Source organism: Heterodontus francisci, chromosome 1 (genome assembly GCF_036365525.1).
Source record: "Heterodontus francisci isolate sHetFra1 chromosome 1, sHetFra1.hap1, whole genome shotgun sequence".
NCBI classification, from domain to species: Eukaryota; Metazoa; Chordata; class Chondrichthyes; order Heterodontiformes; family Heterodontidae; genus Heterodontus; species Heterodontus francisci.
In genome coordinates, this window is record NC_090371.1 from 255,779,371 (window position 1) to 255,851,459 (window position 72,089).

Below are 72,089 nucleotides of genomic sequence, written 5' to 3' on the forward strand. Positions count from 1 at the left end.
GGTGAGGAACATTTAGTGAAAGACGTATTTACATTGCTGTGACACCCGTGCATTTGCATTTGTGTCAGTGTGTTCTCTGTAAACCTCTGTAATACCTTTTATGGTCTATTTAAGTCTTACGTCTTGGAATGTGCAAATTTAAGATTATTCACCCAGGTGCAGCACGCCTACAAGAAGGAATGTTACACTTGAGTGGGAGAAGAGGATCGCAACTTCACAGGACACTGGGACACAGCAGGCTAAGTATGTGGCAGCAAAGCAGAAAGTGCTGGGGTAACACAGCAGGCCAGACAGATCTGTTGAGAGAGAAGCAGAGTTAACTTTCAGGTCTGTGAACTTGGACAAATTAACTCTGCTTCTCTCTCCACAGATGATGCCTGACCTGCTGGATTTCTCCAGCACTTTCTGCTTTGCTGCCAGATTGACAGCAGCCCCACTCTTCAGCAGTCAGGTAAGTATTTCTTTGACAGCTGTCAGGAAGCAGGTGCTGGGGCGCTTAAAATAGGGCCCTAGCACCTGCTGCACAACTGTCAAAGAGTTCCTCCCTGTGCCGAATGTCCCGCCTCACCCCACATAATATCGGGGGTGGGGGGGGGAGGCTCGGCGCAGTGATGCTAATGAGCCCCCCTAATATTATGGGGGCTCTGTGGCAGCCACTAAATGCGTGCGCCACGCTGAGTTGAAAGGGTGCCGCAGCACAGCGTGGCGCCCGAATAAAATTCAACCCCCAATTTCTCCCCTTATATGCCTTTGGAAAGGGCATAAAACTGCAAAAAGTATAGCATGATTTCTTTTCTTCAGAGGAGGAGCATTCTGAATCAGGTTAAAAGACATGTAGAAGCATGCAGACATTTCTGCTGACTCATAGACACATTTCCCAGAGAGTGCTCCACCCTGATAATGTTCCTGTTGAGCAGGTATCTCTGTTTACCCTTTCAAACCACTAAGAAACATATGACTGACTGGAATGTCTTTCAGACTAATCTCCACTGTATGCCCAAGGTCCAGTCTGCCCTCTCAAGTGGATGTAAAATATCCTAGAGTGCAATTTCAAAGAAGAGCAGGGGAATTCTTTCCAATGTTCTGGTCAATATTTATCCTACAACCAACATCACTAAAAGAACAGATTACCTGATCATAATCTCATTGCTGTTTGTGGGACCTTGCTCTGCATAAATTGGCTGCCACGTTACCGACATTACAACAATGATTGTACTTCATTGGCTTAATTGGTTGTAAAGCACATTGTAACATCCTGAGGTTGTGAAAGGCTCTATATAAATGCAAGTTCTTTCTTTCATTTTCTATCTTTAAGGTTCAGCCCTTTGTTATTACTTCACATTCTAACATAATTCTAATCTCAACCATTTACTCTAGCTTGCTTTCCCCAATTATGAGCAATCCACTAATTGTCATTAGTGTAGAACCCTCTCTTTGGGATTAAAAAAAAGAACATTTGCAGGTGCATTTTTGCTTTGATTTTTAGATCATTAATATTCCTGCTGCTAGCATCCAACAACGAGGCTCTGACGCTCAAGGCATCAATGGAAAAATCGAATAGGGTACTGGCAAATCAAGCAAATGGGCTGACTTCACATTATCCAGTGTATAGAGTTTACCAATTGGCTGTCAGATTGGCAGTAGTCCTGTGTGAAGGTAATGTAAAGTCAATGGAACGTGTTCTAACCAGTTAGATGTAGGGGCAGTACCATCTCAGAAAGATCCTGGGGCAGACATTTCTGTACCAGGGTTGATCACAGCTGGAGGCAGTGGGCTATAATAAGTTAAAGCATTTCAGGATCATTAGCCCTTGGTTCAGACCCTTTCACCCTCTAGTTGCTAGGTCAGTAAGACATATATATGGAGAACAGGATCGCAAGAGCTTGGAAGGCTGCAGGCACTTATTTTTATAATTTTGTAATGTCCCACATTGCTAGAGGGGCTTGCACTGAAAGAAGGCGGAGGATGAAAAGCCAGCAATACGATCTTCAGCCAAAAAATGCACAGGCCACATTTAAACCAGGAAAATATTTAAATTAGTTCCCATGTAGAATCTTGCGATTTTAATAAGGCTCCACTCACAGTGTGCATCTTCCTTAAGCAAGCTTCTTAAAGGGAGGTGAAAGTCTCAAAAGTGTTAATTTCTATTTTGTATTAATAGTTGCACTTTTCTGCATTTTGATCCATGCTTTAGTTGAATTTAATGGGTAGCTTGCCATTATTTTAGGGATTTTTCCTGACAGTATTTTTGTTTACTTCTCTTGGTATTGCTGCTGTCATTTAAAACATACTGTACAATGTTTTGAGGAAGGGAATTCATTTGGGATGTTCTGAATAAGTTTCATGATTCAGATGTGGGAGAAGAATTCATGAGGGGCCAATGAATGTAGATGTATTTACAGCTCAATATTTTATCTAACCTGTCTCTACCATGGGACCCATGTTTACACAGCCCTCCATGTGTATCCAGACATATTAGAGATCTGTCTTCACTTCTACTCCTTAGCAAAATACATTGTTGCAAGACATATAGAGAAGGTTTGGAACAGGGACAGTTTTCATGCTTCTGGATCCTTCCAAGCAATCCAAGATCAAGAAGTCCAGAGTGCACACATTTATCGAGATTATTTTGTTACTAAGAAGCTTACATTATAATAACACTACAACATTAGTACTAGTAAGATTTTTTTTCACAGGGTAGAAACTTCAGAATAATGGTACTTCCAATTGCATATCATTCGGTTCCATTATAAAGCATGAGGCAAAATAGATGAGAGATTTCATATCTTGAGTTGTAATTGTAGATTAAGTTTCTATCAGAATATTTCGAAATCAATCAAAACTGCGCAATAAAATTACTGTTTACAAGTGATAAGTACATTGTGGGTAATTTTGACCCCTAAGAACATGTGGGTTTGGGAAGGGTGGGAAGCTAAAAAATGTTAAATCTCAAAGCCGACCCCGACCTGCCCTCTTGTTGTTTTTTAGCAGAGGCGGTTGGGGTGGGAGCAACCAATCCACTCTCAGAAGGCGGCAGCTTAGTCACTGAAAATTTTTAAGGTGGTTGCATGCCTCCAATTAAAAAGATTTTGTATTTGTAACTAATGTCGGTCAGGTTTCCCATGGCTCGGGAAGGTTGGTAAATGGAGGCGAGAAGCTCCGGATCCATAAGGTAAGTGCATTTGCAGCACTGCTTGTGGGACAGGAGGAGCAGGAGTGTTTCCCCCAGGCCCAATGTTATGCTTGGACTGGAAATAACTCACACGGAGACGTTACTCAATCAGCCATGTTGTCTCACTTCTTTATTCAATATAATCTCCCACAGAGAGGGCAGCATCACAAAATAAACAGCTCTTACCATATACTATACTCCATCCCAACTTTAAAAAAAATTACCTCACAAAACAATATGACTCCATAGATCACAACAACATCTGCAATTTAACAGGTTGTATTGCATTTTTGTTTTTCATGTAATCACAACCACTACATATATAATTGATACACTCAGAGTAAATTAAATGTAAAAAAAAAATTCTTTTGGCTCAACACCAGTATGTGTATAATGAAAAAACATCATTTGACAAGACATAAAGAAAAAAAACCTTCTTTCCTGGAATTACACTGCAATATGTATACATCTCTTATGTATCATTTGCATAAATACAATAACTAACTGCACTACTTCAGGTTTTCAACATACGATTTAGTCCAATGCCATTTATTCAACAACAAAATAATAAAAAATATTCTTAACCTCTCTTGGAATGGGAAATAGGCTTAGACTTCTAATTTCCCAGTTCCTCTTTAACTTCTTGCTTCTCTTAGTCTCAATTAATCTGGCTTCTTTCCCTTTCTGTCTGGGTATCTTCTCCCATTTCCATTTCCATGAGCTTGACTCTGCTCTCTCAACATCTCCGACTGTATTAAACCTGGACCTTGACTTTGACTACCATCTCCATTTAATGGTTGGGATTGTGACCTTGACTGATTAGTCTTAATCAAAGCCCCTGGCTCACTTTGCTTTAACAGTAGATTCTGTTTTCCCAGCAAACTTTCAGTTTGTGACTTTCCCTTTCTTCCTAATTTCTACTTGGGACTGTAGAAGGAATTTGGATGAGAGGAGGCTTATCATGCTCTCTTTTCGTCTGATTCCCTAGTTCATGCAAATGATCTACATGACACTATGAAGACTCTCGCCAAACTGTACTAGATACGTAAATGCACCTGGTATCTTTACAACAACTCCAAACACATACTTCTCTTTACCACAAAGAACAAAGAACAGTACAGCACAGGAACAGGCCATTCGGCCCTCCAAGCCTGCGCTGATCATGATGCCTGTCTAAACTAAAACTTTCTGCACTTCCAGGGACCGTATACCTCTATTCCCTTCCTATTCATGTATTTGTCAAGATGCCTCTTAAACGTCGCTATCGTACCTGCTTCCACCACCTCCCCCGGCAGCAAGTTCAAGGCACTCACCACCCTCTGTATAAAAACTTGCCTCGCACTGCCCTCTAAACTTTGCCCCTCACACCTTAAACCTATGTCCCCTAGTAACTAACTCTTCCACCCTGGGAAAAAGCTTCTGACTATCCACTCTGTCCATGGCACTCATAACTTTGTAAACCTCTATCAGGTCGCCCCTCCATCTCCGTCGTTCCAGTGAAAACAATCCGAGTTTATCTAACCTCTCCTCATAGGTAATACCCTCCAGATCAGGCAACATCCTGGTCAACCTCTTCTGTACCCTTTCCAAAGCCTCCACATCCTTCTGGTAGTGTGATGACCAGAATTGTACGCAATATTCCAAGTGTGGCCTAAGGTTCTGTAAAGCTGCAGCATGACTTGCCAATTTTTATACTCTATGCCCCAACCGATGAAGGCAAGCATGCCAAATGCCTTCTTGACTACCTTATCCACCTGTGTTGCCACTTTCAGTGACCTGTGAACCTGTACGCCCAGATCTTTCTGCCTGTCAATACTGCTAAGGGTTCTGCCATTTACTGTATACTTCCCACCTGTATTAGACCTTCCAAAATGCATTACCTCACATTTGTCCAGATTAAACTCCATCTGCCATTTCTCCGCCCAAGTCTCCAACCAATCTATATCCTGCTGTATCCTCTGACAATCCTCATCACTATCCGCAACTCCACCAACCTTTGTGTCGTCCGCAAACTTACTAATCAGACCAGTTACATTTTCCTCCAAATCATTCATATATACTACATACAGCAAAGATCCAAGCACTGATCCCTGCAGAACACCACTAGTCACAGCCCTCCATTCAGAAAAGCACCCTTCCACTGCTACCCTCTGTCTTCTATGATCGAACCAATTCTGTATCCGTCTTGCCAGCTCACTTCTGATCCCGTGTGACTTCACCTTTTGTACCAGTCTACCATGAGGGACCTTGTCAAAGGCTTTACTGAAGTCCATGTAGACAACATCCACTGGCCTTCCTTCATCAATCATCTTCGTCACTTCTTCAAAAAACTCAATCAAATTAGTGAGACACGACCTCCCCTTCACAAAACCATGCTGCCTCTCGCTAATAAGTTCATTTATTTCCAAATGGGAGTAAATCCTGTCCCGAAGAATCCTCTCCAATAATTTCCCTACCACTGACTTAAGGCTCACTGGCCTATAATTTCCTGGATTATCCTTGCTATCCTTCTTAAACAAAGGAACAACATTGGCTATTCTCCAGTCCTCTGGGACCTCACCTGTAGCCAATGATGCAGCAAAGATTTCTGTCAAGGCCCCAGCAATTTCCTCCCTTGCCTCCTTCAGTATTCTGGGGTAGATCCCATCAGGCCCTGGGGATTTATCTACCTTAATGTTTTTCAAGACACCCAACACCTCCTCCTTTTTGATATCGACATGACCCAGACTATCTACACTCCGTTCCTTCGACTCAGCATCCACCAAGTCCTTCTCTTTGGTGAATACTGATGCAAAGTACTCATTTAGTACCTCACCCATTTCCTCTGGCTCCACGCATAGATTCCCTCCTCTGTCCTTGAGTGGGCCAACCCTTTGCCTGGCTACCCTCTTGCTCTTTATATACGTATATAAAGGCTTGGGATTCTCCTTAATCCTGTTTGCCAATGACTTTTCATGACCCCTTTTAGACCTCCTGACTCCTTGCTTAAGTTCCTTCCTACTTTCTTTATATTCCTCAAGGGCTTTGACTGTTCCCAGCCTTCTAGCCCTTATGAATGCTTCCTTTTTCCTGTTGACTAGGCACACAATATCCCTCGTTATCCAAGGTTCCCGAAATTTGCCAAACTTATCCTTCTTCCTCACAGGAACATGCTGGTCCTGGATTCTAATCAACTGATGTTGGAAAGGCTCCCACATGTCAGATGTTGATTTACCCTCAAAACAGCCGCCCCCAATCTAAATTCTTCAGTTCTTGCTTAATATTGTTATAATTAGCCTTCCTCCAATTTAACACGTTCACCCGAGGACTACTCTTATCCTTATCCACAAGTACCTTAAAACTTACAGAATTATTTATTTATTTATTGACAGATACAGCACTGAACAGGCCCTTCGGCCCACCGAGTCTGTGCCGACCAAGAACCACCCATTTATACTAATCCCACAGTAATCCCATATTCCCTACCACCTACCTACACTAGGGGCAATTTAAAATGGCCAATTTACCTATCACCTGCACATTTTTGGCAGTGGGAGGAAACCAGAGCACCCGGTGGAAACCCACACAGTCACAGGGAGAACTTGCAAACTCTGCACAGGCAGTACCCAGAATTGAACCTGGGTCCCTGGAGCTGTGAGGCTGTGGTGCTAACCACTGCGCCACTGTGCCGCCCTATTATGGTCACTGTTCCCGAAATGCTCCCCTCCTGAAACTTCGACCACCTGACCCGGCTCGTTCCCCAATACCAGGTCCAGTACGGCCCCTTCCCTAGTTGGACTATCTACATATTGTTTCAAGAAGCCCTCCTGGATGCTCCTTACAAATTCTGCCGCATACAAGCCCCTAGCACTAAGCGAGTCCCAGTCAATATAGGGGAAGTTAAAATCACCCACCACAACAACCCTGTTGCTTTTACATCTTTCCAAAATCTGTCTACATATCTGCCTCTACCTCCCGCTGGCTGTTGGGAGGCCTGTAGTGAACCCCCAACATTGTGACTGCACCCTTCCTATTCCTGAGCTCTACCCATCTTGCCTCGCTGCATGATCTCTCCGAGGTGTCCTCCCGCAGTACAACTGTGATATTCTCCTTAACCAGTAATGCAACTCCCCCAACCCTTTTACATCCCCCTCTAACCTGCCTGAAGCTGACAATCCTGTCCTTCCCTCAACCAAGTCTCTGTAATAGCAACAACATCATAGTTCCAAGTACTAATCCAAGTTCTAAGTTCATCTGCCTTCCCTGTTATACTTCTCGCATTGAAACAAATGCACTTCAGACCATCAGTCCCGCTGTGCTCAGCAACATCTCCCTGTCTGCTCTTCCTCTCAGTCTTACTGGCCTTATTCACTAGTTCCCCCTCAGTTATTTCACCTGCTGACCTACTACTCTGGTTCCCACCCCCCTGCCACACTAGTTTAAACCCTCCCGAGTGATGCTAGCAAACCTCGCAGCCAGGATATTTGTGCCCCTCCAGTTTAGATGCAACCCGTCCTTCTTGTACAGGTCCCACCTGTCCCAGAAGAGATCCCAATAATCCAGATATCTGAAACCCTCCCTCCTACGCCAGCTGTTTAGCCACGTGTTTAGCTGCACTATCTTTCTATTTCTAGCCTCACTGGCACGTGACACAGGGAGAAATCCCAAGATTACAACCCTAGAGGTCCTGTTTTTTTAACTTACTACCTAACTCCCTGAACTCCCCCTGCAGGACCTCGTCACACTTCCTGCCTATGTCGTTAGTCCCAATGTGTACCACAACCTCTGGCTGTTCACCCTCCTCCTTCAGAATGCCCCCTGCCTGTTCAGAGGCATCCTTGGCCCTGGCACCAGGGAGGTAACATACCATCCTGGAGTCTCTTTCACGTCCACAGAAGCACGTATCTGTGCCCCTGACTATAAAGTCCCCTATAACTATTGCTCTTCTGCGCTTTGTCCCTCCCTGTTGAACAACAGAGCCAGCCATGGTGCCACTGCTGTGGCTGCTGCTGTTGTTTTCCACTGATAGGCCATCCCCCCAACAGTATCCAAAATGGTATACTTGTTAGAGAGGGGGACAGCCACAGGGGATTCCTGCACTGACTGCCTGCCCCTTCTAGCGGTCACCCATCTATCTGCCTGCACCTTGGGTATAACCACGTCTCTAAAATTCCTGTCTATGGTTTTTCACCATGACCTTCTGACTAACACTGAACTCTCTAAGTTTCATGCCTGGTATATCATGACTCATCTTCACTTTGTCTTGTTTTTCTCTTACTTTGCTATTGAGGTCAGGCTTAAGCAAACTAAACCTTGCCCTAGGAGTGTGTTTAAACACTAACTCATAAGGCAATCAACCTGTTGTAGGCTGTGGGGTTATTCTGTAAGAAAACAGAAAATTGTCTAGCTAGCTTGTGTCGAAAGGAAATGTGGAAATCGCTGCCTAGCTTGTCACCTAGCAAATGCTGTGCAAAGCCTTTTTTTAATTAATTCATGGGGTGTGGGCATCACTCGCCAGGCCAGCATTTATTGCCCATTCCTAATTGCCCTTGAGAAGGTAGTGGTGAGCTGCCTTCTTGAACCGCTGCAGTCCATGTGAGGTAGGTACATCCACAGTGCTGTTAGGAAGGGAGTTCCAGGATTTTGACCCAGCGACAGTGAAGGAACGGCGATATAGTTCCAAGTCAGGATGGTGTGTGACTTGGAGGGGAACTTGCAGGTGGTGATGTTCCCATGCATTTGCTGTCCTTGTCCTTCTAGTTGGTAGAGGTCGCGGGTTTGGAAGGTGCTGTCGGAGGAACCTTGGTGTGTTGCTGCACTGCATCTTGTAGATGGTACACACTGCTGCCACTATGCGTTGGTGGTGGAGGGAGTGAATGTTTGTGGATGGGGTGCCAATCAAGCGGGCTGCTTTGTCCTGGATGGTGTCGAGCTTCTTGAGTGTTGTTGGACTCTTCCATACTGACCAAATTGTTGGAGCTGCAGCCTTACAAGTCCCCGGGTCCTGATGGACTTCATCCTACTGTCTTAAAAGAAGTGGGTAGTGAGATAGTTGATGCTTTAGTTTTAATTTTCCAAAATTCCCTAGATTCAGGGAAGGTTCCATTGGATTGGAAAATAGCAAATGTAACTCCTTTATTCAAAAAGCGAGGGAGTCAGAAAGCAGGAAACTGTAGGCCAGTTAGCTTAACATCTGTCATAGGGAAAATGTTAGAGCTATTATTAAAGGCATTATAGCAGGGCATTTAGAAAAAATCAAGGTAAACAGGCAGGGTCAACATGGTTTTGTGAAAGGGAAATCATACTTAACCAATTTAGAGTCATAAAGTCATAGAGAGATACAGCACTGATAAAGGCCCTTTGGCCCACCAAGTCCATGCCAACCATCAACCACCCATTTATACTAAGCCCATTTTTCCCTCTCACCTCCCCACCTTCCCTCAATTCTCCTACCACCTACCTACACTAGGGTCAATTTTTTTTTATTACAATGGCCAATTTACCTACCAACCTGCATATCTTTGGCATGTGGGAGGAAACTGGAGCACCTGGAGGAAACCCATGCGGTCACAGGGAAAACTTGCAAACTCCGCACAGGCAGTACCCAGAACCAAACCCAGGTCACTGGAGCTGTGATGCTAGCCACTGTGCCACCCAATTTATAAGAGTTCTTTGAAGAAGTAACATGTGCTGTGCATAAAGGGGAAGCGGTGGATGTACTGCACTTGGATTTCCAGAAGGCATTTATAAGGTGCCATATCAAAGGTTGTTGCACAAAATAAAAGCTCATGGTCTAGAGGGTAACAATTTGGTATGGATATAAGATGGGTTAGCTTACAGGAAACAGATATTAGGCATAAATGGGTCATTTTCTGGTTGGCAAGATGTAATGTGTGTTCATAGGGTATCCACAGGTCCCTCTGTTCCTACACACTCTTTACAACTGTGCCATTAAGTATATATTGCCTCTCCCTATCCCTTCTTCCAAAATGCATCACCTCAGCCTTGTCTGTATTAAATGTCATCTGCCATTTGTCTCCCCATTCTGCTAACCCATCTATGTTCTGTTGCCGTCAACTGGTATCATCCTCATTGTTTGCCATACCTCTAACTTTGGTATCATCAGCAAATTTTGAAATGTTATTCTGTATACCAATTTGCAAGTCATTTATAAATATCAAAAAAGTACTGGTCCTAGCACTGACTCTTGGGGAACACCATTGTCTATCATCCTCCAGTCTTTAAAACCACCATTTACCACAACTCAATGTTTTCTGTCCTGAAGCCAATCTTTTAACCAAGCTGACACTGACCCTCCTACTCCATAAGCCTCAATTTTAACCAGCCTCTTATGTGGTCCTGTCACTCCGTTCAATGCATGTTTGCTTCCAAAGCAGCTAGGACCAACTCCATAGGCATTTTCATGTCCCAGCCTTTTGCAGGGCATTACAGGCTACAATTATGTGGGGCACCTCCTTCCGAGCATATTGCAAGTCATTCCTCATCAATCAAGGCAACTAAAGTACCTTTTTAAGAATCTCTATGGTTTTCTCAATGGCAACTCTGTTCATGGCTTGTACCTTGATGTAGTTTTCTCCACTCTTGTTCTTCAGCTCTTAGAAGAGCTGTTATTTATGGTTGCAAGGGGTATTCCATGTTGTGCACAAACCATCTGTTCACTTGACTAAATTCCAGGAAGAGCTTAGAGAAGGCATAATTCCTGAAGATGAATGCATTCTGGCAACTTCCAGCAAATGAGGCATTGACGTGAAGGCATGTAATGCATCTGGCAACATAGAACCAGACATTCAGTGAGCGTTACCCTTTCCTATTAAGAAAGTTGAGGAGGTGACCAGTAGGAGCTTGCAATCCTATGTGCATGTCACTTGTTGAACCTTACACATTGAGGAACTCAGCAATATGAGAAAAATAGTAGGCCCAATGATGCTGCTATCTTGCTACCATGCCAAACTAGATGAGTTCTCCAGCTCTCCTAAAAAGCATGTCAGCAACTTGATGGATGCATGCCCAGATGGCACACTGGATATGATATTTCAGATTCACTCATGGCTGCTTGAAATGAGCCTATAACACAAAGACTGAGTGAAATCATCACTGGCATAGCTCCCTATTTCTTTGCCAAGGGATAATATCCCAAAAAGGCACATCCTCCTGACCGTGATTGTATTGACCTGTCTGCAGCCTTTTTGACATGATTGCCAACAATCATCCTCCTCCAAAGCCTCTCCTCCATCATCCAGCTGGGTGGGACTGCACTCATCTGGTTTCATTCTTATCTATCCAGTCATAGCCAGAGAATCACCTGCAATGGCTTCTCTTCCCACTCCCACACCACCAGTTTAAAGTTTACCAAGGATCTATCCTTGTCCCTCTCCCATTTCCCCTCAGCGATGTCATCCAAAAACACAATGTCAAGTTCCACATGTGCACTGACAACACCCAGCTGTATCTTATCACCACCCCTTTCAACCCCTCCATTGGCTCAGATTTGCCATGCTGCTTGTTCAACATTCAATACTGGATGAACAGAAATTTCCTGCAACCAAATATTGGGAAGACTGAAGCCATTGTCTTTGGTCCCTGCGACAAACTCCATTCCTTAGCCACTGACTCTATCCCTTACCAGGCCACTGTCTGAGACAGAACTAGACTGTTGGCAACTTTGGTATCTTATTGACCCTGATATGAGCTTCTGACCCCACATCCACTTCAAAACCGCCTGCTACCACCTCCATAACATTGCTAATCTCCACCCACCTCTACTCATCTGCTGCTAAAATCCTCATCCATGCCTTTGCTACCCCTAGGCTTGGCTATTCCAATGGTCTCCTGACAGTCTCTCATCTTCCACCCTCCATAAACTTGAGCTCATCCAAAACTCTGCTGCTCTTATAAAACTTGCTCTCAGTCCCATTCATCTATCACCCCTATGCTCACTGACCGAAATTGGCTCCTGGTCTGACAACACCTAGATTTCAAAATCCTTATCCTTGTATTCAAATCCCTCCATGGTCTTTGTAATTGCTTCCAGTCCTACAACCTTCTGAGATATCTGAGCTTCTCCAATTATGGCCTCTTGCGCATCCCTGATTTTAATCGCTCCACCATTGGCAGCCATTCATTCAGCTGTCTAGGCCCTAAGCTCTGGAATTCCCACCTTTAGTTTTTAGAGATGCAGCACTGAAACAGGCCCTTCGGCCCACCAAGTCTGTGCCGACCATCAACCACCCATTTACACTAATCCTACACTAATTCCATATTCCTACCACATCCCCACCTGTCCCTATATTTCCCTACCACCTACCTATACTAGGGGCAATTTATAATGGCCAATTTACCTATCAACCTGCAAGTCTTTGGCATGTGGGAGGAAACCAGAGCACCCGGAGGAAACCCACGCAGACACAGGGAGAACTTGCAAACTCCACACAGGCAGTACCCAGAATTGAACCCGGGTCGCTGGAGCTGTGAGGCTGCGGTGCTAACCACTGCGCCACTGTGCCGCCCCAAACCTTAAACCTCTTCGCCTCTATACTGCTCTCTCCTCCTTTAAGACACTCTTTAAAACCTATCTCCAACCAAGCTTTTGATCACCTATCCTAAAATCTCCTGGGGATGTGGTTCAATGTCAAAATGTGTCCGATAATTCTCCTGTGAAGCACCTTGGGATGTTTTACTGCATTAAAGGTGCTGCATAAATACAAGTTGTAGCTGTATGTGTAATGAGTTCTTTTTGTTGTCTGATGCAACATAAATGAGATGCGTTGAGTCCAGTTTGCGGATGATCTCAAACAGGTTTATTAACAGCTAAACGATTATATACAGTACAGAGCAAACTATTTACAGAACCTCCGTCTGGGTGTTACAGTTGCAGAATGACGCAGGCTTCAAGTCACATGACTACATCCTGGTACTTAGCTCATTAGCATACTGAGATCTCAAAGGAACATCACTGTTAAGGCAATCACACAACATCCCCTTTCTTTCAAATGGGTAAGTGCCTGGAGGTGGTCTGTGGTCTGTGAAGCAGCACCTGGAGTGGCTATAAAGGCCAATTCTAGAGTGACAGGTTCTTCCACAGGTGCTGCAGATAACATTGGCTGTCAGGGCTGTTACACAGTTGGCTCTCTCTTTGTGCTTCTATCTTTTTTCCTGCCAACTGCTAAGTCTCTTCGAATCGCCACACTTTAGCCCTGCCTATATGGCTGCCCGCCAGCTCTGGCGATCGCTGGCAACTTACTCCCACGACTTGTGATCAATGTCACAGGACTTCATGTCGCGTTTGCAGATGTCGTTAAAGCGGAGACATGGATGGCCAGTGGATCTGATACCAGTGATGAGCTCACTGTACAATGTGTCCTTGGGGATCCTGCCATCTTCCATGCGGCTCACATGGCCAAACCATCTCAAGCGCCGCTGGCTTAGTAGGATGTATATGCTGGGGATGTTGGCCACCTCGAGGACTTCTGTGTTAGAGATATGGTCCTGCCACCTGATGCCAAGGATTCTCCGGAGGCAGCGAAGATGGAATGAATTGAGACGTCGCTCTTATCTGACATACGTTGTCCAGGCCTCACTGCTGTAGAGCAAGGTACTGAGGACACAGGCTTGATACACTCGGACTTTTGTGTTCCGTGTCAGTGCGCCATTTTCCCACACTCTCTTGGCCAGTCTGGACATAGCAGTGGAAGCCTTTCCCACGCGCATGATGATTTCTGCATCGAGAGACAGGTTACTGGTGATAATTGAGCTTAGGTAGGTGAACTCTTGAACCACTTCCAGAGCGTGGTCCCCGATATTGATGGATGGAACATTTCTGATGTCCTGTCCCATGATGTTCGTTTTCTTAAGGCTGATGGTTAGGCCAAATTCATTGCAGGCAGCCGCAATCCTGTCAATGAGTCTCTGCAGACACTCTTCAGTGTGAGATGTTAATGCAGCATCGTCAGCAAAGAGGAGTTCCCTGATGAGGACTTTCCGTACTTTGGCCTTTGCTCTTCGACGGGCAAGGTTGAACAACCTGCCACCTGATCTTGTGTGGAAGAAAATCCTTCTTCTGAAGACTTGAACGCATGTAAGAGCAGCAGGGAGAGGAAGATCCCAAACAGTGTAGGTGCGAGAACACAGCCCTGTTTCACGCCACTCAGGATAGGAAAGGGGTCTGATGAGGCGCCGCTATGCTGAATTGTGCTTTCATATTGTCATGGAATGAGGTGGTGATGCTTAGTAGCTTTGGTGGACATCCGATCTTTTCTAGTAGTCTGAAGAGACCACGTCTGCTGACGAGGTCAAAGGCTTTGGTGAGATCAATGAAAGCAACGTAGATGGGCATCTGTTGTTCGCTGCATTTCTCCTGTAGCTGGCGAAGGGAGAACAGCATGTCAATGGTGGATCTCTCTGCTTGAAAGCCACACTGTGCCTCATGGTAGACATGCTCAGCCAGCTTCTGGAGCCTGTTTAGAGCGACTCGAGCGAAGACTTTCCCCACTATGCTGAGCAGGGAGATTCCACGGTAGTTGTTGCAGTCACCGAGGTCACCTTTGTTTTTATAGAGGGTGATGATATTGGCATCGCGCATGTCCTGGGTACTGCTCCCTCGTCCCAGCACAGGCAAAGCAGTTCATGTAGTGCTGAAAGTATAACAGGCTTGGCACTCTTGATTATTTCAGGGGTAATGCCGTCCTTCCCAGGGGCTTTTCCACTGGCTAGAGAGTCAATGGCATCACTGAGTTCCGATTTTGTTGGCTGTACATCCAGCTCATCCATGACTGGCAGAGACAGGGCTGTATTGAGGGCGGTCTCAGTGACAACATTTTCCCTGGGTAGTGCTCAACCCAGTGGTCCATTTGCTTGCATTGGTCAGTGACTGTGTCCCCTGATTTAGACTTGAGGGGGGCGATCTTCTTGATGGTTGGCCCAAAAGCTCTCTTAATGCCATCATACATTCCTCTGATGTTTCCGGTGTTGGAGGCCAGCTGAATATGACTGCATAGGTGTTGCCAGTAGTCATTTGCGCAGCGCCTTGCTGTTCTTTGTGCAGCGCTTCTGGCTGCTTTAAGTGCTACGGATGTTAACTCGCTGGGGGCTTTCTTTTATTTCAGCAGTGCAATGCGCGTAGCGGCTATGACAGGTTCCAGCTCCTCAAAGTGAGATTGAAACCAGTCTGCAGTCTCCTTCACACGTTTGCCATGGGTGGTCATTGCTGAGTCATAGATGGCGTCTCTGATGTTGGCCCACTTGGTCTCTGCATCCCCTGTGGGAGTGTTTTGAAGGGCTTTTTCAAGTGAATTTAGAAACTTACGTAACAGCTGTGGATAAGAAATTCTGCTGGTGTTGATGCGCGGGCGGCCCTTCTGCTTGGAGTGATGCAGCTTCTTTGGTTTGAGACTAACCTTGCTGCAGACCAGGGAGTGGTCGATGTCGCAGTCCACACTGTGGAAGCTGCGTGTGATTTGAACGCTGTTTAAAGAGGCTCACCTTGTGACAATGAGGTCCAGCTGGTGCCAACGACGTGATCTTGGGTGCCTCCAAGAAACCTGGTGACAGGGTTTAATGTGAAAGAACGAGTTGGTGATGCAGAGGTTGTGATAAGTATACAACTCAAGCAGTCTCTGTCCATTCTCATTCATCCTTCCAATGCCATAGCGCCCAAGGCAGGAGGGCCATGAGTCATGGTTGGCCCCAACCCTGGCATTAAAGTTACCCAGCAGGGACAGATGTTCGGTATTGGGAATGCTACTAATGATATTATGGAGTTCCTCGTTGAACTGATCTTTAGCTTCATGTGAGGAGCAGAGTGTTGGAGCATAGATGCTGAGTAGGTGTACTGGACCAGAGGCGGAGAGCAGTCGGATGGACAGTATGCATTGCGAGCCATTTGAGGGTGGCTCTATCATGCTGAGCAAAGAGTTTCTGATGGCGAAGCCCACTCCATGCTGCCTTGGTTCTTCAGGATCCCTACCCTGCCAGAAGAAGGTGTAGTCTTGCTCTCTTAGAGATCCGCTCGCAGGGAGGCGTGTCTCCTGAATTCTTGCAATGTCCACATTGAGTCTACTGAGCTTGTCATTCATGATGCCAGTCTTCCGACAATTGTTGATTTGTGTAAGGTCTTCCAACAGGCGAGGACACATAGTTCTGACGTTCCAGCTTGCAAAACGAAGGGCTGGTACCTACTTTCCTTTTTTATCGTGATGTTTGGTGCGGTGTTGCAGTCCACTTTTCGGGCAATGACCCTGAGCTCCAAGCACCCATTGAAGCAGGTGGACTGTGGCGGGACAGAACCTTACTGACCGAGGGTTGCCCTGTTTGAGGCGGGCGGTAGCTGTCCAGTGAGATGCGATGACCTCTCCCACCGACAAAGGCAACCCTTGGCACCCAATCTCTACGCCAATTGAGCTGGACTTATAACTCGTAACTGCTGCCTTCTGTGTTGTTTTGGTCGCTGTGAGGCGACTATGGAGTGACCTCTCCATGGCGCATGCCTGGGCGGATGTCTGGAGCTTGTGAGTTGCCCAAGCTTCAAAAACTCCCTCTCGGCGTTTCTGGTGGGGTCCAAACGAGTGCAGAGCCCGACGTTTGGCACCGGTATGGCTGCAGGAACTGCCGGAAACATGCCAAAGGTGACACATGACCGCCTACGGGGTTCCGCTCCGGATTTTCTGTTAGGGTTTACTCCCTTAGCCTTGGTCTTTCCCAAGACACCCACAAGGCAGTGGGGTTGTTAGGGCCCCTGCTCAGGGATAGGTGGATTATGGTGGGAGGAGGTGGGGGGAAAGGGGTGCAGGGGGGGAGGGGGTGCGAGGGGGAGGGGGTGTGAGGGGAGATTGTGCGAGGGGGTGGGAGGAAGGGGGTGCGAGGGGGGTGAGCTGGGAGTGGGGCGCGAGGGGGGAGCTGGGAAGGGGGGGGAGGGGGTGGAGGAAGGGGGTGCAGGTAATAAAACATTTCATCAGCTCCCACCATTGTTCTCTAGTGATCTGAATGCTGGTGGGATACCTTCATTAATTGGTTAGTAGTAATACACTTAAGAAAGGACCTCATCAGGGTAATTGGGCTCTCGGTGAACCTGTTTACTTCCATCTGCAACGTCTTCGTCAACTTTCCTCTACTTTAAATGCAGCCCACCTTAACATAAACAATATAACTCCATGAATAGGTGTAGAAATTACTTTCGATGGTTCTGTTTTCTTAACATTTTCCTGTTTCTCACTTTACAGAGCCCAGCGAATGAATCATGGAATGTGGAAATGGATGTTTGAATGATTCAAGAGGACTTGTAGCGTTTGCCCAGGGACACCCACAGGAGTGTACTTCACCTGAGAGGAAGCAACTGCCCTGCTTTTCCTCCTCTTAGCTATTTGCAAGGACTGGGGGATCACCAGGCACAGGCTTGCCCTCAGGTCGGGCCATGCACCAAAAATAAATTGAAAGGAAATTAGAGTAATGCTATCGGCCTTAGAGGCTTTTGGGGACCTTGGAACGAGCTCTAGCATTAGCTTCTAACAAGTTCCTCATCGATGGAACACCCAAAAAGCAAAGTTAGAGGACATGATGGTGAGAGGTCTTGTTATTTGGTAGTTTTTGGTACTGAGTTGCTCACTGCCTTGTTGTTTGTTACTGTTGGTAGTTTGTTACTCGCTGTTTTGTTGTTTGTTGCAGTTAGTAGTTATTCACTGCTTTGTTGCTTACTATGTTTGGTATTTCGCTATAATTCTCATATCAGTTTTGGCCTCCGAATGATCTGAAAACAAAATTCCTGATGAGATCAAAATCTGAAATACAAGAGACAAAAAAGAGAAATAAAAGGATAGCCTATACACAGAGAAAAAACAAGTAAACTGCAAACAAGGAACAATAGTAAAGGGTGATTTCATGTAATCTAGGAAAATAGGAACAGGAATAGGTCATTCAGCCCATCGAGCCTGCTCCATTATTCAATTATATCATGGCTGATCATCTACCTCAATGCCACTTCTCCGCATTATCTCCATATCCTTTAATGTCATTTGTCTCCAGAAATCTATATTTCTGTCTTGAACATGCTCAGTGATTGAGATTTCATAGCCCTCTGGGGCATAGAATTCTAAAGATTCACCACCCTCTGAGTGAAGATTATCCTCCTCATCTCAGTCTTAATTGGCCGACCCCTTATTCTGAGACTATGGGCTTAATTCTATGCCCCCCCCGCAAAGAGCAGGATGGTGGCGGGGGGTTGGCATAAAATGGAGCCTTTCCTGACCCGCTCCCACCTCCGCCGTGACTTTACGCAAGGCGGCGGCAAAAAACGGCCCGCCCACCCCACTTAAGGGCCTTCGCCCACCTCCACAGGGATTTTACCCGTGGCTAGTCGGGCAGCCGAGGCCTGAGAGAAGCCACCTGACAAAAGCAGGCGATTCTCGACTGGCCTGGGGGGGGCCCTCATGAATGGGCACCCTGTGCCCGATGGGGGGCTGCCCCCACTAGCCCAACCACCCATAACACCCAACATGCTCCCTGTCCCCCCAATCGACCACCCTTGCCTCGCTGGGGCCCGACCGATTACCCCCGGCAAGGCAACCAAAACTTACCTTTGCTCCAAGCTCCCCGACATCTTTTCTTTGAGTTGGGCTGTAGTCCCAGCAGTGGCCACTGCTCCCGGTAGCGCTGCTGGGATAGTTAGCTGCCGGCCTGCTAATTGCCCAGCAGCTCGATTAGGCAGGACTTCCTACCACAAGCGGCCTGGTGACTCGCAAAATACGGGTCGGATCCCTAGGCAAGGCAAAGGTGGGTTTGCCACCGACTTTTCAGTCGGTGGCCAGCTCCCGTCCGCCTAGGGTAAAGCCCCAGCCTATGTTCCCTGGTTCTAGACTCACCAGCCAGGGGAAACATCTTATCTACATCCATCCTGTCATGCTCTGTAAAAATTTTGTCAGTTTCAATGAGATCAGTTCTAATTCTTCAAAATACTAAAGAATACAGGCCCAGTTTTTTTCAATTTCTCCTCATAAGACAATCCCGCCATCCCAGGGATTAGTCTGGTGAGCCTCCCTCTATGGCAAGTATCGGCTTCTTTAGATAAGGAGACCAAAACTGTACACAATACTCCAGATTCAATCTCACCAAGGCTCTGTACAATTGCAGAAAGACATCTTTACCTGTGCACTCAAATCCCCTTGCGATGAAGGCCAACATACCATGTGCCTTCCTAATTGCTTGCTGTACCTGCATGCTAGCTTTTAGTGACTCATGAACAAGGACACCCAGATCCCTTTGGACACCAACACTTCCCAACCTCTCACCATTTAAGAAATCTTCTGTCTTTCAGTTTTTTCACTTATTCACATTATATTCCATCTGCCATGTTCTTGCCCATTCACTTAGCTTGTCCAAGTCTGCTTGAAGCCTCCTTGCATCTTCCTCACAACTTACACTCCCACCTAGTTTTGTGTCATCAGAAAATTTGGAAATATTACAATTGGCCCCCACATTCAAATCGTTTATATAGGTTGTGAACAGCTGTGGCCCTAGCACTGATCCTTGCATTAGCCTACTAGTAACAGCCTGCATCCTGAGAATGACCCATTTATTCCCACTGTTTGCTTTCTGTCTAATTCTCAATCCATACTAGTATATTACCCCCAATCCCATGCACTCTAATTTTGTTCAATAACTTCCTGTGTGGGACCTCATCAAAAGCCTTCTGAAAATCCAAATACACCACATTCACTGGTTCCCCTTTATCTATGCTACAAGTAGCATCCTCAAAAAACTCCAACAGGTTTGTCAAACATAACTCCATGTTAACTCTGCCTAATTTTACCATTATTTTCTAAGGGCTGCATTTTACTCGCTCGCCACCGAGGCGGACCACCTGCCGCGGAGCAGCTGCGATATTGATCACGACGGCTCACTTAAATGACCGGGGAGGAATAACCCCCGACGACGTGGAGGGGGCGGGTGCTCCGTCCTTGGCAACAGCGTTTGGCACCACTGCACAGGCACAGGCGCCATTTTTAAAGGGCTTAGAGCCCGAAATGACAAGTTCAATTTTTAAAGAAACAGTTAATCTAAAATTATTAAAACTAATTCAAAAAATCTTTCCAGCCCCTCTCCCACCCCACCCCCAAAAGCCTTACATGCCATTCCTGCCGTCTCTCCCCCCAAAATACTTACCTTCAGTACCTGACCTTCCCCCACCTCCCCCAAAGTTCAGAAACTTTTACCTTTACCCCTTCCCATCATCCCCTTGACCAATTGGAATCATTTAACCCTGCTCACTGCTCCCCACCCTGAGAAATTACCTGCTCCCCCCTCCCCACCAGTGTTCCGACATTCTTCAGTGGTCGAGGATCGAATGGTGCAGGAGTGCCGGCCACCAACCGTAATATGGGTGCGGGACGGCCAGTGCGACCAGGTAAGTAAATATTCTTTAATTTTAATAAATTAACATATTGAAATGTTGGTCCCGTCGCCAAGCAGCGGTGATGGGGTGGGGGGGGGGGGGGGTGCCGCCATGAGGCCTTGCCGCCGCTGGTAATATAGAATGGGGCCTTCCTGGCATCGTGGCCTATGGCGGGCCTCTCCCGGAGACATTTTCCGGGCCCTCCCCCGCCACGACCCCCGATGTCGGGGGGCCGGTAAAATTCAGCCCTAAGTGTTTAGTTATCACATCCTTTGTAATAGATTCTAAGATTTTTCCTGCCACTGACGTCTGTTGGCCAGGGGCTGCAAGAAATACAGAATCAGTTACAAACTGCTGGATTATTTGTGACCTGTAGTAACCTGGAGCTCAGACATTGGCCTGTGCTGGTAAAAACCAGTTTGAACTAATTAATTTATGTGACAAGACAAAGGAGAGGACACAGGAACAGGGCCTTATTTGGACACGGTGTGACACCGGGGTCTTTGGGCCTGGGCCAATTAGGAGAAGATACGAACAAGGTGAACAGGCTTAAACCAACCGGAAAGAGGCAGCTCAGTTCTGCAGAGATAAGAAGGAGAATAAAAATAGAGCTTTTTGGGCATAGAGCCAGCGATAAACTCCGGAGAACAACCATCATGGAAGTGGAGGACCCTGTGTGAGCAACGCGGCGACGACATAAGAGAGAGAGAGGACAGAATGCCTGGCCAGCGTCAACTCTCCCTTTTTCGGGTATTATCCTTTGTTTTCTGTGACTAGGTCAGGGAAAGGTCAGAGGAACCTAGTGGGTGTGCTTATCAATTCTAGCTAGCTTTGTTATTAACTGTATAACTCAGTTTGAGTTGCATGATTTTGTCTAACTAAGTGTATAAGCCTTATTCTTACATTGTACAACAATGTGAATAAAGTAAATTGAGAGTTAAAGAAAGGACTGAGTTTCCTCCTCTTTGTACTATGCCATTAACTGTAGCCTGTGGATTAAGTGGAGGGTGGCTCTCCTGTAACCCCGATATTTCAAACACCCAGCCTGAGCCTGAATTAAGAGGACTTCAGTCCCACGTGACGGCCAGGATCAACTGGGTGCAGGGAATAAAGGGGCCAAGGGGGAGTTGACTCCGCTCCACGGTATACACGTCAAAATAACAGGTCTGTAGTTCTCCATTCTCCCTCTCCCTCACTTCTTAAATAGTGTTGTTACATTTGCTACTTTCCAGTCTGTAGGAACCTGTCCAGAGTCTATAAAATTTTGCAAGATAATCACCAGTGCATCCACTATCCCTATGGCCACTTCCTTCAACACTCTGGGATGTCGCTCGTCTGTTCCAGGGGATTTATCAACCTTCAATCCAGTTAACTTTTCAAGTGCTATCTCTTTACTCACTAATTTCTTTCAATTCCTCAAAGATTTTCTGTATCTTCTTCTGTGAAGACAGACACAATGTAATTGTTTAGTTTCTCCGCCATTTCTCTGTTCTCCATTATAAATTCTCCTGTCTCTAACTGTAATGGACCCACATTTGTCCTAGCTAATCTTTTCCTTTTCACATACCTAAAGAAGCTTTTACAGTCTGCCTTTATGTTTCTCACTAGCTTGCATTCATATTCTCTTTTCCCTGTCTTTATCAGTTTCTTGCTCATCCTTTGCTGGATTCTAAATTATTCCTAACCCTCGGGCTTACCAATTTTTCTGGCAACCTTATAAGCCACTGCCTTTGATCTAATGCAATCTTAAACGTCTTTCATTAGCCACGGTTGATTCACTTTTCCCATTGGGTGCTTGTGCCTTAGAGGAACATATATCTGCTGTAGACCATGTAGTACTGAAATAAGTATTAGTGCACTGGTGTTACTTTTACTTTTCAAATATTAACTGAAGGCTTTATAATGATATTTCTTTTTATAACTTCATTGTTTTAGCATTACAAACCTTTAATCCAGTTCTTGAATTGCTGGCAGGTCAAGCTGAGTAAGATCTGTCACTCTACTATTTCCAACTTCAGGGAAATGGATTTATGCTGCAGAGAAGTGTCAACACACAGCTGCAACATCGCTGCACTGCTGTGTTTCCACATGAGGTTGCCAATCTAGATTTGATTTATAATATTTCCAACTGGGGATTGGGAGGGTATCTTGTTTTAATTATGCTGAGAAAAAGTTGGTGTGGAAAAATTTAACTCTGCTGAGAAAGCATAACAACATTACCATACTCAGTTGCTTATGTCACTGTATTGTCACTTATAGTGTTACATAATCTTCAAAACCTTTTAATATTTTCAGTACTTTGGAAAGAAAGAAAGAAAGAAACAAACAAACAGAGGCTAATTACCATGAGATTAGGCATATGGCAAATCGGGATATTTTTCATTTGTTCCTGTCAATGATTCCATTGCTCTGTATTATTGGCACCCCTTGTTTCCATTACAATTCTGAAGAATCTTTGGGAGAGCCAGCTCACTGTTGACCATGTTGACAACCCTGGTTTAGCATCTAATGCACTCCATAATTCACAGTGTTTCACTTCAAAAGCACTTCATTGGCTGTAAAGCATTAAGAGATTAATTTGGTATAATTTTATGGCCTTAAGGCAACAGGCATTTCTTTCATTAAACATAAATAATCCTATTAGCCTTTAAATAATTAAACTACAAATGTAATCTTTTCCTACCTTGCTGAAAATACAACATAAACACAAAATACAGTGATGCCAGCATTTTCACTTTCAAAATCCTTTTTATTTCCAAGACACTAATCTTATCAGAACTAACAGGTCATAATCAATGAACTAGGCCAAACACTGCATTATGGAGTGCATTAGATGCTAAATCAGGGTTGTCCAACATACGGCCTGCAGGCCAGGATCCATCTGGCTGGCGAGTGTAAAGTGTTCACCGGGCCGTTCCTCATCCTCACCCTGACTGGAGATTAGAAATTTCCCTTTGTCTTCTTCTTACAGAGTGCCCTTTTTAAAAGCATCGCGCTGTCAGTTTCTGGCGGGTTCGCACTTTTAAAAAAAAACCCGAAGGAAAACCCGGGTCTGTTGTGAATTCAGCTATGAATTCAGTGAAACTGACAGCGCGATGTCCTTAAAACCATCTGCTGAGCGTTCAGCTCGCTGCAACTGTGGGGGGGGGGGGGGAGGGGGGAGACAGAGGAAGAGGGGAAACACAGAGAAGGAGCGGGGAAACAGAGCGAGGGAGAGAAAGGGGGGTACATAGAGAGCAAAAGGGGAGAGAAGGGAAAGAGACAGAAAGGAGAACAGAGAGAGAGAGAGGGGGAGGGGACAAAAAGACAGGGGGACAGACAGGGGAACGCTGAGTGGGGAGTGGGGAACCCTGAGTGGGCAGCGGGAAACACTGGAGACACAGGGGTGGAGAGAGAGGGAGTAGAGATACAGAGAGAGGGTGGGCGGAGAGGGACAGAGAGGGGGGAGAGCGAGACAGTGAAACAGATAGACGGTGGTGGGGGGTGGGGAGAGAGTCAAAGAGTCATTTACCTATGGCACAGAAGGAGGCCATTCTGTCCATCGAGCCCATGCTGGCTCTCCACAGAGCTCTGCAGTCAGTCCCACTCCCTGGCTCAATCTCTGTAGCCCTGCAAGTCTATGTCGCTCGGGAGGCCTTCCAACTTCCTCTTGATGTAATTGGTCGTCTCTGCTTCCACCACCCTTGTGGGCAGTGAGTGCCAGGTCATTATCACCTGCTGCGTAAAAAAGTGCTTCCTCATATTCCCCCTGCATCTTTTGCACAAAACTTTCAATTGGTGTCCCTTGGTCCTCAAGGGGAGTGGGTTGGGGGCAGAGAGAACGAGACACAGAAACACAGAGTTTGGAGAGAAGTGGAGGGGAGGAAAGAGAGAGATCAAGGTGTCTCGTGAAAGATGGACATCTATCCAGAATACTCTGCATCACTACATCAAGTGTGCGGGCAGAGATTGACTACTTATTAAATCAAAAATAATGCGAGGTATGTCACTGAATCAGTTTTCAATATAGTGACGAGAAAGTAAGTCAATAAGTTACTCTTCTCATTCAAAGCTTCTTCACAAAAATGCACATTTTTTGTTGTTTTTATTAGCAAGATAAATTTTTAATGCCTTTATCTTTTGAAATTTGCTCACCAGCCCCCTGGGCCAAGCAAAAATTGTAATGCGGCTCTCTGCCTGAAAAGATTGGACAACCCTGTGCTAATCATTCAGAACCAACACCTTACACATTCTGAATTGATGGAATTGTCCAGTTGCCCAGCAATTTTCTCTATGTCTCTCATATTGCTGTTCATCTCCCTTGCTTGCATGATTCCATCTGACTGCCAGAAGAAGTGGCATTCAGGTGTATAAAAACTGCAGAGAACCCAGACTCATAATACAGGCATCTCAGGCTATGAGCTTCCAGGTCCCTTTTACTACCATTAACAGAAGCAGCGGGTTCCAGGCTCCTCTTAGCTGCAGCTTCAATGGCTTCTGGCACTATTGCATTAATATAGTAGCCTATCATTTGCTATTCAGTGGATACAATGCACTTGATTTTGCAGTCAGCGGTGAAGCGATAGAGCCCGCCGCTGACCTCTAAGAAGGTTGCCCACAAAGATCTAGCGATCTCTGAAGTGTAGATTTCCCTTTTCCTGACATCAGTTTGAATCTGTTGCCAAGTCAAGGGGATCTCCAGGCATCCAGCAACAGTGATGTCATCAAGCAAAGTAAAACAGCCAGTCGCACTGAAGTATTCTCACAGTCAGCAAACCAGGAAGTAAAAACAACTGCATCCTTTCACCTTTAATTTTTAAATTTATAGATAGTGAGATGAATGACTGGAACATACACATGGGATTAACATATAAGCTAAAATATAATAAACAATCTTTAAAAAATTTAAATGATAATTTCTTATCATAATTTGACAGTCAACAAATTTTTTTTAAATGCATTTATATAGCACCTTTCCACAGGGTGTCCAAAATGCTTTACAGCCAATGAAGTGCTTTTGAAGTGTAGTCACTGTTATAATGTAGGAAACGTGGCATCCGATGTACGCATAGCATGCTCCCACAAACAGCAAAGTGAGCAATGTGATAATGACAAGATAATCAAGTTTTCATGATGTTGATTGAGGGACAAATATTGGCCAGAACACCAGGGATAACTCCCCTGCTCTTCTTTGAAATAGTGCATGGGATCTTTTACATCCACCATGGCCTTGATTTAACATCACATCCAAAAGAAAATGCCTCTGATAGCATAGTGTTCTCCCAGTATTACACTGGAGTGTCAGCCTTGATTTTTGTGCTCAAGTCCTGGATTGGGACTGAATCCATTAACCTTCTGACTCAGAGGCAAGAGTGCTACCATAGCTGTCACTTTATAAAATTATTCTTTCAGGGCCGGTGCGGCTGTTTAGCAGTAATTATGAACTTAGTACTGCAAACGCAACATGAAGTCCTGTGACATTGATCACAAGTCGTGGGAGTCAGTTGCCAGCGATTGCCAGAGCTGGCGGGCAGCCATAAAGGCGGGGCTAAAGTGTGGCGAGTCGAAGAGACTTAGCAGTTGGCAGGAAAAAAGACAGAAGCGCAAGGGGAGAGCCAACTGTGTAACAGTCCCGACAACAAATTTTTTCTGCAGCACCTTTGGAAGAGTCTGTCACTCTAGTATTGGCCTTTTTAGCCACTCCAGGCGCTGCTCCACAAACCACTGACCACCTCCAGGCGCTTACCCATTGTCTCCCGAGACAAGGAGGCCAGAGAAGTACTCCATTAATAAAACGGTTACACCTCATTCAAAAAGTGTAAATTTTTCCAGGGCTTTTACAGCAAAATTGAGAGTGTAAGTGGAAGTTTTCAGTTCAATGATTTTCAATTTATTGAAATCTGGGGGGACCTCAATAGCGCACCCTCTGGAGTACCAAGAAATTACTGAGAGGAACTTCTGGATTTCCATATTTAACTGTGGATGTGTAGACTGAATGGCGGAGCAGACTTGATGGACCGAATGGCCTACTTCTGTTCCTAATTCATATGTTCGTATGTCAGTTTCAGAAGGGTAACAATGTCAAGCGCTGACAATTTCACCCTCAATATTACTGCAAAATCTGGGCCAATAGCTTTTCTATGTTACTCAAATTCATATGTCACAGGGATGTCAACAACCTCTGTTCCTTGCAACAGTTCTTTCCAGCCTCCAGGCAATCTTTATTTTCCCCACAAAATTTTATTTTAATCAACAACAACATTACATAGGAAAGTACAGGACCATTGTGGCCTATCTGACCAGTCCCAGAGTCCAGGATATATCTAATTCCAATGATACTTCTGATACCCCTCTAACATAATAGGAACTTTAAATGTGTAGCATCTTTAAAATATAAAAACATCCCAAGGTGCCTATTAAAGAGAAATATTTAAAAAAGGATGCAAGGGTAGACCCATGGGGCTGGACAATATAGATGACATGGTCAACTGTGCTAAGCACTGTAGTGAGGTTGAGGAGGGCAAGCTCAGATAACTCACCATGGTCACAGTCATGGAAGGTGTCATTTATAGCTTTAGCCAGGATTGTTCGATGTTGTGAAGAGAGAAGCCAAACTATGGCATTGAGAGAGAGAAATGAGCAGAGTTGGGAGGCTACAAGACATTCAAGGCTCTTTGACAGGAAAGGGAGGTTATAGTAGTAGATGACAAGTACAAATGAGATGTGGAACCAACTAGGGATAAAGCCATCTTAGATCTAGTATTGTGTAATGAAGCAGGATTAATTAGTAATATCATAATAAAAGATCCACTGAGAAATAGTGATCATAATACCTTCGAATTTCATGTTAAGTTTAAAAGTGACATACTCCAATCACAAACAAGAATCTTAAACTTAAACAAAACCAATTACGTAGGTATGAGGGGAAAACTGGTTAAGGTAAATTGGGTAAATAGACTAAAAGGTATGGCGGTAAATGGATAGTGGGAAACCTTTAAAAAAACAATTCAAAATGTTCAACAAAGATATACTCCATTGAAAAACAAAAACTCAGCGAGAAAGACCCAACCGTGGCTCACTAAGGAAGTTAAGGATAGTGTTACAATCAAATGAGGAGGGGTCACAAGGCTCCCCTCTTGTCCATCCTCTTATTTGTCTGCAACAGGGTTTATTCCTTTTTAAAAAGTGGATGTGCTTACCACTTCAGTGAATATTTTACCTTTTACATTTGTTGTGATCATAAAAGAACCAATTTGACAGGTTTTCTTGAGTTTATAAAGAAAGAGGTGAGTTTATTATACTTAAAAATCTAAACCCAATATAAATGAAAATAATAAAATTATGCTACACTTTCACACACACACACACACACATACGAGAATCACACACACATACAAATAGATTACAGAGTGATGAGGTATGGACCTGTGTTGTATTTGAATCCAGAACAAATAAAAATAACAGTTTGTAGTCTGGTAGGTTTAGTGGTCTTCCAGTTGAATTCGTGGCCCTGAAGTTCTGCGTTGGTAGTTGTTCTTGGAGACAGTTAAGCATTCCTTCTCAGTGTCTTTGTCTTGGATCTAGCAGCCAGCAGCTGGGCTTCATATGCCCACCAGACCTTCTGGAGAGAGAGAGAGGGAGAGAGATAGAAAGACAGCCCTTCTGGCTTCTGCACAGATTGAGTCTCTGGCTTGTCTCCTTGTCCAAGGGAAACTCCCCACTTTCACAGAGTTGGGCAGTCACATGACCATATTAGTGTATTCGCTGGTACCTTCTAATGAGATTCAAGTTTAAGAATTTCCATCTCTCAAGACTCATGGTGCCAATGTTTTCCCCTGGAAGATTCAGTCTTTCAATGTTAATGTCCCAGGATGGCTTTGAATGTCTTGCTAATGAAAGCAATCTCAGGTAGCTCAATCAGTAGGGCAAGCTATTGTTTTGGGTACAGGCTAATCAGACATGTGTCTCCACTTTTGATGCCTTGGAATGTGCAAGGTTTTCAAATGTAAATGGTGACAGCCTTTTTTTAGCTGTGGCAAAGTCTTTGTAAAAGTTGTCTGTAATATTCCAGGTTTACCTGTTTTTTTTAAGTTTAATGTAAATTTCCAACTGATGAATTAAAAATCCTCACTGGCATAGCTTGTACAATAGTATTAGATTAAAAGAACAGGCTTACAATATTGCAAAAAATAGCAAGTCTGAGGATTGGCCCACCAAAAAGTTGATGAAAAAGGAAAAAAATAGAATGAGAGTAAACTAGACAGTAATATAAAAACAGATTGTAAGAGCATTTTGAGGTATAGACAAAGGAAGAGAATAGCTAAAGTAAACGTTGGTCCCTTCGAAGCAGAGACAGGAGAAATTATCATGGGGAATGAGGAAATGGCATTGTACGAATATTTTGTGTTTGTCTTCCTAGTAAAAGACACAAGTTTCATACCAGAAATAGATGGTAACCTAGGGGCCACAAAGAGTGAGGAAATTAAGGAAATTAATACCAGCAGAGAAAAAGTTTTGGAGAAACATAAAGGGCTAAAATGTGACAAATCCCTGGAACCCGATGGCTTACACCCTACGGTTCTGAAAGAGATAGTTGCAGAGATAGTGGATGCAGTAGCTATGATTTTCCAAAATTCCTTAGATTCAATAGCAGTCCCATCAAATTGGAAGTTGGCAAATGTTACACCACTTTTCAAGTGAGAAAACAGGGAACTCGGCCAGTTAGCCTAACATCAGTCATTGGGATAATGTTGGAATCTATTATTTAGGAAGTTGTAACAATGCACTTTTAAAAAAATGATTAGAACAAGTCAACATGGTTTTACTAAAGGGAAATCCTGTTTGACAAATTTATTAGAGTTTTTTGAGGATGTAACTAGTAGGGTAGATAAATGGGAACCAGTAGTTGTCGTATACTAGGATTCCCAAAAGGCTTTCGATAAGGTGCCGCACAAAAGGTTAATAAGCAAGATAAGAGCCGATGGAGTTGGGGGTAATATATTAGCACAGTTAGAGGATTGGTTAACTGTCAGGACACAGACAAGTGGACATAAATGGGGCATTTTCAAGTTGGCAGGCAGTGAATAGTGGAGTGCTGCAAGGATCAGTGCTGGGGCCTCAGCTATTTACAATATATATTAATGACTTAGAAGAAGAGACATAGAGTAGTGTATTTAAGTTTGTTGATGAAACAAAGGTAGGTGGAAAGGTAAACTGTGGGGAGGATACAGAGAGACTGCATAGAGATATAAACAGGTTAAGCGAGTGCGATCAATAAGATGGTAGATGGGGTATAATGGAGGGAAGTGTGAAGTTATTCACTTTGGTCATGAGAATAGAAAAGCAGAATATTTTGTAAAAGGTGTGAAACTTGTGTTTATGTTCAAAGAGACTTCGGTGTGCTTGTACAAGGAATACAGAAAGTTAGCATGCAAGTATAGCAAGCAGTTAGGAAGGCAAATGGCATATCGGCCTTTATTGCAAGGGGATTGGAGTACAGGAATAAAAAAGTGTTGCCACAACTGTACAGGGTTTTGGTGAGATCACATCTGGAGTACTGTGTGCAGTTCTGGTCTCCATATTTAAGAAAGGATATACTTACATTGGAGGTGGTACAGCGAAGGTTCACTAGAGTGATCCCTAGGATGAGGGAGTTGTCCTATGATGAGAGGCTGAGCAAATTGGGCCTATAATCTCTGTAGTTTAGAAACATAGAAAAATAGGAGCAGGAGTAGGCCATTCGGTCCTTCGACCTGCTCCGCCATTCATTATGATCATGGCTGATCATCCAACTCAGTAACCTGTTCCCGCTTTCTCCCCATATCCTTTGATCCCTTTCGACCCAAGAGCTCTATCTAACTCCTTCTTGAAAACATACAATGTTTTGGCCTCAACTGCTTTCAGTGGTAGCGAATTCCACAGGCTCATCATTCTCTGGGTGAAGAAATTTCTCCTCATCTCAGTCCTGAAAGGTTTACCCCATATCCTTAGACTATGACCTCTGGTTCAGGACTCCCCCACCATTGGGAACATCCTTCCTGCATCTATCCTGTCAAGTCCTGTTAGAATTTTATAGGCTTCTATGAGATCCCCCCTCACTCTTCTGAACTCCAGCGAATATAATCCTAACCGACTCAATCTCTCCTCATATGTCAGTCCCGCCATCCCAGGAATCAGTCTGGTAAACCTTCGCTGCACTCCCTCTATTTAGAAGAATGAGAGGTGATCGAATTGATACATACAAAATTCTGAAAGGGCTGAATAGGGTAGACACTGAGAGATTATCTCCGTTGGTTGGGGAATCTAAAACATGGGGGCACAATCTCAGGATAAGGAGCTGATCATTTGGGACTGAGATGAAGAGAAATTTCTTCACTCAAAGGGTTGTGAATTTTTGGAATTCTCTTACTCAGAAGGTTGTGGATGCTCCTTCATTAAATACATTTATGGCTGGGATAGACAGATTTTTGGTCTCTCAGGGAATGAAGGGATATGGCAAGCGGATGGGAAGGTGGAATTGAAGCCTAAGATCAACCACAATCGTATTGAATGGCGGAACAGGCTCGATGGGCCATATGGTCTACTCCTGCTCCTATTTCTTGTGTTCTTGTCAAAGGTTTTTTTTGAGGAAAGGTGTAATGATGCTGGTATTGAAAGGGACTGAGATGGTGCCTGAGCATCAGCAAGCAGTTGGGTGGGAAAGGAATTGATGGAACAGAAGGTGGGTCTCATGAGAGGTTGGAGAGGGCAAGAAGAGATGAAAGAGAAATTGAAAGTGACAAGTGATTGGGATCAGGTATGTGGAAGGGGAAAATGAGAGCAGAAAATTAAAGGAAGGAGAGGCAGTAGCAGAGGCAAGTGCTTGGAAGTTCTCTGACTTGGAAGCATAAAGAAATCCATGAACTCTTTGCACTTGGTATGTTATCTGAATCAGAAGTAGAACAACATGTCAAGGAACAAGGGAACAGGCTATTTTACATGCAGTATTGCATAATGAGACAGGATTAGTAATCTTATCGTAAAGGATCCTCTGGGGAAGAATGATCATAATGTAATAGAATTTCATATTAAGTTTGAGAGTGATATGGTGAAGACTGAATTTATGGAGCTATGAGGGGTGTGTTGGCTAAGGTAGATTGGGAAAAAGACTTTTTTTAGTCATTTACAGGATGTGATCATCCCAGGTAAGGCTAGCATTTATTGCCCTCCCTGAAAATGGTAGCGAGCCACCTTCTTGAACCACTTCAGTCCGTGTAGTGAAGGTATTCCCATAATGCTGTTAGGCAGAGAGTTCCAGGATTTTGGCCCAGTGAGAATGAAGGAACGGCGATGTATTTCCAAGCCAGAATAATATGTGATTTGGAGAGGAACATGGAGTTGGTGGTGATGAAATTAAATATTAGACAGACACATGACACACAACACTCATTCAAGTTGACTTGAAGTGAACAGTGAGTGAAATATGATCAAAGGCATAATGATAAGGTCAGACATTCTTATCTTCATAACACTCATTCATGTATTTTTTCTCCCACAGGACCTTCACAAGTCCTGCAGGAGGTGGTCCAGGTTACCAATAATAACAACAACTTCTCAGATGAGGTCATTTCCTCTGAGGGTGCACCCTCACTTGATTCATGCAGACCATGCATAACCTGCACTCCCTTGGCACAAGTTAGAGAGTTTTCACCTGCTCACTCACACATCACAAACAAGCATAAGCTCAACTCTCGTGCCTTCTTTTAGATGGTTTTTAAAACCTATCTCCAATCAAACATTTGGTCATCTGCTCCAACACCTCATGTGGCTCAGTATCAGATTATGTTTGACAATGCTCCAGTCAAATGCCTTGGGTCATTTTACTAAGTGTTATATAAATGCAAGCTTTTGTTGATTTATAAAGGTTTATCATAACTTTCTTCCTTTTGTACTTTATGCTTCTATTTATAAAGCCCAGAATTCTTTATGCTTTTTTCCCCCAATTTTTCACAGTATATTTATTACGGTGTTACCTCATTAAAGATGAACACTTGTCTCATAGTTTAATTTTTTTTTAGAGATACAGCACTGAAACAGGCGTTTTGGCCCACCAAGTCTGTGCTGACCAACAACCACCCATTTATACTAATCCTACATTAACCCCATATTCTCTACCACATCCCCACCATTCTCCTACCACCTACCTACGCTAGGGGCAATTTACAATGGCCAATTTACCGAACAACCTGCAAGTCTTTGGCTGTGGGAGGAAACCGGAGCACCCGGCGGAAACCCACGCGGCCACAGGGAGAACTTGCAAACTCCACACAGGCATAACCCAGAACTGAACCCGGGTCACTGGAGCTGTGAGGCTGCAGTGCTAACCACTGCACCACTGTGTCGCCCTAGTTCTATTGTCTTTATCTTTTAAAATAATTCACAAATTTACATAACTATTAGACTTTAAGGAATAGTTCATAAACTGAGGGCCAGTCTTCTCTGCTCCAAAATTTCAGTGTTCCCTCTGCAACCTCATAGCCTGTGGGCAGAGGATTAGTATGGGGATTGTGGAAGAGAGTGTGCTTCCCATCAGCCCAAGGGAATGGTTTGCTCCTGATGTGGAGGTGCTCATAAGGAACAAACTCTTGCTTCCCATGGCTGTGATGCTGCACCTTCAGGTAGCAGTTCAACATACAGACACTTACGCCAGGAATAGCAACAGCAAAGCTCAGGATCTTCCATGTACGTGCCCCCTGGGCTCCTCAGCACCAGCCGCAGCTGCCAGCTGCTGGGCGGCGCTGAAACTCTGGAGGAAAATCCAACCCCAGACCGCGGCTATCTTGTGAGAGTGGCTGAATTCTTTATGCTTTTTTAACAGTCTTATAAACGTGACATGCCCCCTATGAAAATCTTTGTATGTGAATCCCAGTGTTTCTCTGTTCTGACACTCTTTTATAGTTTAGTTTATGTTGCCTCTCTTCATCCCTTCAAAATGCATCCTTCACACTTCTCTGCATTAAATTTCATCTCCCATTTGTCCACCCATTTCACCAGTCTGTGTCTGTCCTCCTGTTGTCTGCTATCCTCCTTACTGTGCACTGCATTTTTAAGTAAATAATTTACATTCTCAATACAACCAGTGTCCAGATTTACCTTTCATTCTTGGAAACTTCAGGGCAATCCTGGAGGTTTGGCAAAATTAACTGCAATGGCATAGGGAATCAGAACAGATGCAGTCTAAATAGTGCTATTAACTCTGGTTGAACATATTCCTGGAGGTTTCAGCATAGGACCTCCTGCCTCCAAATGCCCCAAGCAATCAAAAAGTCTTTTATCCCCAGCTCTAATAAATAAAGTGTTCAAAGAAAATGGAAAAAATGTTTTAATGCTCCCTGATAGATAAAATTTCTATTCCTGGAGATGCCAGGACAATCCTGCAAAGATGGTAACCTACAGTCTAAAATGATGCAACACCCCACACCAGGGCCACAAATTGGACATGGCCTGTGGGGTGGTTGCCCTGGTTGGTCTTGTCCACAGCCTGTGCGGTGGTTGCCCTGGCTGGTCTTGTCCACAGCCTGTGGGGGGGTTGCCCTGGCTGGTCTTGTCCACAGCCTGTGGGGGGGTTGCCCTGGCTGGTCTTGTCCACGGCCTGTGGGGTGGTTGCCCTGGTTGGTCTTGTCCACAGCCTGTGGGGTGGTTGCCCTGGCTGGTCTTGTCCACAGCCTGTGGGGTGGTTGCCCTGGTTGGTCTTGTCCACAGCCTGTGGGGGGGTTGCCCTGGCTGGTCTTGCCCACAGCCTGTGGGGTGGTTGACCTGGCTGGTCTTGTTCACAGCCATGGCCCTGAATAAGGAGCACACGGTGCCCGCTAGTACGCTTGGCGCATTCCGTGACCAGTGGGTGACTGGAGTGCGGAGCGGATAGTAGTGATGGCATTATTTTTTAAGTTCATAAGTTTCCTTTGGTTTTGTGGTTAAATTCTTCATTCATTCAAAAGTGGTGAGGATGGCTAGACAGTTGTGTTTGGTTTTTGGTTGCTGACACCAGGGAACCCCAGTGCCTCCTGAAGGGTGATTATAGAAAGTACAGCCTAGTCCTGGAGTACAGTAACATATCACCAGGCCTCCTGAAGGGTGATGAGACAGTGGTATAGCCTAGCCCTAGAGTACAGTGATATATCACCAGGAATCTGAGGGTGATTATAGAAAGTACAGCCTGGACCTGGAATACGGTAACATATCACCAGGCCTCCTGAGGGTGATTATAGAAAGGTACAGCCTAGACCTGGAGTACAGTAACATATCACCAGGTTCTGAGGGTGATTATAGAAAGGTACAGCCTAGACCTGGAGTACAGTAACATATCACCAGGTTCTGAGGGTGATTATAGAAAGGTACAGCCTAGATCTGGAGTACAGTAACATATCACCAGGTTCTGAGGGTGATTATAGAAAGGTACAGCCTAGACCTGGAGTACAGTAACATATCACCAGGTTCTGAGGGTGATTATAGAAAGGGACAGCCTAGATCTGGAGTACAGTAACATATCACAGGCCTCCTGAGGGTGATTATAGAAAGGTACAGCCTAGACCTGGAGTACAGTAACATATCACCAGGTTCTGAGGGTGATTATAGAAAGGTACAGCCTAGACCTGGAGTACAGTAACATATCACCGTTCTGAGGGTGATTATAGAAAGGTACAGCCTAGACCTGGAGTACAGTAACATATCACCAGGTTCTGAGGGTGATTATAGAAAGGTACAGCCTAGACCTGGAGTACAGTAACATATCACCAGGTTCTGAGGGTGATTATAGAAAGGTACAGCCTAGACCTGGAGTACAGTAACATATCACCAGGTTCTGAGGGTGATTACAGAAAGGTACCGCCTAGAACTGAAGTACAGTAACATATCACCAGGTTCTGAGGGTGATTATAGAAAGGTATAGCCCAGATCTGGAGTACAGTAACATATCACCAGGCCTCCTGAGGGTGATTATAGAAAGGTACAGCCTAGACCTGGAGTACGATATCATATCACCAGGCCTCCTGAGGGTGATTATAGAAAGGGACAGCCTAGACCTGGAGTACAGTAACATATCACCAGGCCTCCTGAGGGTGATTATAGAAAGGTACAGCCTAGATCTGGAGTACAGTAACATATAACAGGCCTCCTGAGGGTGATTATAGAAAGGTACAGCCTAGACCTGGAGTACAGTAACATATCACCAGGTTCTGAGGGTGATTATAGAAAGGTACAGCCTAGACCTGGAGCACAGTAACATATCACCAGGTTCTGAGGGTGATTATAGAAAGGTACAGCCTAGACCTGGAGTACAGTAACATATCACCAGGTTCTGAGGGTGATTACAGAAAGGTACCGCCTAGAACTGAAGTACAGTAACATATCACCAGGTTCTGACGGTGATTATAGAAAGGTACAGCCTAGACCTGGAGTACAGTAACATATCACCAGGTTCTGAGGGTGATTATAGAAAGGTACAGCCTAGATCTGGAGTGCAGTAACATATCACCAGGCCTCCTGAGGGTGATTATAGAAAGGTACAGCCTAGACCTGGAGTACAGTAACATATCACCAGGCTTCTGAGGGTGATTATAGAAAAGTAGAGCCTGGACCCGGAGTACGGTAACATATCACCAGGTTCTGAGGGTGATTATAGAAAGGTACAGCCTAGATCTGGAGTACAGTAACATATCACCAGGCCTCCTGAGGGTGATTATAGAAAGGTACAGCCTAGACCTGGAGTACGGTATCATATCACCAGGCCTCCTGAGGGTGATTATAGAAAGGTACAGCCTAGATCTGAAGTACAGTAACATATCACCAGGCCTCCTGAGGGTGATTATAGAAAGGTACAGCCTAGACCTGGAGTACGGTATCATATCACCAGGCCTCCTGAGGGTGATTATAGAAAGGTACAGCCTGGACCTGGAGTACAGTAACATATCACCAGGCTTCTGAGGGTGATTATAGAAAGGTACAGCCTAGAACTGAAGTACAGTAACATATCACCAGGCTTCTGAGGGTGATTATAGAAAAGTAGAGCCTGGACCTGGAGTACAGTAACATATCACCAGGCTTCTGAGGGTGATTATAGAAAGGTACAGCCTAGAACTGAAGTACAGTAACATATCACCAGGCCTCCTGAGGGTGATTATAGAAAGGTACAGCCTAGAACTGAAGTACAGTAACATATCACCAGGCCTCCTGAGGGTGATTATAGAAAGGTACAGCCTAGATCTGGAGTACAGTAACATATCACCAGGTTCTGAGGGTGATTATAGAAAAGTAGAGCCTGGACCTGGAGTACAGTAACATATCACCAGCCTCCTGAGGGTGATTATAGAAAGGTACAGCCTAGACCTGGAGTACGGTATCATATCACCAGCCTCCTGAGGGTGATTATAGAAAGGTACAGCCTAGACCTGGAGTACAGTAACATATCACCAGCCTCCTGAGGGTGATTATAGAAAAGTACAGCCTAGACCTGGAGTACGGTATCATATCACCAGCCTCCTGAGGGTGATTATAGAAAGGTACAGCCTAGACCTGGAGTACAGTAACATATCACCAGGCCTCCTGAGGGTGATTATAGAAAAGTAGAGCCTGCACCTGGAGTACAGTAACATATCACCAGGCCTCCTGAGGGTGGTTATAGAAAAGTAGAGCCTGCACCTGGAGTACAGTAACATATCACCAGCCTCCTGAGGGTGATTATAGAAAAGTACAGCCTAGACCTGGAGTACGGTATCATATCACCAGCCTCCTGAGGGTGATTATAGAAAGGTACAGCCTAGACCTGGAGTACAGTAACATATCACCAGGCCTCCTGAGGGTGATTATAGAAAAGTAGAGCCTGCACCTGGAGTACAGTAACATATCACCAGGCCTCCTGAGGGTGATTATAGAAAAGTCGAGCCTGCACCTGGAGTACAGTAACATATCACCAGCCTCCTGAGGGTGATTATAGAAAGGTACAGCCTAGACCTGGAGTACAGTAACATATCACCAGGCCTCCTGAGGGTGATTATAGAAAAGTAGAGCCTGCACCTGGAGTACAGTAACATATCACCAGGCCTCCTGAGGGTGATTATAGAAAAGTAGAGCCTGCACCTGGAGTACAGTAACATATCACCAAGCCTCCTGAGGGTGATTATAGAAAAGTAGAGCCTGCACCTGGAGTACAGTAACATATCACCAGGCCTCCTGAGGGTGATTATAGAAAAGTAGAGCCTGCACCTGGAGTACAGTAACATATCACCAGGCCTCCTGAGGGTGATTATAGAAAAGTACAGCCTAGACCTGGAGTACAGTAACATATCACCAGGCCTCCTGAGGGTGATTATAGAAAAGTAGAGCCTGCACCTGGAGTACAGTAACATATCACCAGGCCTCCTGAGGGTGATTATAGAAAAGTAGAGCCTGCACCTGGAGTACAGTAACATATCACCAGGCCTCCTGAGGGTGATTATAGAAAGGTACAGCCTAGACCTGGAGTACAGTAAACATATCACCAGGCTGCCGGAAGTGCGGGTCTTCCCTGCGCGTGATGATGGCGTCACAACTGCTGCGGTGTCGCTGGAGCAGCTTCCGGTGTTTTCTGGATTCTCTGCTGCAGCCAGTCAGCCATTTAACTCCCGTTCTACATCCAGGGAGCTGATTCTACTGCTCCGTAAGATGCCGAAGAAGAAGACCGGGGCCCGAAAGAAGGTTGAAAGTCGCAAAGAACGCGAAAAGTTAACCCGGGCGGCCAGAGACAACGTGGATGTGGCCAAACACCCCTGCAATGCCTCCATGGTGGGTAAGAGCAGCAGTAAGCAGCGTGGCAACCTGCAGTGACACGTTGAAGGAGAACAGGCCAAGCTTTAACCAGCATCAGAAACCACCTTTTGCTTTTCACTTGGTTTTTAATGTCAACCTCTTGTGTCATTCATTCTGCCTGATGCTTTTACGCAGAAGCTCATTCCCAGACTGTAAACCAGATTTAAAATAAGAGCAAAATCCTGTGACTGCTGGAAATCTGAAAAAAAAAACACTGCAGGAAATACTCAATAGTTCTGGCAGCAGCTGTGGAGAGAGAAACATTGCCTCTGATCTTTCATCAGGACTGGCAAAGGTTAGAAATGTAATAGGCTTTGAGCAAGTGAAAGCTGGGAAAGGGAAAGAAGAACAAAATGACAAATATGTCAAGGAATACTAATAGTTGTCGGAAAAGACGAAGCATTTGTCCAGAGAGAGCATTAATATAATAATGGACAGCTTTGTCTGAAAGCAAAAACATGAAAAACAAATTTAAGACCAGAACATGGTTTTAAAAAAAATCAAAATCAAAATGGTGATCATGGTCTGAAATTGTTGAACTGAACGTTGAGTCCAGAAGACTATAAAGTGCCCAATTGGAAGATGAGATGCTGTTCCTCGAGCTTGAGTTGAGTTTCACTGGAAAACTGCAGCAGGCCAAGGATAGAAATGTTGGTGTGAGAGTAAGGTGAACTTATTTCTTCCTATCTTGACTCTACTTTTCTCCCTTGGTCCAGTCTCTTCCACCTACATCCGTGACTCTTCTTATGCCCTATGCTATTTCAACAATTTCCAGTTTCCTGGCCCTAACCACCGTGTCTTCACTATGGACGTCCAATCTCTCGACACTTCCATAGCCCACCAGGATGGTCTGAGAGCTCTCCATTTCTTACTTGAAAGGAGGCCCATCCAGTCCCCATCCACCACCACCCTCCTTCGCTTGCTGAAATTGTTCTCACATTGAACAACATCTCCTTCAACTCCACTCACTTCCTCCAAATAAAAGGTGTTTCTATGGGCACCGTCCATATATCCTAGTTATTCCTTTCTTTTTGTGGCATATGTTGAACATTTCTTGTTCTAGTCCTACTCAGGCCCCCTTCCCCCATCTCTTTTTCTGGTACATTGATGACTATATTGCTGCCGTTTCCTACTCTCACCCGGAACTGGAAATTTCATCAACTTTGCTTCCAATTTCCACCCTTTTCTTACACTTCCCTTCCCTTCCTCGTCTTCTCTGTCTCCATTTCTGGGGAATGGCTGTCTGCTAATATTCATTATAAGCGCACCGACTCCCACGGCTACCTCAACTACACTTCCTCCCAACCTGCCTCCTGTAAGGACTCCATTCCATTCTCCAGTCTTGCCGTCTTCATCGCATCTGTTCTGATGATACAACCTTCACAACAGTGCTTCTGATATGTTTTCCTTTTCCTTCAACTGAGGGTCTCTTTTTTCCCCCCCCACCGTGGCTGACAGGGCCCTCGACTGTGTCCGACCCATTTTCCGCACTTCTGGTCTCACCTTTTCCCCTCCCTCCCAGAACAGTGATGGGGTTCCCCTTGTCCTCGCTTTCCACCCCACTAGACTCCACATCCAAAGGATCATCCTCCGCCATTTCCGCCACCTCCAGCGTGATGCCACCACCAAATGCATTTTCCCCTCCCCTGTCAGCATTCCCAAGGGACCATTCCCACAGCGACATCTTGGTCCACTCCTCCATCACCCCTGACACCTTGTCCTCTTCCCATGCAATTGCAGGTAGTGTAACACCTGCCCTTACCTCCTCTCTCCTCACCATCCAAGACCCCAAGCACTCCTTCCAGGTGAAGCAACAATTTACTTGTACTTCTTTCAATTTAGTATACCGTATTCGCTGCTCACAATGTGGTCGCCTCTACGTTGGGGAGACCAAATGTAGATTAGGTGACCACTTTGCAGAACACATCTGCTCACTCCGCAAGCATGCTCCCAAGATTCCGGCTGCTTGCCATTTTAATTCATCACTCTTCTCTCACACCCACATTTCTGTCCTTGGCCTGCTGCAGTGTTCCAGTGAAGCTCAATGCATGCTCGAGGAACAGCACCTCATCTTCCGATTATGCGCTTTACAGCCCTCTGGACTCAATATTGAGTTAACAATTTCAGACCATGACCGCCATTTTGCTTTTGATTTAATTTTTTTATAACGTGCCATTCTTAAACTTGATTTTCATGTTTTTGCTTTCGGACGGAGCTGTTCATTATCCTGCCATTAATGCTCTCTCTGGACAAATGCTTTGTCTTTTACTACAACTATTACTATTGTTCCCTTTGACTTTTGTTCTATGACGTCTTTGTCATTTAATCTCTCCCACCCTCCGCCCTATTGAAGATCTTCCCTTTTGTTCTTCACCCCCTCCACTTTTCACTTGCTCAAAACCTATTTCATCAGAGCTGGCAAAGGTTAGAAATGTAAACTCTCAGACCTGAAACTCAGCATCCACTGAGCACTTTGTTTTTATTATAGACAGTGTTTCCCTGTATTTGACTGTTGAGATGCATGATAATGGAAGAATAATTTCCACTAGGCCTTCCTGAGCGTTAGCATGTGTTTAGTAGCAGTAGTGGTTGTCATTACGTGTGGACAATTACCTTGGGTGTTACAGCAGTGAAAAGCACATGAAATGAGATGTCTTCATCATTGGTGAGGTTTGTTTGTGTTATGCAATTGTTTGCAAAAGTGTAAATACCTGGGACTTGCAGTGATCAGTTACCTCAGTCTAGACTCTACTATTCCTTCGTTCTCCTGGCTGACCTCCCATCTTGCACCTTCCATAAACGTGAGCTCATCCAAAGCATTGCTGCCCATACCCTAATTCAAACCTGTCTTGTTCACCCATCATTCATCTGCTTGCTGACCTACATTGGCTCCATGTTTGCCAGTGCCTTGATTTAAAAATTCTTACCCTTGTTTTCAAATCCCTCCATTGCCTTGTCCCTCCCTATCTCCATAATGTTGTACAACCCTCTCAAATGTCTACACTCCTCCAATTCTGGCCTCTTGCACATCCATGATTTTTTTTTTATCACTCTACTATTGGCAGCTGTATCTTCAGGTACCCAGATCCAAAGCTCTGTATTTCTGTCCCTAGTTTCCCAGACTTATTACAACTGAGTGGCTTGCGAGGCCAGTTCAGAGGGCAGTTAAGTGTCAATCATCATTCATTCTCTTGAAATGAAATGTTAGGTTTCATTGCTAAATTTTGTGATTTTTAAAAAAATTCTGCTTTAATAATGTTTTCTCTTTTGTTTCCAACAAAACAGGAATGCGATAAATGCCAAAGGTAAGATATAGCAGAGAATTAATGCTTCCCTTTTTCATCGTTTTTTTTAAATTTAACATCTTTAGTCAAAGTGTAATACTATCATCATGTTAGCCTCTTGTACTTGTGCCATGATATATTGTCAAAATTTCTCAATCACCATTGAAACTTGGCCTGATCTGAAGGAAGTTTTTTATCTCTCATTCCATTGGTTGTTCTGATTTTTTAAAAAAATCTACAGTGATCTCCGCAATCTGGACGGGCCCTGTTAATTGTCCAAGCTAAGATTTCATATGGCAGTATATTTATTGTAGTTGGACAGATGCTTATCGCTTGATGTTTCAGGACCTAACTTTACATTTGTTTCCCATGTTCCCATTCCTCCGTTGGACAAGGCGGCAAAGGAATCGAGCTTTTTGTTACTTCTGTAATTCAGTACAAAAGTTACCTATTTGTGCGCAGTGTGGTAAGTAGGATTCAGCATGTTCTTGAATTAGTGCAATTGCTTTCATTTGAGTTTTCTTATGATGCCCAAGAATAAATGGGAAGATTATTAGGTGAAGATACCACTGAAAACTAAGAATAACCTTTCTGGATTGGAAATTAAACTACTTCAAAATGTTCTTTCTTGGGAAGGAGGTGGTATATTATGTTGAGATTAAGAGCACTTCAAAGTTCTATGTGCTATGGCTCTGTTATCTGAAATTACTTTGCTACACTAGGTAGGAAAGCTGTACATGTTGACAGTTTAAGCAGGATCTGCTATTGAATGATCCTGAGTGATCTTTTTGTACAAATTAATTTTCACATCGATTTATAGATAATGTAAAAAGTATAAAATTTTCCATGAGTGAGTCATCAGATTTGTTAGGGCTTGCAGTTTCATACACTGACTTTGCTGGAACGTGTAGATAAAGTTGTATGAATTTGGAGATCTTGTGAAATGTATCAGTATGTCATAAAATCAATGTAAAGATATATAAACATTACAAAATTAAATTATAAGTTTCACGAGTGCTCCCCTGATTTAATAAGCTGCACATGACAAATATAGCCTGTGAAAGGCCACAGGTTGGCTTTTCAGATGGTGGGGGGGGGGGGGGTGGGATTAGGTGTAGTATTTAAATAGTTAAATATATTTGAGGCTTAGTTTGTGTCCTGGATTTCTGCAAAGAAATTGTGAATAGATGGCTATTAGGAATACTACAAACATTAGATTTTTAAATAACTAAGTATGATAATATGGCAAAAGAAGTTGAGGTTCTAGTGATTAAACTGAAGGAGGAGATATAAGTATTGGACGTTACCTGCGACTGTGAGTATTTCTTTTTAAAGAATAGGAACCTGGTGTCTGGAAGGCACTATTGAAATGTTTGGGTAAAAATCATAGTGTATTCGAGGTTTTTATATTTTTAGAATTTTTTGTGCATTTATGTATTGTTTTATTATACTTTTGTTTTTAAATGCTTAGTGCAGCCTTGTTCACTGAGATCTGTTTGTTTGTGTGTACTATTAGCAGGGACCAATTGCATCAATGACTGCATGTCACTGGTTGAGCAAATTGATTGTTCCAGAGCTAGTGTAGTGAAAAGAGAGCCAAAGACCAAGTTGGGAGTTTGAAAGTGATGTGGGACATGTTTTATTTTCCAGATGTGGATACAGAATGAATTGGAGTTAGAAAAGAGTAGGGCAACGTGTGAGGTGAGGGATATAAAGATGTAGGAGATGACCATGTCAGTGATCAAAATCATGGGGTTAAGAAGGTGCAGGAAATGTCAAGGGGGTGGTTATGAGTATGGGTAGAAGAGTCTAGACGGCAAAACCGGTTTATGGAGGAGAGGAAGAGTGAATTCATAGAGATGGCAAGGGGAGCTGTGATGGAGGTTGAAATCAGAGGATGAGGAATCACTCAAAATACAAAACATGTGTTGCTACAAACATTAAAAATGTACCCATATAGTAAGAATAATATGATGCCACATTATTTAAAAAGTGAAATACAACTCTTTAAACTGCACAAATTTAATTCAATTTAATTAAGCCTGTTTTTAAGATTATGGTATAACCATTATATCAAAAAATTCTTCATTTAAGTCAAATCCAGTCTCTCTGAAGACAAATAATCACTATATTAAATTTTATAATGTGCTGTAGTACATCAAGCTCTCTGAAGCAAATCCATTAATAAAATTGATAAATACCTACTTTCTGGGTCCTGATTGGTCTGTTTTCTGATGAACATGTGATTGTTAATCTGATTAGTGTGTTCAGTTAGCAGGGACTGATCAGATGCTGGACCTGCACTCAGTTGCCAGGATACACTGACCTATCCAAATCCTTGCTCTGTTTATCTGGCATCGGGCTGTATTTCTGTGCTCCCCTCCCTGGTTGTGGGTTCTTGGAATCTCCAAGAGCAGTTCATTTCCCACCTTTGCATGCTGCTCCAGGCTCTTCTGACTTTATAGACTCCATTTGGATATTCAAGTGCTTCATGGAGTCATTTTGTTTTAATATTACTGGGGAGTCAGTTCCTGGGAAATTGCACATTCTGGTTGAAAAGGGCCTGAAAAAGTTAGCGAAACTCGGAGCGGGTGTAGCAGAACATAGGAGAAGGCCGTGGGGAGTGAAATCAGCCCAAGGCCGGAGAGGGGAAAGCACAATAGTTGGGAAGGTGGTTTTTTAAATAAAAGTGAGCAGGGGGATAAAGGTGGAGGAAATGAAGAAAAATAGAAAAGATAAAAACAAAATACAAAAGAAGAGCAGGAGTTTATGTGGAATGCTGGGGTCAGATTGAAGTAAGAGAAGGAAAGAGGACAAAGGAAAATACATTTTCTTTAAAAAGAAGGAACTGGCTGGGGGAATGGTCAGGTCACTACGGGTAGGACACCAATGACTGCTAGCAAGTGGGTACAAATTCTGAGCAACACTAGAGAATATTGCTAGTAGCTCTGTTTAGCAAAATACTGCAGATGCTAGAAATGTGAAACTAAAACAGAAAATGGTGGAGATGCTCAGCAGATCAGTTATCATCTGTGGAGAGAGCAGACAGGTTTGTGTTTTGGATGCAGACATTAAAGGATTTAGTTAGGTATGTATTGTAGTTTCTTCACGCACAAAAAATGATTTTGTTTTTGTAAGCTGCATCTTTCTGTCCTCTAGGCAAAACAAAATGTATGTTAAAGAGCTCAGACTGTGTTGTTAAACACCCTGGTGTCTACAGTACAGGGCTCGCCATGGTGGTGAGTATTCACTTGGCTTTTCTGCATTTGTATAATTGGAGCAGTTTTCCCTTAGAACATTTTTGTGACTGCGATTTGTCACTCATACAGTGCACCTACCTTGCTTGTATTTTGAATTATTTTAATCAGAAATTTGGAGTCAATTTCTGCATGTTTTATCATTTAAGTTTAATCAGTTTGCTGTGATTCACTTATTAAATTTACAGTGCATATTTTGAATTAGTCCCATATTAAAGAATTTCTAGCAGAAAGATTCTAATTTAGTTAAAGAAACAGTGGGCAGGTTGTTTTTGTGTGTAGATTACTAATGTGCAAGTGCTGAATACAAATTTTTTTTGTCACATTGTGAACTGATAATCTGTAGAAATCTGCCACAAGAACAATATTGAAAATGTATTTTTTAAATTCTTTGTTAGTAATGGTGAACAATATACAACAGATACCTGAAACTAAAGCTTAAACTACTTAAAACATAGGTAGACAGGAAGACAATGATTGTATATTTTCTTTCTCCCCCTCTTAGGGAGCAGTTTGTGACTATTGTGAGGCCTGGGTGTGTCATGGGCGTAAGTGCCTGAGCACACATGCCTGTAGCTGTCCCCTTGCTGATGTTGATTGTGTTGAATGTGAGAGAGGTGTATGGGACCACGGTAAGGATTATCTTGAATTGCCTCTTTCAGGAAGGGTTTAAAGTTTTATTTTTGACAACCAGCATACACAATCGTTATCATATTCATGCTGAGTCTTGCAATATGGTTTTAGTTGCTGTGTTTGGGCAGGCTTGGTAACTAATGGTGACAACATTGAGACCAAATAATGGTAAGCACTGTGAGTGGAATGTAAATTATATTCCAAGTCCCCTTATCATCTGCTTCAATTCAGGCAAAATAATAAAAATGATAAATTTAAAGGGAAGCTGAATTGATGCAGGTGTTTTGGAGTGGGTCTATTGATGACTCGAGACAATTTTTTTCACAGTGACATTGTTCTCTCGATTTTAAAGCATAAAGAAAGAATTTCATAAAGATATTACCAGTGATATGTTAGATATAAGTCTTGCAATTATTTTCTGCCTGCACTACCCTTACTACATATGTCATAATTTTCTAGTAGCATTTTCATGACAACATTTATACTCTTAAATTGTTATGTAAACATTGACGATGGGAATTCTCATTAACACTTGCTCCTGCCAGATTAGAAGGAGCTCTTCAGCCTCAAGGTGGTGTTGTACAGCTGTCTCGTCCCATTGCCCAGGCTCCACATCTCTCCTTCAAAATACCCTGTTTTTCTGCTTAGCCTGTTGTATCTTCTCTGCCTTCAACTGATTATTAGGCGCCAGTAAAAACTTCCCAGCAGCAAAAGACTTTCTGCGGATGTTCCCTACAACACCAATTCGAAGTAAAGGCCTCTAGCCCCACTTAGATTTCTTCATCTCGAGTTCAGCTCTCTCCAAGTCTTCTGGCCTTTATTATGCAACCATTCTGATGTATTTTAGTGCGTTCCCCACCGCCCCCCACTCCACCACTCCCCAACCAGCTTAGCTCCACTACAGGTCACTCTGGTCCATCTGCTCCCTAATGTTTCCAGCTGAATCAAAAATAAATTGAGCATCCAGTCCTCCTCCTAGCATGGTTTTCTGTTTACTTTACCTTTCTCTCCGAACGTCCACATTTGGTCCTGCTTCCGTTGACTTTTGCTTAACTTTGTTGTCACTGATGATAAAAAATAGATCCTTGGAATCTTTTGGCCTCTTTTTCTTGCTGTTATTCCCATTGCATTTTTTAAAAGCAATTCCCCACTCCCACTCCCTAATGGACTCAGCAACAGACTCTTCTCCAATTACATTTGAAAACACACTGGCTGTTAACAGTTTTAAGTCTCAAGAAGAAATTGGTCTCTGCCTGCGTGTTTTCTTGGCTCCATTTAACTTCCAGTCCTCCCCTCCTCACAACCTCCCCCCCGCCCCCACCAATCCCTGCTTTGGACTTCTCTGCAACCGTCCAGCCCCATCTTTACATCATCCATGTTTGTTTTTCTCCTGTCTGTCCTTTTTGAATTTGATTCTGGCTGCAATTGTCTTCAGGCTCTGTTATGTTCCTATATCTCAGAGCCCAGAGTACTGTTTTTACACCTTTTAAGAATTGAACATACGGTCCTGGGGAAGGATAGCTTGTAACTCAGCATTTCTACCCCCACTCCCCCCTTGAGAAATTTTGGGAGCTGGGGCGAGAATGGGTGTAATTCACAACAGTTCCACCTGCCATTTTATTTATTGCTTTGCTCCATGTTACCCTCTATCCTGCACCCTTCCAGCTTTCCACAATCCTTGGCCCGGTTATGCTTCAGCTCTCCAACTCCTCTTGTCCTGAAAACTGCACTTGATTTGGATTGAACATCCTAGGTTATTGACAAGCCAATAATATACAATATAGATAAATATCTAAAAATAATTAGCAGAGCATATCACTAAACACACCATAACACTTTCATAAATGTTAAACAAAACTATATCAGTATATTGTGCCATTCATGTCTGAGCTTTGCACAATGCCTGAGAAATCTGGCTCCCACGCACAAAAAAGAACCAAGTTCCTCACAATGTTCCCTCTAAGCAGCGTGGCCGTGCAGCAACTGAAAGTCCCCACACAGGCTGCGGACAAGTTACTGAGCATGTATGGTCGCGGAAAAAAATTTAAAGGGCCTGTGGACTTCAAAAAATATTTGATGGTATGTTAGTGGGAACGATATTGTCAGTATTGAGATGCAAGACTTTTGTTGCCTCAATTCTGAAGCTAATTCTTCACAAATGAGCATTACGCAACATTTTAGAATTGGTATCATTGTATACCTGCAACAATAGCAGGTGTTATTGTATATGTGTAGCAATAGCCATTTTATCATTCACTGCTTCTTAAATATTGCAGTGTTAATGAAGCTGTTGCAGTGGCAGAGAAATTTACTGCATCTCTGGGATCATAATTTATGTTACATTACAGGAGGGAGGCTATTCCGCTGCTCCTTCTGCCACAACTTCCTCTGTGAAGATGATCAATTTGAGCATCAAGCCAGCTGCCAAGTCCTGGATTCTGAAACTTATAAGTGTGAGTCATTTTTGGTGTATATATTTTATTATCAGATATATCAGACATTTTGATATACACCTTGCTTATAAATGCCCTGTTTTAATATACTGAATTCATTTCTTTAAAGTTGCTTTTTATTAGTGGCTATCCAATGGCACATTTTAATGTCATATCTAATGTGGGGTAGAATCAGCTTTACTTTGGGAACTGGGTTGAAGTCCAGCCAGGATTGATGGATTGGATGAAAATCTCATTTGTTGCCTGGAAGTGACCAAATAATTTCAGGACATCCCACATCTAATGAGTACTTTCACAAAACAAACTGCAACTTAAATGGATAAAACAAAAGCACTGCAAACATTCAGAATGGAGTTGGATGCTATGATAGGGAGGAAACTAAGTTTCAATGACAAGATCGGCTGAATGGCCTCCCTCATTAAAACTTGTCTTTGTGAAGTCATGGAGGCAGCTGGTGTGAGAAGTGAGAATGTTGCACTGGTCTATTGGAGGATTCTTTTCTAAATAGTGATTACAAAGTGGGTGACAGTCAAAATTGAGGCACTGGCGAGGTTTCTATGCTGTACGACTCTATGACTCTATCTGTGCTCTGCATCTAACAGGAGTCATCACAATATAGGAAGACTTTACATTTATATCTTAGTTATCATGGCTCCAAGAAATCTGTTAAGACAGTTCTCACAAATTACTCTATTGAAGTGCCCACTGCTACGTTATGGTGCAAGAATTCTTCCATTTCCCTGCATTGACACCTCTCGCCTTGATGATCATAGTCACTCAGCAAAATAAGCATGGAGTGGCCAGATTTCTATGAAATTATTAAATAATTTGTGACCAGTGAAAGGACTATGTCAGTTACTGGATCAATTGATGGTTTGTTCATTACTATGTTTTTACCTTACTGATCAGAATTTAATTTCTTTGCAGGTATCTCCTGTAATCGCCTGGGACAACATTCTTGTTTACGTTGTAAGGTAAAACTAACTGGCTTTAAGCCTTTTTTTTCTTTGTTCCATTGATGAGATTTGGACTGCACAGAATTTAATTAAATTTTGTTTTCCAAATGGCAATTTCAACTGAAGTGTAAGCCTGTATAATTTTAATGCTGTGCTTTCATATCGACTTCTGTTGAACAACAGTTATACTTTTTATCTCTTCACACCCATCCCCTTTTCCTGCAGGCTTGTTATTGCGATGATCATGTTCGTAGCAAGGTCTTCAAACAGGAAAAGGGGAAAGTGCCACCTTGTCCTAAATGTGGTCATGAAACACAGGAAACAAAGGATCTTTGCATGTCCAGTAAGTTCAATCATTGCTTGAAATGACTTATTCACGTGTGTTCCAATAGCCTACTATTATGAGATAAGACCATTGTGCTACCCATTCAATATTTAGATATTAGATTGGTTTGCTTAGTCTGTTTTTATTCAAAGACTGCATTATTTAACATAGCTTAGGAGAAGACTTTTGAAATTGTAAGGATATTTTATTATAAAGTGACTGTAGAGTGATATTGTACTTTCACAGGATGTTTGAGTCATTGGTCACATGTATGCTCCTCATTGCAGAGTTCAAAGTCAGCATCCCTGTTCATAAGTTTCTGCAGGACTTCTCCCCACCTTGCATCTCAGCCTGTTTCCTCGACTCCATCATGAGTGGCAGAGCCTTCAGCTGTTGTGTTCTTCGCTCTGGAATTCCCTTTTGTCTTGTTACATTGCTACCCACCCTCAAGAACCTCCTGAAAACCTTTGACTATACCATCCCCCAGCTCTTGCCCTTGTTTGGCATTTGGTCCCCTTGTAATACATCTTTTGGATGCTTATCTATGTGACATCTTCATTGAAAAGTTCAGAACAAAATATAAAGCCACTAAAATAATAGGTAGCCATTTGAATTAAAAGCTTTTTTTTGTTTAATATATTAAAGGGTGTACAAAAAACATATGGATCGTGTGCACATTGCACTGTCATCCTGATGATACCTACTTGGAACAGTATATTAGTGCACTGTTCTGTAGTTTCAAAGATTGAGGTTTGAAATATAGCCCTTCAAAAGGTTTGGGTTTGAATTCATCCTAGATTGTTGGGATAAAGTGCTTCATTTCTATATCTTGTGGACATAAAGTTCCTGTGTGAAATTGTTAACCAAATTAATTAGTGGCTCTTGAGTCAACAGCGTAAAACTGCTCATAAATTGGCACTATGTTTGAAGCGTTACTGAGAGGCTACAAGGGTGGCTGGTCTAAGTAATGCAAAATACCAACTGGTGTAGTGGGGGAATGAGCCTGTCAGGTCAACGCAATTGCTACCTGAAATAGAAGTTTTGTTTTGTATCTGACTTTGCCATATTGGATTTCGGAGTGTCTGATATAAGTTAAGAGTGGAGAGTTGGTCTGTTCCCTCTTAATTGATGTTCCCGGCTGAGAATGCAGAATACTCATACCTGAGTGTGTGCTTATTCTTCAGGAATAGGGCTATGTGCATGACATGAGATTAATTCAGGCTTGTCTCTGGAGTCATGTCCTTCAAAAAGCCAAGTATTTTTCTTTTTCTCCTTGTGCAGCTCTGCTTTAGTGGGACTGCTTAATTACCATGTGTTACCATGTTTGTTTCTATTGTGAAGTACAATTAGAAAAACTCTGAACAACATTAATTTTTAGTAGGTTTAAATTTGCTATCTCTTGTGTGAAAGGTCAGATGACTCTTCTCATTTGGGTCAGTCGACTTGTCATGCCACTGATGACTTATCCTGTAATTTGAGATGTGTAAATTGCACCAGAAGTTAACCTGATCTTTCTCTACGATGCAATAAAATGATTCTTCACCCCAGTTGGCTGAAAATTTAGGGTTAAGACCTAGTGTGGCTAACTTGTGTAAATGTAGATCCCACCTCCAAACTGGATGGAGGGATTGAGGAAGCAGGAAAGAGGAAGTATTTTATGTGAGGGGCGAAACAGTTATAACAATTATGATTTGTTATGCTAGTTAGAAATTGTTAAATAAAAAGAGAAATTGGAGGTACTGGGAAGACGAGCGTTGACCACTTATTATTTTTACATTTGTTACAATTATATGTCAAAATTATAATTGTCAGCTGTGGCGCAGTTGGTAGCACTCTGGCCTCTGAGTCAGAAGGTTGTGGATTCAAATCCCATTCCAGGACTTGAGCACAAACATCAAGGTTGAAATTCCAGTGCAGTACTGAGGGAGTGCTGCACTGTCAGAGGTGGCATCTTTCAGACGAGATGTTACGCGCGGTTCAGTCTTCCCCCTCAGGTGCATAAAAGATCCCATAGCACTATTTTGAAGAAGAGTTTGGGAGTTGACCCCTGTGTCCTGGCCAATATATATCTCTCAATCAACATCATAAAAACAGATTGTAGGTGGGAGCTTGCTGTGTGCAAATTGGCTGCCACATATCCTATGTTACAACAGTGACTGCACTTCAAAAGTACAAGAAGAAAGATAGAGATGTATTTATATACCTTTATACACCTTTCACAGGCTTAGGGCATCCCTAAGCACTTTATAGCCTGTGTATGTACTGTAGGAGCTAAAGGACTTGTATTCGTATTTGAATGCAAGTGTCCAACTTAGAAACTAAATGGCTCATGCAGAGTGGCCTGTGCAAGTGAACAGGTTTTGTGTGAATTAAAATCTCACCCCACATCCTGGCGCTCTAATGTTTAAAGTGATGCCGGCTATTTCGTTTCATCAACTGCAGACCATTAGTTAAAATAACAAAAATCCTAAATTGTATATCGAATTGTGTTTGTGTTTTAGCTCGTACTTTAAAGTTTGGAAGACAGAATGATTATGATGGTGCATCTGGTTATAATGAATACTGGAAAAATTTAGCATCAGGAGGAGATGGAGCATACACTGTTGAAGAAGATGATGAGTATGGTGAAGATGATGAGGAATATGACGAAGAGGAGGATGAAGAAGTGGGTGACAAAACTGAAAAAGAGGCTGATGGCATCGTTAAAGGTTATAGCGATGCATTTGCTGATCTAAATCTGGGGAGAACCTACGCAAGTGGCTATGCAGACTATGAAGAATCGTAAGGATGTATCATAATGGACACTCATTGAGGATGGTGTATAACTTCATATTTAAAAATGTTCAAGTGAAGAATTAACATAAGGTGGATTGTAACTGCATCTTGCAGTGCAAATTTGTTGGTTGGTTTTAAAGTTACATCTCAATAAAAACTTTCTTCAAAACCTTTAAATAAACATCATTTGCTGATTCATTTGTGTGCCAGTTTGCCTAAAAATGACTCGCTTGTAATTACCCAGACATGTGACATGTCTTTATGCATTTTAGTTTTTGCGTTCTTATTAGTTTAACCCATGCTGCCATCGAGAATACACTCTATACATGAACATTGCCACTGGTGTCATTCTTTGCTTGGTTGAATAAGAGTAGTGTCTAAATAATTCTTCTCAATAGTGTTATTTTTTTGAGTTCATTCTTGGGATATAAGTGTCTCTGGCAAGGCCCTTTAGCAGATGGTGGTGAGCCAAGACAGTGGCCCAGCTGGCTGGCTGGCATGAGTAAGGGCATTAGTAGAGTTGGTGACAGGAGTGCAGGGATGTTGTTGTCCTGAGATGATAGCAGGTGCCTGTCCCAAGGAGCCAAGGCTACTCTCCTGGGAGTGCGCCTCAGCATTCCTATGACTCTGCTTGTAGAGTGTTGTAATGAGGAGATGGTGATGCTCTGATAAGTCTTGTCAACACTCGCCCCCAAAGCCAAGGTGTCAGCCGTCTTGAGATTCCATGACAATTGTGAGAGCTATCAGGAGAGGCTGTATGGTGTGGGGGGAAATCAGGTAGGGATGGGTGCCACTGTGCCATTGATGGAGCTTACCACTCTGCCCATGTTAGACAGAATGGTCTCCATACTGAGTGAGGCTTGACATATTGGAGCTGGGCTCCTCCATGCTCTGTAACTGCACACTGGCAGGCTATCCAAAGTACCTAGCATTTCCTGGTGTATGTCCAACAAGCATCTTTGGTTGGGACCTTGAAGTCAGCATCTGAATACTCTGCAGCAGAGCTTGTGTGCAAACTTGTCCTAAGGTGAGCTGGCACCAGAGGCATGCTGACCACTCCTGGCCAGTGATCCACCACATAAAGGCACCTTTTTTAACCTAGCCTCTAAATTACGTGTGGTGGCAACATCTGAGCTGGTGCTTTCTCAGGTGAGATTGCTGCTGCATGTTCACCACTGGCTCAAGGGCTTCCACATCTTCAATGAAATGAAAGAGGAGGGACAAGGGTTCGATTTTTGTGTGAAAGGAAGGCAGAGAATGAGAAGTGGCTGCTGAAAGTAGCTGAGGTTTATAGAGTGTGAAGTATTCAGGGAAAAATAATACATGCAAAGAAACGCTGTGACCATCTCTTCAGTTTTATTTCACCGTGGCCACAACTTTCCCTCTGCCCATGATGGTGAAAACACTTGCTTCAAGAGGGAGAGGCTGCACAGACGGGCTCTTCCTCCTCCACTGGCAGCTTTCTGCCACAGATTGAGCAATATGAACAGAAACGGGAACGAAAGCAGTGTGTTACTGAGCTCCTTGAGTTTTATTTTTTAAAGAGAATGTGCCTATCATGCTGGAATAAATGGTATACAATGTGTCAGATGTGGGTTGAGAATAGCAATTGTGCATATGAGTATGAGGAGATAGAGGTATGTGTGGTATAGTGATTATCAGAGGGTAGATTGAGGTGGGGAGGGGAGTATTGTTAGTGAGGCTGTAGGTGGTGGACAGATGAGCAGAGTAAGAGTGGAGCATTCTTGACAGCATTAGTGAGGTTTGAAATTTTTCATCATTGTAACCATGTCTTTGCGAAGCTTTTGGTATTCACACGGTCTGCGACCTCTTCCGTGTCACTGGGGTTGTTGCCTGGCTTCCTCCTGCCCTGGGTGGGGGGAGGGGGAATAAGATGTCCCTCCTCCTGTTGACTGCTCAGACCAGAACCTCAACTGGCATCAGAAAACCTAAGTGCTCCATCTAGGACTCTTGAGTCATTTCTTGAATCCGTGCAGTCCCCCTGTTGACTGCAGCCAGAATGCAGTTTCTCTTCAGCTGCCTTTAAGTGACACCAGAGATGCCTGATTTCCAGTCCCCAATAAATTCATAGACAATGAGTAGCATAGGTAGTACTGACTGCATGTCTGAGTGATTATAATCAGCAGGCAGTAACAATAGCCAGCGAATCTCCTTCGATGGCTTCTCTTCCTGCTCCTGCATTGTTACATAGTAATAAAAAAGCAAAATAATGCAGATGCTAGAAATCTGAAATAAAAACAAGAAATGCTGGAAAAACTCTGCAAGTCTGGCAGCATCTGTGGAGAGAGAAGCAGAGTTAACGTTTCAGGTCGGTGGCCCTTCCTCAGAACCCTGCACTGTTACCTTTGGAGTCCCACAAGAATCTTATCATTGGCCCCCTCCTATTTCTCATCTACAATCTGCCACTCGATGACATAATCCAAAGACCTAGGGTCAGGTTCCACATGTGCGATGATGGTACCTAGTTCTAACTCACCACTACCTCTCAATACCTCCACTGCCTTTGTGTTGTCAGACTGCTTCCCCAACATCCACTCTTGAATGTGCCAAAGTTTCCTTCAATTAAACATTGGTCCACTCCTATTCCTATATTCCAATTCAGCCCTTCGAACCTGCTCCACCAATCAACAAGATCATGGCTGATCTGATTGTAACCTCAATGGCACATTCCCGTCTACCCTCAGTAACCCCTTGCTTATCAAGAATCTATCTACCTCTGCCTTAAAATATTCAAAGAATCTGCTTTTTGAGGAAGAGGGTTCCTAAGACTCTCAACCCTCAAGAGAAAAAAATTCTCATCGCTGTCTTAAATGGGCAACCTCTTATTTTTAAACAGTGACCCCTAGTTCTAGATTCTCCCAGAAGAGGTAACATCCTTTCCATCCACCCTGTCAAGACCCCTCAGGATCTTTTATGTTTCAATCAAGTTGCCTCTTACTGTTCTACACTCCAGCGGATACAAACCTAGCCTGTCCAACCTTTCCTCATAAGAAAACCTGCCCATTCCAAGTATTAATCTAGTAAACCTTAGAGTCAGAGTCATTTACGGCACAGAAGGAGGCCATTTGGCCCATCAAGTCCATGCCAGCTCTCCACAGAGCCATGCTGCAAGTCCCACTCCTTGGCTCAATCCCCCTAGTCCTGAAAGTCTATTTCTTTCAGGTGGCCATCCAACTTCAAGGTATCCAAACAAATAAACCTGATTTAGCAATAGCCAACTTGGCAGATAAAAGACCTCCAGTGTCAAAGGTTAATATGGTCATGTTAGCTGGACAGACTAATTTTTAAAAGCCATCAATCACCTTAAATTATGCAAAGCGCTGACAGTACTTTATTAATTGTTCTATTGTTATTTTGTACATCACCGTAAAAGAGAGCCTAATTCCTCCAGAGCTGCATAACCACAAAGAATTTAGAAAGTAAGTCACTTAGAACTAATCTTTAATCAAATTCTAATGCTGATTATTTTCTCAACACTTACATTACAGAATGGAACAGTCTTTATACAAGTACCAGAGTTTCGACAAGCTGTAACCAGTAGAGAAATTTGCTGTACCTGAACTGCTTCCAGCACATTTACATCCTTCCTTAAATGAGACCAATACTGTACACGGTACTCCAGATGTGGTCTCACAAATGCATTACTGATGCATAACCTCCCTACTTCTGTATTCAATTCCACTCGCAATAAACAATAACATTCTATTAGTTTTCCTAATTACCTGCTGTACCTGCATACTAACCTTTTGCGATTCATGCACCAGGACACCCTGGTCCCCCTACATCTAAGAGCTTGGCAATCTCTCACCATTTAGATAATATGCTTTTTTTATTCTTCCTACCAAAATGGACAATTTCATATTTTCCCACATTATACTCCATTTGCCAGATCTTTGCCCACTCACTTAACCTATCTATATCCCTTTGTAGCCTCATTATGTCCCCTTCACAACTTACTTTCCTATCTATCTTTGTGTCATTAGCAAATTTAGCAACCATACCTTCAGTCCGTTCATCCAAGTCATTTATATAAATTGTAAAAAGTTGAGGCCCCAGCACAGATCCCTGTGGCACACCACTTGTTACAAGCTTCTTCTCTCCTTTTGCTTGCTGCCTATTTTTCCTTACATCTCTGTGAAGTGCTTTTGGACATTTTCTGTAGTCAATGCACTATATAAATTGTTATTTTTCTTGGCCCTTGAACATGTCACATAGGAAACAATTTACCCAGATCAACTTCACCGCTTCCTTTTTTCATTTTTAAAACTTAGATCACCTCAAAGTCTCCTCTTTTCCTAAGATAACAAACCCAATTTGTTGTATGGCTGGCTAGAACTATTACAAATAACAGCACATTTTGATTTATAAGAGCTAAGAGCAAAGGATAGGTTTTCCTGCTTCCCCTCCCCATTCCAATGCCCCAGGGTGAAGCAGTGCAGCTCCTTTCAGTCCCAGGATTGTCTGGTTTCCTGTTCTTGTGCCTTCTGAATATCCAGGGAACAGCCCAAGTGTAGGCCTAGCCCATGACGAGAGTTAGCATTAGCAGCAGTTCCAGGAAAGTCAGAGAGAGCTACGGGTCTTGGCCCTCTGTGATTAGGACTTTCTGGTTGTCAATAGAGGTAGACAAATTTGAAACCAGAGCTCACCAGCATGTCTTTGGCCTGCCCTGTGTTGACAGAAGTCTGAGGCTAGGCCACAGCACCATGTTCTTCAGACACCACTGTCCTGGGCACCCAGTTGACGGTAAGACAGGAGAACAAAATGGGAAGCTACAAATGTGCCTTCTTACAGCATTTGCATGAATTGTCTGGCTGGCACCTATTGCATTCATAAGCCAAAGTCACTCATTCCTCCTCGCCAGGAAAGCTCCAGAAATCCTGGGGTGACCTGAAAAGAATGAAGATATGGTGATCCAGGGTATCTGGCCCTTTTTCCTAGCCTTAGTGTCTGGGGAAGTGAACATTTCTAGGGAGAAAAGGTCAGGAAAATAGTCCCTGAAATTTCTTAAACACAATTCTCTGTGATTGCAGGATTCTTAACATTTTCTCCTCTTGCCGTTCCTGTGGCACCATAGTTTTACCAATGAAGAGTAGAATTTCTGCCAGTGTTGCCAAATCTCCTTTGGTAACTTTGATGGAGAGTTATTGGTAAATCTGGAGAAACATTTTACTGAACTGAGATTGGAAGAAACTCCATGGAAATTCCATGCGTGAGTGTCGATGGGAATGCGAGACGAAGAGAATCATTTTGAATGGGTTTACTGAATATGTAATGTCAGATACAATTTTTAATCAAGAATGCATCTGTGATTTCTACAGTTTATTAATTCATGTTTCTGTAATGCAAACTGTGAGCAAGGAAACCAATCTGAATTAGCACAAAGAGATCTGATTGTCGATAATTAGAAATTCACTTTCACTTATTCAAGTGCTACATTTTGTTTAATTTGCTCAGCTTCCTGCTTAGATTATCACACAATTATTATTTCTTTACAGGACCCGATAATATCCATAGCTGCATCCTTTCTCTAAGTAGCCATTTGACATTCCCATTCAGACTGCAATCCCAAGAATGAAGCTTTTCAGAAACCAAGAGAGAAGTGGATTCCAGGGATGATCTGATTGAGTGCAGTATTTTGGGAATACCAAGGCTATGTTTGCGCACAAGTTCAATCTCCTTACACTACTGCTTTGCTGTATCACTGTGGGTTGGTACCCAGATTAGAAGCTAAGAACTTCCTCATGAGCCAAAAGAAATCACTAAGTCTGGCCTTGGGAAAAAACATGAAGTAGACTCTCTCAGGTGCACCTGTGTTTTTTGCTCAAGGAAAGAAAGACCTTTGGAATCCAGTAGTATAAAAAGCACCAATGAATGTTAGGTGCATTTTGTACATATTAAACAGTACTAGTTGTAACGCAGGTGAGTCTTAATGGAACATCCACTGCTTTTTCAAGCATTATTTCTATTAAGGATCAATGAGCAGGTTACTTGACTATGTGTTGTGCATTGGGAAAATTCACTTTTAGAAGGCTTTGAATTGTAAATTTAAAAAATCTGTCATACATAATTGTGTCAAACATTAAAATAATCACTTTACCTCTCTGATTCTTTACATAACCAAGCATAAGCCAGTGACTGTGTTCTAGAAGTTGGCTTACCTAAAAATGTACTTCACCTAATCCCACATATATTGGACATTTTGCCACCTGCTTTCAGCCTGTAAAATGGGTGCAGTGTCAGCAAATTTCTCACATTAGGCTTTGCTGTCTCAGGTAATGCACCAAACTCTCATGATGATTAATGCTTATGGAAGTATACCTGATGAATTTTCACAACAGCCTAGAAATTACCTTGCGCAGAGTATGTTTTTCAGATGTAAAGCTGGCGCCAAAGGGTTCAAAATGTCGTTCGATGTGCACATGCGCATTCTGCGCCACATGCACTATTGGTTAGGGTGCCCTGTAGTTGCCAGGATGGTTGCCCAAAACAGGTGTTAGGCCCATTGCCTATACAAAGCAAGACCTAAGTTCCTGTAATATTCCTGGATTCAAGCCTAGTCTGATCAACCTTTCCTCATAAGACAACTCGCTCATTCCAGGTATTAGTCTAGTAAACCTTCTCTGAATTGCTTCCAACGCATTTACATCCTTTCTTAGATAAGGAGACCAATACTGTACGCAGTACTCCTGATGTGGCCTCACCGATGCCCTGTATAACTGAAGCATAACCTCCCTACCTTTGTATTCAATTCCCCTCGCAATAAACAATAGCATTCGATTAGCTTTCCTAATTACTTGCTGTGAGAAGTATACAACTCCAGCAGTCTCTGTCCATTCTCATTCATCCTTCCAATGCCATAGCGCCCAAGGCAGAAGGGCCATGAGTCATGGTCGGCCCCAATTCTGGCATTAAAGTCCCCCAGCAGGAACAAATGTTCGGTATTGGAAATGCTACTAGTGGTATTATGGAGTTCCATAGAATTGGTCTTTAACTTCAGGTGGGGAGCAGAGTATTGGAGCATAGATGCTGAGTAGGTGTACTGGACCAGAGGCGGTGAGCAGTCGGATGGACAGTATGCATTCTGAGCCATTTGAAGGTGGCTCTATCATGCTGAGCAAAGAGTTTCTGATGGCGAAGCCCACTCCATGCTGTCTTGGTTCTTCAGGATTCCTACCCTGCCAGAAGAAGGTGTAGTCTTGCTCTCTTAGAGATCCGCTCGCAGGGAGGCGTGTCTCCTGAAGTGCTGCAATGTGCACATTGAGTCTACTGAGCTTGATGTTAATGATGGCAGTCTTCCAAGAATCGTTGATTTGTGTAAGGTCTTCCGACAGGCCAGGACACGTAGTTCTGACATTCCAGCTTGCAAAACAAAGGGCTGGTACCTTCTTTCCTTTTTTTGTTGTGCTGTTTGATGCGGTGTTACAGTCCACTTGTCGGGCAATGACCCTGAGCTCCAAGCACCCATTGAAGCAGGTGGACTGTGGCGGGGCAGAACCTTACTGACCGAGGGTTGCCCGGTTTGAGGCGGGCGGTAGCTGTCCAGTGAGATGCGATGATCTCTCCTACTAACAAAGGCAACCCGTGGCGCCCAATCTCTACGCCCATTGAGCTGGACTTATAACCCATAACTGCTACCTTCCATGTTGTTTTGGTCGCTGTGTGGTGACTATGGAGTGACCTCTCCATGGCGCATGCCTGGGCGGATGTATGGAGGTTGTGAGTTGCCCAAACGTCAAAACCCCCCTCTCGGCCTTCCTAGTGGGGTCCAAAGGAGTGCAGAGCACGGCGTTTGGCACCGGTATGGCTGCAGGAACTGCCGGAAACATGCCAAAGGTGACACATGACCGCCTTCGGGGTTCCGCTCCGGATTTTCTGTTAGGGTTTACTCTCTTAGCCTTGGTCTCTCCTGAGATGCCCACAAGGCAACCTCTGCATCACCAATACGTTCTTTCATACTAAACCCTGTCACCGGGTTTCATGGAGACACCCAAGATCACGTTGTTGGCACCATCTGGACCTCATTGTCACAAGGCAAGCCTCTATAAACAGTGTCCAAATCACATGCAGCTTCCACAGTGCGGACTGTGACATCGACCACTCCCTGGTGTGCAGCAAAGTTAGACTCAAACCAAAGAAACTGCATCACTCCAAGCAGAAGGGCAGCCCGCGCATCAACTTTAACAGAATTTCTTAACCACAGCAGTTACATAAGTATCTAAATTCACTTGAAAAAGCCCTTCAAAACACTCCTACAGGAGATGCAGAGACCATGGGCCCACATCAGAGACGCCATCGATGACTCAGCAATGACCAACTATGCAAACGTGAGAAGCAGAATGCAGACTGGTTTCAATCTCACTTTGAAGAGCTGGAACCTGTCATAGCCGCTAAGCACACTGCACTGTTGAACTACAAGAAAGCCACCAGTGAGTTAACATTCGTAGCACTGAAAGTAGCCAGAAGCGCTGCACAAAGAACAGCCAGGCGCTGCGCAAATGACTACTGGCAACACCTATGCAGTCATATTCAGCTGGCCTCTGAAACCGGAAATATCAGAGGAATGTATGATGGCATTAAGCGAGCTTTTGGGCCAACTATCAAGAAGATCGCCCCGCTCAAGTCTAAATCAGGGAACATGATCACTGACCAATGTAAGCAAATGGACCGCTGGTGGAGCACTACCTAGAACTATACTCCAGGGAAAATGTTGTCACTGAGACCGCCCTCAGTGCAGCCCAGTCTCTGCCAGTCATGGATGAGCTGGACGAACAGCCAACAAAATCAGAACTCAGTGATGCCATTGATTCTCTCGCCAGTGGAAAAGCCCCTGGGAAGGACGGCATTACCTCTGAAATAATCAAGAGTGCCAAGCCTGCTATACTCTCAGCACTCCATGAACTGCTTTGCCTGAGCTGGGATGAGGGAGCAGTACCACAGGACATGCGTGATGCCAATATCATCACTCTCTATAAGAACAAGGGTGACGGCGGTGACTGCAACAACTACCGTGGAATCTCCCTACTCAGCATAGTGGGGAAAGTCTTCGCTCGAGTCATTTTAAACAGGCTCCAGAAGTTGGCTGAGCATGTCTACCTAGAGGTACAGTGTGGCTTTCGAGCAGAGCTGTAGTGGTGGATGATTTTAACTTCCCCTATATTGACTGGGACTCACTTAGTGCTAAGGGCTTGGATGGGGCAGAATTTGTAAGCAGCATCTAGGAGGGCTTCCTGAAACAATATGTAGATAGTCCAACTAGGGAAGGGGCCGTACTGGACCTGGTATTGGGGAATGAGCCCGGCCAGGTGGTCGAAGTTTCAGGAGGGGAGCATTTCGGGAACAGTGACCATAATTCCATAAGTTTTAAGGTACTTGTGGATAAGGATAAGAGTAGTCCTCGGGTGAATGTGCTAAATTGGGGGAAGGCTAATATTAGGCAGGAACTGAAGAATTTAGATTGGGGGGCGGCTGTTTGAGGGTAAATCAACATCTGACATGTGGGAGTCTTTCCAACATCAGTTGATTAGAATCCAGGACCGGCATGTTCCTGTGAGGAAGAAGGATAAGTTTGGCAAATTTCGGGAACCTTGGATAACGAGGGATATTGTGAGCCTAGTCAAAAAGAAAAAGGAAGCATTCGTAAGGGCTAGAAGGCTGGAAACAGTCAAAGCCCTTGAGGAATATAAAGAAAGTAGGAAGGAACTTAAGCAAGGAATCAGGAGGGCTAAAAGGGGTCATGAAAAGTCATTGGCAAACAGGATTAAGGAAAATCCCAAGGCTTGTTATACGTATATAAAGAGCAAGAGGGGAGCCAGGGAAAGGGCTGGCCCACTCAAGGACAGAGGAGGGAATCTATGCGTGGAGCCAGAGGAAATGGGTGAGGTACTAAATGAGTACTTTGCATCAGTATTCACCAAAGAGAAGGACTTGGTGGATGATGAGTCGAAGGAACGGAGTGTAGATAGTCTGGGTCATGTCAATACCAAAAAGGAGGAGGTGTTGGGCGTCTTGAAAAACATTAAGGTAGATAAGTCCCCAGGGCCTGATGGGATCTACCCCAGAATACTGAAGGAGGCAAGGGAGGAAATTGCTGGGGCCTTGACAGAAATCTTTGTATCCTCATTGGCTACAGGTGAGGTCCCAGAGGACTGGAGAATAGCCAATGTTGTTCCTTTGTTTAAGAAGGGTAGCAAGGATAATCCAGGAAATTATAGGCCAGTGAGCCTTAAGTCAGTGGTAGGGAAATTATTGGAGAGGATTCTTCGGGACAGGATTTACTCCCATTTGGAAATAAATGAACTTATTAGCGAGAGGCAGCATGGTTTTGTGAAGGGGAGGTCGTGTCTCACGAACTTGATCGAGTTTTTTGAGGAAGTGAAGAAGATGATTGATGAAGGAAGGGCAGTGGATGTTGTCCACATGGACTTCAGTAAAGCCTTTGACAAGGTCCCTCATGGCAGACTGGTACAAAAGGTGAAGTCACACGGGGTCAGAGGTGAGCTGGCAAGATGGATACAGAATTGGCTCGGTCATAGAAGACAGAGGGTAGCAGTGGAAGGGTGCTTTTCTGAATGGAGGGCTGTGACTAGTGGTGTTCCGCAGGGATCAGTGCTGGGACCTTTGCTGTTTGTAGTATATATAAATGATTTGGAGGAAAATGTAGCTGGTCTGATTAGTAAGTTTGCGGACGACACAAAGGTTGGTGGAGTTGCGGATAGTGATGAGGATTGTCAAAGGATACAGCAGGATACAGATCGGTTGGAGACTTAGGCGGAGAAATGGCAGATGGAGTTTAATCCGGACAAATGTGAGGTAATGCATTTTGGAAGGTCTAATACAGGCGGGAAGTATACAGTAAATCATTGAGGATGGGGATATTTGTGGAGCCACCTCCTCCAGTTAGTAGTTTAATTGTCCATCACCATAAATGGCAGAACCCTGGAGTATTGACAGGCAGAGAGATCTGGGCATACAGGTCCACAGGTCACTGAAAGTGGCAACGCAGGTGGATAAGGTAGTCAAGAAGGTATACGGCATGCTTGCCTTCATTGGTCTGGGGTCGCCAGACGACCAGAAGGATGTGGAGGCTTTGGAAAGGGTACAGAAGAGGTTTACCAGGATGTTGCCTAGTCTAGAGGGTATTAGCTATGAGGAGAGGTTGGATAAACTCGGATTGTTTTCACTGGAACGATGGAGTGGAGGGGCGACACGATAGAGGTTTACAAAGTTATGAGTGGCATGGACAGAATGGATAGTCAGAAGCTTTTTCCCAGGGTGGAAGAGTCAGTTACTAGGGAACATTGGTTTAAGGTGCGAGGGGTAAAGTTTAGAGGGGATGTGCGAGGCAAGTGTTTTACACAGAGGGTGGTGAGTGCCTGGAACTTGCTGCCGGGGGAGGTGGTGGAAGCAGGTACGATAGTGACGTTTAAGAGGCATCTTGACAAATGCATGAAAAGGATGGGAATAGAGGGATACGGGCCCTGGAAGTGCAGAAGGTTTTAGTTTAGACAGGCATCAAGATTGGCGCAGGCTTGGAAGGCCGAATGGCCTGTTCCTATGCTGTACTGTTCTTTGTTCTTTGTTCTTCTTTGTTCAGAGAGATCCACCATTGACATGCTGTTTTCCTTTCACCAGCTACAGGAGAAATGCCGCAAACAACAGATGCCCCTCTATGTTACTTTCATAGATCTCACCAAAGCCTTTGACCTCGTCAGCAGACGTGGTTTCTTCAGACTACCAGCAAAGATCGGATGTCCACCAAAGCTACTAAGTATCATCACTTTATTCCATGTCAATATGAAATGCACAATTCAGCATAGTGGCGCCTCATCAGGCTCCTTTCCTATCCTGAGTGGCGTGAAACAGGGCTGTGTGTTCTCGCACCTACACTGTTTGGGATCTTCTTCTCCCTGCTGCTCTCACATGCGTTCAAGTCTTCAGAAGAAGGAATTTTCCTCCACACAAGATCAGATTGCAGGTTGTTCAACCTTGACCATTTAAGAGCGAAGGCCAAAGTACGGAAGGTCTTCATCAGGGAACTCCTCTTTGCTGACAATGCTGCATTAACATCCCACACAGAAGAGTGTCTGCAGAGACTCATCGACAGGATTGCGGCTGCCTGCAACGAATTTGGCCTAACCATCAGCCTCAAGAAAACGAACATCATGGGACAGGATGTCAGAAATGCTTCATCCATCAATATCGGCAACCACACTCTGGAAGTGTTTCAAGAGTTCACCTACCTAGGTTCAACTATCACCAGTAACCTGTCTCTCAATGCAGAAATCAACAAGCGCATGGGAAAGGCGTCCGCTGCTATGTCCAGACTGGCTGAGAGGGTGTGGGAAAATGGCGCACTGTCACGGAACACAAAAGTCCGAGTGTATAAAGCCTGTGTCCTCAGTACCTTGCTCTACGGCAGCAAGGCCTGGACAATGTATGTCAGCCAAGAGCAACGTCTCAATTCATTCCATTTTCGCTGCCTCCGGAGAATGCTTGGCATCAGGTGGCAGGATCATATCTCCAACGCAGAAGTCCTCGAGGTGGCCAACATCCCCAGCATATACACCCTACTGAGCCAGCGGTGCTTGAGATGGCTTGGCCATGTGAGCCGCATGGAAGATGGCAGGATCCCCAAGGACGCATTGCACAGCGAGCTCGTCACTGGTATCAGACCCACCGGCCGTCCATGTCTCTGCTTTAAAGACGTCTGCAAACGTGACATGAAGTCCTATGACATTGATCACAAGTCGTGGGAGTCAGTTGCCAGTGATCGCCAGAGCTGGCGGACAGCCATAAAGGCGGGGCTAAAGAGTGGCGAGTCGAAGAGCCTTAGCAGTTGACAGGAAAAAAAACAGAAGCGCAAGGAGAGTATTAGCTCCGACAACCAATTTTATCTGCACCGCCTGTGGAAGAGTCTGTCACTCTAGAATTGGCCTTTATAGCCACTCCAGGTGCTGCTTCACAAACCACTGACCACCTCCAGGCGCTTACCCATTGTCTCTCAAGACAAGGAGGCCAAAGAAAAAAAAATTACTTGCTGAACCTGTGTACTAACCTGTTGTGATTTATGCACGAGGACACCCAGATCCCTCTGCATCTCAGACCTCTGTAATCTCTCACCATTTAGATAATATGCTTCTTTTTTATTCTTCCTGCCAAAATGGACAATTTAAAATTTTCCCACATTGTACTCCATTTGCCATTCTTTGCCCACTCACTTAACCTACCCATATCCCTTTGTAGCCTCCTTATATCCTCTTCACAACTTACTTTCCTACCTATCTTTGTGTCATCATCAAACCTAGGAACTGTACCTTTGGTCCCCTCATCCAAGACATTTATATAAATTGTAAACAGTTGAGGACCCCAGCACTGATCCCTCTATGCTGAACGGGGTTCATGTGCATAGATCTTTGAAGGTGGTAGGATGTATTGAGGAAATACTTCGTAAAGCATAAAAGCATATGGGATATTGGACTAAATAGAGGTATTGACTACAAAAGCAGGGAAGTTATGCTGAACCATTATAAAGCTCTGGTTAGACCACAACTAGAGTATTACATCCAGTTCTGGTCACTGCACTTGTGAAGGATGTGAAGGTCCTTGAGACGGTGCAGAGGGGATTTACCAGAATGGTTCCAGAGATGAGGGAAATTAACTACAAGGTTAGGTTGGAGAAGCTGGAGTTGTTCTCCTTGGAGCAAAAGAGATTGAGGGGAGATTTGATAGAGGTGTACAAGATCATGGCAGGTTTAGACAAGGTGTATAAAGAAAGCTGTTCCCATTAGATGATGGTAGAAGGACTGGGGGACACAGATTTAAGGTTTTGGACAAGAGGTACGGGGGAATTTGAGGAGGAACTTTTTTACGCAGCGAGTGGTAATGACCTGAAACTTGCTGCCTAGGAGGGTGGTGGAAGTGGAGATGGACAATGATTTCAAAAAGAACTTGGCTAGGCTCTTGAGAAATAAACTCGCAGAGCTACAGGGATTGAGTCGGGGACTGGGACTAACTGGATTGCTCTACAGAGAGCTGGCATGGACTCGATTGGTTGAATGGCCTCCTTCTGTGTTGTAATGACTCTATGTCTCTAAGAGGACTGTCAGTTAAAGGACTTCTAAGTGATGCCTGCAAGGGGCAGCAAAGCTCAAGTTATTATTGAAGTGTTTTTGTCTGTTTAACTGTATCCCTTGGCCACAACTGCCAGTACTGCTTATCCTCTGACTTCACACGTCTTGCAATTCCTTCAATTCAGTACCACCCTAGACCATCACATCATACTTATTTGACCATAACTATCTATGCATGTCTACATAATATGAATGAATAACCAAACATGGCATTAAGGCATCTTTTCCTGTAACTCCATAAATAGCTCAGTATAAAATAAGTGTGCATTCTTCTTTATTACAAGCAACCCTAAACATACCATCTTTCTCCTTTTCTACTGATTTCCTTAGGTGATAACCTGTATCAGGAGATATGATTGGTTGCTCCTGTGGTACAAAAGGTTCATGGGATTTATGTGGCCCTCCTCTTACACTAGCTTCATCCTGGGATGGATCCACTGCTGGCTGCATCTCTCCAGCTTGTGCCTGGCAGCATGGTGTCACCTCCTACTTGCCAATTGCATGGTGTTCTGAGGCAGCTCGCCAGATGCCTAGCACATGCCATTGAGCTGAGAAATGGCAGCCTCATGCATGCTGCCTCCTGCTGTCACCATTGCACTGAACTCTGGATCTGTGTCCGCAGAGAACAGCGGGTTGGCTGATTTAATGATAGCTATCTGACCCTCAAAGCCCTGACAAGCAACTGCCTGCATCCTGGCCTTCAATGTCTGAAAGCTGGTGTGAAGGGTGTCATCTAATCTGTCCCCAACTGCCACCCAGGACAGCAGTCTGTGCTTTCACAGAGGCTACTGAGGTGGGATGTGGGAAATTGCTGCTGATTGCAATGAATAATGAATAAATCAATAATTCTTGCAACATAAATGAAACGTTCCTGATGTTGCTGCAAATAAAGGTTATAGAATCTAGAATCACAGCTGTCTGTGGCTACATGTTATCAGAGATTTCCCTCAGAACCAGTAGGTGTGATGTTATTCAAAGGTCCTCCTTTTCAGATGCACATCCATGAGTTCTGGGTACTTAACTCTGAAGCCATGGGCAGCCTTTTCCTCAGACCCCGCTAGGAAGAAGGCACATCCTCACTGTTCCCCACTGCTCTGTGAATCACCATGTTACACCCTCACAAACACTATCAAATTCCCACTGGTTGAAAGTACCTGAGCTGATATGTGGGAGGGGGAAAGCAAATGGCACAGAGGAGTAACATGAAGGGAGTGCTCCAGAGGAATATGGGATCAGATCTTTCTCTAGGGACTGCTTTGTATGTAGCGTTGTGCTTTGGGGCAAAAACCTGACCTGGGGGTTGTTTTCAGCATTATCATCCTCATCGTTATCATTATAGTTGACGAGAAAGCAATTTCTTCCCTCCTGTTCATTCTCCTCATTGCGATCACCTTCTCCTATTGCTGAGAAGGGCCTGAATGATAAAAGGCACAAACTAACAATGGCAGAGTGTAACCCCCTTGGGCTTAAGAAGGTAGAGATGGTTGTGAAAATTATTGGCTGTGTGATGCATCACAGGGATGCCATGGAGGTTGTCTAGTTGTGTAGCCACTGCTCTGCATTTTCCCAGCAATTCTGCTATCTCCCATATCTAGAGCAAAGTGCTTTCCCAGTGGCTCCATGGATTTCTCCTGCAACAAAATTGAGAGAATTAGGTGAAGCATTTGAGGGCTGCCTGCAAGGTGGTGTCAAGCAGGTGATTTAAAAGCCTGCTGATATCACCGTGTTAAAATGGAGAATGGGGCTTTAAATTTTTGCAAGCAATTGATGTTAGCGGAGAAGGCAAATTGCCTGATAAGATCACAAGTTGGTGTAGTGTGATGGGTTAATTTTAGAGGGTGTGCAGTGTGTTGGTGCCCGAGGAAGGAAGAGACAATGGCTGCTGTGTTACCTTGTCTGCCCTCATCATAGAACTGTCTCCAGCAGTGGTCTGCAATTCAGGGGGATTGGAGAGGTGGCAGCCAGTCATTGCCACTTTCCTCCAAAAGCCACATGAGGCACTTTTAAGAGGCTTCGTCCCATGAGCATGCAATAATATTGGTCTCCTTTGCTGTATTTCCGCCAGAAGTGTCTAAAGTCAGTCTCATTAAAATCATGTGCTCTTCTTTCCTCCCCCTTCCAATGCCCCATTGCTGTAAAAGTGGAACAATGGCTCATATGAACCATCTATTACACTTGCCTGATTGTAAAATGTTCATGACTTTCCTGTTGCTCCCTCGGCCCACTTCTGCAATCTTGCACCATTCTAGGCTTTTCATAGTTCTGCTACTTCTATTCACCCAACATGTGTGTCACATCTCAGGATGAAGAATCATACATGAAGTCACAGATTTAACTTTAACAAAGTTATAACAAATGTTTAATAAAGACTTCTGTAGAGTTCTTGCTTACTGCTGCTCACTGTGGCTACAGAGCCTATCTGGCCTGACAACAATCCCCAGGTCAAGTGTTTTGCCCAAAGCACAATGTTACTTCCGTTTTCCCTTCCAAGTACCATATAATCTCTAATACTCAAGCCCACAAATACAATCATGACATTCCTCCTTTATCAGACTAAAACATGTCCATGATTTTTGAACATAATCACAACACATAATCTTCATATCGTTTTGGTGGTCTCCTCTCGCGCTGTGGTCTGCCTGTTGTCTCAGGAACTCTGGTCACCACATCAAGTTTAGGAAATGTTGTTGGCCCCTTGGGAACCGATATTTCTCCCTCTGAATAGCAAGCTGTCTGCCTACCAACAGCATCACTGGCTTGGACATCTGGATTGCTGGATGTCAGCTTCGCCTCAGCTCCTACATTTGGTTTATCTGCTGTGTCTTTGTCACCATGATACTTTTTAACGCATGAAGAATTTCTGTCATACAGTACTCCTTTCGGTGACTGCACAGTCACACTGTTTCCCTTCTTGGCAAGAACAGTACAGCTTGGGATAATATGGTGTGTCCATATTACTACTCGGACTCTCCCCATGTCAGCAATACTTCAGCACCTGGCATCACATCAGACTTCTCTAGCTCTCCTTCTGTGGTCTGCATAAAACTTTACGGCACCCTTTTTCTCAGCATCATGATCTCAAACTCCTGATCAACTCTAATGTCCATCAGTTCTGATATCTTGGTGCATATTTTGCATCCAAATAGCAACTCAGCTGGGCTCTTTCCCATCATAGTGTGTGTATTTGCTCTATACATGGCCACATTTGACAACAACACCTCCTTCCAGTCTTTACCCGCAGCCTGAACAATTCTCATCCGTTTCTCTAAGGATTGATTTTGTCTTTCTACTTCCCCATTTGCCTGCGGCCATTTAGGTCTTACTCTGTATTGGTGAATACCGCTGATTTGCATATAATCTGCAAAGATCTGTGAAATGAATTGTGGTCCATTGTCTGAATACAAAGTGACTGGTAGACCATGCCTTGCAAATATTTCAGCCAATGCAAACACTGTTTTCTCTGCCGTTGTCGACTTCTTTACCACATACTCATAATAATGGCTGTGATAGTTGGTCACCACCAGTATGGACTCTCCTGATAAAAATGGACCTAAGAAGTCAACTGCTACATCCTCCCATGGTCCAGCCAGTAACTGTGCACTGTGTGCTGGTTCTAGTGGATTGGGTCTACTGACAAATTGACATCCATGGTTCCACATCTTTCTCCATCTCTGGCTACCATACTTTGGTTCATAAGTTTTGCTTAGTACCAACTACTCCCAAGTGACCCTCATGAGCTAGCATCACTAGTCTAGGCCTAAGCTTTCCTGGCACTATAAGTCTGTTACCTCTGAGAATACACTTCCCAATTGTACACAGTTCTTCTTGTATAACAATGTATGCCTTGAATGGGCAATTCTCCCAATTTCCAGTTTGGATTCTCTATCTGATGTCATTCAATTCTGAATCATTGTCTGACTCTCCTTCAATCTCTCTAGTTGTGATTGCTTTTGGTGTAGCACGAACTGCCACAAATCGCACAAATGATTCAGCTTCCTTCTCTAGTGAAGATCTGTGTGTTTGTCCTTCAACTGACTCTATGATGTCTCGGTCAACAAGTTCCTTGATTTTAGCCTCAACTTTCCCTCTTAGACCAAAAGGTGTTCTGCGTACAGGCTGAGCTAGAGGCTTCAGGTTCTCGCCAATGGTTAATATGACTTGGCGGATGTGCAACTTCCCAATTCCTTGAAACACTGGTCCAAACTCCTCTTGAAGCTCCGCACAGGATTTCACAGAATTCAATTCACTGTGTAGCACCCCCAAGGCTTGGCCAGTTTCTCTACTCAGGAGAGGCTCATCATCCTCCTCAATCACTACGAATTCTGCCTCCACAATCTGATCCCCAGTTCTTACACTTGCACTGAAACATCCAACAGTTTGAAGTGGGGTTTTAGACGTGCAAGGATAAAGCTTTTTGACACATTTTCAAGATGTGCACTTGATTCTCTGTGTCCACCTCTACCACCCTTTCCAGCAGTGAGTTCCAAGCCCCCACCACCTTCTGGGTGAACAAATTTCTCCTTAATTCCCCTCTAATCCCACTGCCAATTACTTTAAATCTATGACCCTGGTTATTGACCTCCCTGATAAGGGAAATAGGTTCTTTCTATCCACTCTATCTAGGCCCTTCATAATTTTATACACCTCAATTAAATCTACCCTCAGCCTCCTCTGTTCTAAAGAAAACAAACCCAACCTATCTTTCCTCATAGTTAAAATTCTCCATTCCTGACAACAGGAATGTACCCTCTCTAGTGTGATCACATCTTCCTGTAAAGCGGTGACCAGAACTGTATGTAGTACTCTAGATGTGGTCTAACTAGTGTTTTCTTGAATAATCTCCCTGCTATTATATTCTAGACCTTGGCTAATAAATGAAAGTATCCTGTATGGCTTCATAACCACATTACCTACCTGTCCTGCTACCTTTGGGATCTATTGACATGCACTCCAAAGTCCCTCTGTTCCTCTACATTTCTTAGTACCTTACCATTTATCTTGTATTCTCTTGCCTTGTTTCCCTCCCCAGATGCATTACCTCACACTTCTCTAGATTGAACTCCATTTGCCACATTTCTGCCCACCTGCCCAGTCCATTGATATCTTCCAGCAATCTACAGCTTTCTTCCTCACTGTCAATTGCACAATTGTTTTTGTATCATCTGTAAACTCCTTAATCATGCCCCCTACATTTAATTCTAAATCATTGATATATAGATGAAAAGCAAGGGACCTAGCACTGAGCCAGGCAGAAATCCACTGGAAACAGCCTTTCAGTCACAAAAACCACCCATTGACCATTACTCTTTGCTTCCTGCCAATGAGTCAATTTCAGATCAACCTGCCACTTTCCCTTGGATCCCATGGGCTGTTATTTTTCTGACTAGTCTGCCATGTGGGTCTTTATCAAAAGCCTTATCATGGACTAAAATGCTTTATTTTGTGTCACAAGAAGTTCCACAGTTTTGAGGTGCTGGGAAAGAATGAGTCAAATTAACAGACTGTGATGTCAAAACAGTAGAGATGTAGGAAGGAGGAAAAGCATGTTGAATAGCATATGGGTAGTTTAGAAGCGAAAAAAGAGGAAAGTTCAGTGAGGTACTGGTCATACAAACAGAGAAAGACAACAAAGGTGAAGAAAAAATGGTTGGAGGCTAGAGGTGAGAGAGGGAGCACTTACCAAGTGATAAATATGTTCTTTTCTTTTGTTTAGCAACAGAAAAGAGATGCTAGTTTAGGATGGACTTGCCATTTTCGAGTTCAATCAAATTTCTAGGCCATAATATTTAGAATACATTGCCTCATCAATCCTTATTGCAGCTGCAGAGAAAGAACATGTTGTTTCTTGTGGTATTGCTCTATTACTATATGTTCCCTGGTTAATGTCCCATTTATTGGCAATGTTGCA

At 43.9% G+C, this 72,089-nt stretch overlaps 1 protein-coding gene across 1 annotated transcript; it reads left to right on the top strand.

The window, feature by feature from the left end:
- The first annotated feature begins 38,101 nt into the window (after positions 1-38,101).
- znf330 (zinc finger protein 330) lies at positions 38,102-52,195 on the top strand. The gene is made up of 9 exons (XM_068043297.1): positions 38,102-38,324; positions 41,634-41,653; positions 42,028-42,098; positions 44,792-44,871; positions 45,395-45,521; positions 47,871-47,975; positions 48,903-48,949; positions 49,157-49,274; positions 51,758-52,195. The coding sequence occupies exons 1-9, from the start codon at positions 38,205-38,207 to the stop codon at positions 52,039-52,041; spliced, it is 972 nt and encodes a 323-aa protein (XP_067899398.1). The 5' UTR covers positions 38,102-38,204; the 3' UTR covers positions 52,042-52,195.
- Positions 52,196-72,089: the final 19,894 nt, after the last annotated feature.

Coding starts and splice junctions, on each gene's coding strand:
- znf330 (XM_068043297.1), top strand. CDS start 38,205: ATGCCGAAGAAGAAGACCGGGGCCCGAAAGAAGGTTGAAAGTCGCAAA. Junction 41,654..42,027: donor GAATGCGATAAATGCCAAAG/GTAAGATATAGC, acceptor CCGTTGGACAAG/GCGGCAAAGGAATCGAGCTT. Junction 49,275..51,757: donor AAAGGATCTTTGCATGTCCA/GTAAGTTCAATC, acceptor TTTGTGTTTTAG/CTCGTACTTTAAAGTTTGGA.